This window comes from Odocoileus virginianus, chromosome X, assembly GCF_023699985.2.
Source record: "Odocoileus virginianus isolate 20LAN1187 ecotype Illinois chromosome X, Ovbor_1.2, whole genome shotgun sequence".
Lineage (NCBI taxonomy): Eukaryota > Metazoa > Chordata > Mammalia > Artiodactyla > Cervidae > Odocoileus > Odocoileus virginianus.
The window spans coordinates 1,163,803-1,235,891 of record NC_069708.1 but is presented as its reverse complement, the minus strand read 5'-3'; positions in this window follow the sequence as shown (position 1 = coordinate 1,235,891).

Below are 72,089 nucleotides of genomic sequence, written 5' to 3'. Positions count from 1 at the left end.
ATATGTAAATGAGATTAGTAACACATACCTTAGAGATTTGTTATATAGATCACAAATGTGTTAACAATGCTTCTCACAGAATAGTTCCCTGAAAAGTGTTATCTATTATTTATTCTTACACATTGAATTAGCACAAGTACTTGGAGAGGCAGTTAATAATTCCTTAATCCTTGTACTAGAAAAACCACTTTCATTCTTAGAACTTTTGTTGCCTAAGAGTATGTACACAAGCAAACATAAAGAATCTAAATAATTTACAGTATAGACCCGTCCTTCTCAAACTTCACCTGGAGATCTTGTGAAGCTGCAGATTCTGATTCTCCAGTTCTGATTTGGAATATACATTTCTAATAAACTCCTGTGTAATGATGATTTGACTGGTCCATGGAACACACTTTAAGTAATGAGAGTACAGACTAGTGGTCAAAGGCCCCCAGGCCAAATCCAGTCTGCTGTTGATTTTTGTAATTTTGTAAATAAAATTTTATTGGAACATATTCTGCATTCATCCTTTTCTATACTGTCTATGGATACTTTCATGAGATACAAAGGTAGAGTTGAGTAGCTGTAACAAAGATCACACAGTCCACAAAACCAGAAATAGTCATACCCAGATTCTGAACAGAGTTTGCTGATCCCTAGTATAGACCATATGGAGAAGGCAATGGCAACCCATTCCAGTACTCTTGCCTGGAAAATCCTGTGGACGGGGGAGCCTGGTAGGCTGCAGTCCATGGGGTCTCAAAGAGTCCCAGAGGACTGAGCGACTTCACTTTTGCTTTTCACTTGCATGCATTGGAGGAGGAAATGGCAACCCACTCCAGTGTTCTTGCCTGGGGAATCCCAGGGACGGGGGAGCCTGGTGGGCTGCTGTCTATGGGATCGCACAGAGTCAGACACAACTGAAGTGACTTAGCAGCAGCAGCAGCAGTACAGACAATATACCTTATTAGTAGAATAGAATAACAAAATCATATTTTCAGCATTTTAAAAATATAAAAGCAGGAATTAATGAATATAAAACACTAGCGTTAAGTGATAAGAGGTCAAGAACTTTCAATAAATATAAAACACTGACACTAGAACATTTTCTCATGCCATATGCAAAAATAAACTCAAAGTGGATTAAAGACCTAAACATAAGACCAGAAGCCACAAAACTCCTAGAAAAAAACATGGACAGAACATTCTTTGACATAAATTGTAACTATTTTTTTGGATCTGTCTCCAAGAGCAAAGAAAATCAAAGCAAAAATAAACAAATGGGACCCAATTAAACTTAAATGATTTCACATAGCAAAGGAAACCATTGACAAAATGAAAGGACAACCTACTGAAATAGAAGATAGTTGCAACTGATATGACCAATAAGGAGTTAATATCCAAAATGTGCAAATAGCCATACACTCAACATCAAAAACAACTTGATTAAAGAATAGGCAGAAGACCTGAAAAGATATATTTTCAAAGACATACAGATGGTTAACAGGCACATGAAAAGATGCTCATCATTGCTAATCATCAGAGAAATGCAAATCAAAACCACAATGAGATATCACCTCACATCTGCTAGAATGGCTATCACCAAAAAAACAACAAATAACAAATGTTGATGAGGATGTAGAGAAAGAGAACCTTTGTACACTGTTGGTAGAGATGTGAATTGGTACCGCTGCTATGGGAAACAGTATGGAAGTTCCTCAGAAAACCAAAAACAGAACTACCATATGACCCAGAAATTTCAGTACTGGGTTTATAAAAAAAAAAAAAAAAAAACCCAAAATGTTAATTAGAAAAGATACATGCACCCAAATGTTCATTTGCTCATAGCAGCATTACTGACAATTGCTAAGATATAGAAGCAAGCTAAGTGGTCATCAACAGATGAATGGGTATATGCATGTATGTATGTGTGTGTATACATATATATATATATATACACACACACACATATACATACACTGAGTCATACAAAAGAATGAAATTTTGCCATTTGCAATAATGTGGATGGACTTGGAGGGTATCACACATAGTGAAATAAGTCAGAGAAATACAAATATTGTATAAGTTACATGTAGAATCTAAAAAATACAACTAGTGAATGTAGCCAAAAGGAAAGACTCACAGATCTAGAGAGAATAAACGAGTGGTTGCCAGTCGGGAGAGGGGGGAGGGAAGGGAGAAGGGGTAAGATAGGGGTAGGGGAACAAGAGGCACAAACTATGTATAAAATTAATAAGTTATAAAGATAAACTGTACAACACAAGGAATATAGCCAATATTTTATAATAATCATAATTGCTGTATAACCTTTAAAAATTGTGAATCAATTTGTACACCTGAAACCTCTGTAAAAAATAGAACAATAACATCATATTTTCAACACATAAAAATGCAGAAGCAAGAATTAGTGAATATTAAATACTAAGTGATTTGGAACTTTTTCACTCCATCTCAATATGATAAATTCTATAGTCTTATCAGTCCAATCATACAAATAACCCATGGATTAAAATGTAATAAAATGCATAGTTTCTGCAGAATCTACAAAGTCCATTTAAAGGAAGATGGGGGCTTGGGGGAACCATAAACTAAAATGTTCAAGGGATGCAATAATAGTACAGTACAGTAAGTCACTCAGTCGTGTCCAACTCTTTGCAATCCCATGGACTGTAGCCCACCAGGCCCCTCTATCCATGGGATTTCCCAGGCAAGAGTACTGGAGTGGGTTGCCATTTCCTTCTCCAGAGGATCTTCCCGACCTAGGGATCAAACCCAGGTCTACTTCACTGTAGGCAGATGCTTTACTGTCTGAGACACCAGGGAATAAGACTTCTCAGTAATAGGTTTCTCTGAATGCTGATTAAGTTTGTAGGTCATATGTAGTGGGGTGATCAAATTAATAAGGGATCAGTAAGGCAATGGCACCCCACTCCAGTACTCTTGCCTGGAAAATCCCATGGACGGAGGAGCCTGGTAGGCTGCAGTCCATGGGGTCGCGAAGAGTCAGACATGACTGAGCGACTTCACTTTCACTTTTCAATTTTATGCATTGGAGAAGGAAATGGCAACCCACTCCAGTGTTCTTGCCTGGAGAATCCCAGGGATGGGGTCGCACAGAGTTGGACACGACTGAAGTGACTTAGCAGTAGCAGCCTTAAGGCCTTCTGTGTCACAGTCAACATCCTATTTTAGAACTATATCCAGAAAGACCATGGTAAGTTCATCTCTGCAAAAGGTGTTTGACTCCCTAGAGGATATTATCTCCTCATATGACTACACAGATTGAGATTTTTTGATCAGGCTTCTATGAAAATGTCGGCTTTTTCAGGAGAGATACTTGCTTGAAGACATAAACTTCAAGCTTACGATTCAGTTCAGTTCAGTTCAGTCCAGTCACTCAGTCGTGTCTGACTCTTTGTGACCCTATGAACTGCAGCACTCCAGGCCTCCCTGTCCATCACCAACTCCCGGAGTTTACCCAAACCCATGTCCATCGAGTTGGTGATGCCATCCAGCCATCTCATTCTCTGTCGTCCCCTTCTCCTCCTGCCCCCAATCCCTCCCAGCATCAGGGTCTTTTCCAATGAGTCAAGTCTTCTCATGAAGTGGCCAAAGTATTGGAGTTTCAGCTTCAATATCAGTCCTTCCAATGAACGCCCAGGAGTGATATCCTTTAGGATGGACTGGTTGGATCTCCTTGCAGTCCAAGGGACTCTCAAGAGTCTTCTCCAACACCACAGCTCAAGAGCATCAATTTTTCAGCACTCAGCCTTCTTCACAGTCCAACTCTCACATCCATACATGACCACTGGAAAAACCATAGCATTGACTAGATGGACCTTTGTTGGCAAAGTAATGTCTCTGCTTTTTAATATGCTATCTAAGTTGGTCATAGCTTTCCTTCCAAGGAGTAAGCATCTTTTAATTTCATGGCTGCAGTCGCCATCTGCAGTGATTTTGCAGCCCAGAAAAATAAAGTCTGACACTGCTTCCACTGTTTCCCCATCTATTTCCCATGAAGTGATGGGACCAGATGCCATGATCTTAGTTTTCTGAATGTTGAGCTTTAAGCCAACTTTTTCACTCTCCTCTTTCACTTTCATCAAGAGGCTTTTTAGTTCCTCTTGACTTTTTGCCATAAGGGTGGTGTCATCTGCATATATGAGGTTATTGATATTTCTCCCGGCAATCTTGATTCCAGCTTGTGCTTCTTCCAGCCCAGCGTTTCTCATGATGATATACTCTTCATATAAGTTAAATAAGCAGGGTGACACTGTACAGCCTTGACAAACTCCTTTTCCTATTTGGAACCAGTCTGTTGTTCCATGTCCAGTTCTAACTGTTGCTTCCTGACCTGCATACAGGTTTCTCAAGAGGCAGGTCAGGTGGTGGTATTTCCATCCCTTTCAGAATTTTCCACAGTTTATGTTAAGTTTAGGATTAAAAGTAGATTAAGGAAGGAAGGCGTTACCATGTAGATATGGGAATTCAGCAATGATCAGTCCAGTTGCTACTTTGTATAACTTGCACTTGCCTACCCTCACTGAGGGAATATTCTTCTCTATATTTATGCCATTGTGACTAACATAATGGACATAATGTAAGGATGCTATTCATTACTACTCTCACTTGTCTCACTAAATGGGTTCTTTCACATAAAAACTGATGTTGTTCATTCTGAAAAATTTTGTTACATTCTCTTTCCTCTATTCCCCTCCTCCACTGCTAAAAACTTTACTTTTAGAGAAATGTTCTCAACTTTATTTTTCAGCTCTGCATTTAGTTTGGATTGGACAGTAAAGAATCTGCCTGCAATGCAAGAGACTGATGTTCAATCCGTGGGTTGGGACAATCCCCTGGAGAAAGGAATGGCTATCCACTCCAGTATTCTTACCTGGAAAATTCCATGGACAGAGGAGTCTGGCGGGCTAGAGTCCACAGGGTTGCAAAAAGTCAGACACGACTGAGCGACTAGCACACACATTTAGTTCTAATGTCAGTTAACGAATATTCAATTTCCAAGATCTCTTTCTTATTTTATTAAAATGCTTTATACTTTCATTTATAATATTACAATAAGGCTGCTAATTATGACAAATTTGAACTTATTTTATAGTCTGTGCATCATTTCTATTTTTACTAATTTAACACTTTTTTTGCTGTTTTTTAGATGCTAGTCTTTAACCTTAGAGGCAAATGTGTAATCATCTGAGGTTGAAAACATCACTGCGTGTGTATAAAGAGGTTTATTTACAGATAGAATTCACAGTATAGTGATTGGGTGATGAGTTTTAAATTGGAGAATCCTCAAAAGTTTTGAAGCTATAAGTCTTCTCTCCATGGTGAGTATTCTTAGAATATAATTCTTCATAATCTTGCCTGGAGTTCCTACTCTAAAAGGTTTACAAAGCTGGAAGGGGGGAAAGTGATGGAGATTTGACCTTCACTCTACAGACCGCCATTGACTGCCACTATGTTCAGCTTTCTATCTCTCCTTACCCAACTCTGCCAGACGGAAATGACTTTTAATCCTGAATCAGGAGACTCTTCTCATCATTTTTCCAGAAAATAACTTTCAGGTTTCTTAATTGGAAGAATGGTAGCCATAAGAGAAGGGTCAGAGGGAGAGACTTAATGTCAAGTTAATTGACTAAGGAGAAAAGTTTTAATTATGTAATGTACTTCAAATAGAAGGAAATTATCATTTTAAACCCTTAACTTTGCTGGACATTATATTTTAAATGTCTTTTGCACTAATTTTAAAGATTAATTTAAGTGATTTTTAAATTATCTTTATCATATTGTCACAATTATTTTCTGTACTATGTATCTGATTATACAGAGCAGGCTTATGAAATTATGGAGCTCATTATAACATCATCTCTTTACTGTTTGATCCTTAAAGATTTTCTTTGGCATTTACAGAAACACTATATTTTGTGTTTTTATTTACAGTGACTATTAAATCTACTGGTTTTATGGTCATTTTTTGTTTCAGATAAGATATATTGAGTTATGGCTGTCACAGTCTTTTGAAAGTATTGTAAAGTAACTGAAAACAAAGTTTCTAAAAGCCCAATGTGATATTCTATTACCCTTAATCTGTTACATTAGTCACCAATGATTTTGTATTCTGAATCTTATGCTAAGTGTTGAATAATAATAATATCCTAAAGTATCATACCAGTTTAAATAACATTCATCGAAGAAAATAAAAAATGATAAAGACAATGATCTCTTTACAAAGAGCTATAAGTATTCAATCACTGTTTTGTGAGAGTTGATAAGGCAGTAAAATGAAGGAAAACATTTCAGAAGCTGCAGTTTTCTTCAACTGAGAGGCTAACAGAGAGTACAACAGGATATAATAATCTCTGCTGGGTATAGATGAGTTTACTTGGTGGTTCAGTGGTAAAGAATCTGCCTACCATGTGGGAGCAGCTGGAGACATGGGTTCGATCCCTGGGCCCAGAAGATCCCCTGGAGGAGGGCATGGCAACCCACTCCAGTATTCTTGCCTGGAGAATCCCATGGACAAAGGAGCCTGGCAGGCTATAGTCCATAGGGTCACAAAGAGTCGGACACGACTGAAGCAACTTAGCACAGCATGGCTGTATATAGAATGGCAGAGAGAGGGAGATGGGTGGGAAATATAAGGGGTGGGAAGGTAAATGGAAAGTAATGCCCTATACTAATATTGAGCCAAACATGGCAGAATTAGGGGTGGACTTTTGCCAGCTGTTCAAGTTTGAGGCAATCCTTTAACTTCATATCTACCTTTCTTGTCTTTTATTTTTGGTTTTCCTCCTGAGTTGCCTCAGATCTCACTTCACCATTTAATAATCTGTAAAATTCTGTTGACAATTCAATCATCAAATGAAGAAAAACTTAAGTCTTTTGAAGTTTAATATAACAACTAGAGTTAAAAAACAAATTCCATTCAATTCAACAGAGCTTTGGCACAGGATGGACCAGAACCATCCTAGTTTTAAAATTTAAAGTCCCATGTCCCAGGAAGTCCTCAGTCCTGGTAAAATCAGAAAAATGGTCACTGTAGCTTGGAATATACTTTGACTCCCACCCTCCCAAAAAGAGTGAAAAGAATGGTATGACAAAGCATGTGGCAAGGCTAATAAATATTATCCAGATAACCTGCAATTTATAATGACAACAACAACAAAGAAACTCATTGGGTGTGCCAAGACATCAACTCATTATTTGAAAACAGGTAATTAAAGGACAATAAATCAGAGTTTGTCTCAATTCAGGGTAACAAATAGTTAATGAGGCAAAGTCTATTGTAGAAGAATTTTAGCTAATAAATGCTAAAGGAATGATAGAATTACAAGACACAACTCCTGATGAAACATGATCCTAAACAAACACTATCCTTGGGGGCTAAAAATATTCAAGTACAAGCCTAATGGGATGTGGAATCTTCCCAGACCACGGATCAAATCAAAGTCCCCTGCATGAGCAGGCAGATTCTTAACCACTGGACCGCTGGGAAGATTCTACATGCTGGAGAGCAACTAAGCCCACGTGCTACAACTGCCGAGCCTGGTTGCCTAGAGCCTGTGCCTTGCCACTGCAAAAGCACAAGAGAAGCCACTGCAATGAGAAGCCCACGCATCACAGCTAGAGGGTAGCCCCTGCTTGCCACAACTAGAGGAAAGCTCGAGTGCAGCAAGGAAGACCAGCACAGATAAAAATAATAAAATAAATATACAAAAAAATTTTTTAAAGCTTTATAGTGTTTTAAAAGACCGAATGGGAAACTGGGCTTCCCAGGTGGCACTAGTGGTAAAGAACCCACTTGTCAATGGAGGAGACATGCAGTTTCCATCCCTGGGTCACGAAGACCCCTGGAGGAGGGCATGGCAACCGATTCCAGTATTCTTGCCTGGAGAATCCCATGGACAGAGGAGCCTGGTGGGATACAGTCCATGGGGGCCATAAAAAGTCAGACATGACTGAAGTGACTTAGCATGCACGCACACAGTGGTAAACTATGTGACAGATGAATTTGACTTACAGCACTTAAACAGACTGATCCATTTTATCATTATTAAAAGAGAGATAAGCAGACATATGTGTGTTGATGCAACAGGAAGTGCACAACATCACCTATAAAGTATTCTTTATATTTATCATGGCTCTAAATCTAATAACCAGTCTTCAGGGCAGGGGCTGGATGAAAATGTTAAGTTTAATCATATCACAGGGAAGCAAACAGAAAAATGTGGGAAATTCAGCAGAACAAATGACCTGGTTTCTTAAACAAACAAACAAATAAATAATTAAGGAGGAATTGTTCCAGACTTTAGAAGACTGAAGAGAAAACTCAACTAAATGTAACATGAGACTTTGTTTTCTGATACAAACCAACCAACCATAAAAATATGTATTTAGAAAATAATTGGAGAAAGGGGACTTGTTACTGTAGACAGACTTAGGAGACAACTGGAGAAATGTGAAATATTACTATGATTATGTTGAAATAAAATAGTTCTTATAAAAAAAGTATTATGGAAGTCATCACATTAGAATTAAATTATCAATAGTTTACTGTATCCTATATTCTACTTTCACCTCCTAGCAATCTTGGAAGAGATTTTGTGAACTTATTTTGTGGATGGAGAAACTAATGACCAACATCACACAGGTAGCCGTTATCAGAGCTGTGTAGCTCAGGTGAGTTGCATTTCTAATGTCATCCTCATTTCTTTACTTGTCTAACCAGTGGTTCTCAAACTGGAATCACCTTTAGATTGTTTTTTAAAAAAAACTGACTCTTGACTCCCATACTGAGACTTTCCAATCTAATAAATCTTGGATAAGACCAGGACATCAGAATATTTAAAAGCTTTCCAAATGATTCAAATATGACCAAATTTGGGGGACTACTGCTTTAACATAACAGTGTACAACTAGCTGCACACTAGAATCACTCAGAGAAATTTAAAATCTAACAATACCATGACTGTGACACTGATCAAATACGGTAGCCTCTGAAGCTGGTGTCTTGGAATCCATATTTTTAAAAAGCTCATTGGGTGATTCCAATGTATACCAAGGATTGAGAACCAGTGTACTATAAGTTTGTGAGTGATTTATTGGTCTCAAAACAAGAAACAGCACTTTCTTTGTCCTGCCCACATACCTTGCCTACAATACTCCCAATTTCAGAGAGAGAGTGCTTTTGTGCCCAAATCCATACTGGTGAAATTTAGATTCTCAGAAATTTAGCATTCAGTACTCTATTCAAATTTACTCATAGCAATTTTTAACTTTTAGTCATCTCTGCCTTTGAGGATCCTTACCTGGTCAAAAAGCTTCATAGGTTCTCAGCATCAAGATCTGAACTGACAAATGTTATTTCGTCCAATGAGAATTAGACTTTCTATATTCGACTTGGTGATTTTATAAAGAGATATATTTAGATTAAACTCTTAAACAGCTAATGGGATTTACTTCTCAGAAGCTTTGATTGCTTAGCTAGGAACAACTTGGAAGTAGCACTAAATGTTTAAAAAATTCTACATGGACTTTGAGGTTGTGCATCTATAAGAGTTATAAACTACAGACTTTCAGACTCTTATTCAGTGGTGAGAGGAAATATAATTGGCAGAAAATAACTGTCTTGCTCCTAGGGCTTATTACTTTGAACTCTTGATGTTCTCAGTTGAGTGTGTGTGTGTGTGTGTGTGTGTGTGTGTTTTCCTACCAGGAAACTCCTAAGTAAGATCACCCTGCAACTCAGTTTTTGAAAGTCTAAACTTACTCCAAAATGAAGGAAGAAAAATTAAATTCTTCCTTTAGTTGTGTTATTGATTCACTAAAAATAAAAACAGAAATGGAGTTTGCATTTTCATTTCTAGCCCCCCTTGTTGCTTATATGTATGCATGCTCAGTCATGTTCAACTCTTGAGACCCCATGAACTGTAGCCCACCAGTCTCCTCTGTCCATGGGATTTCCCAGGCAAGAATACTGGAGTGTGTTGCCATTTCCTCCTCCAGGGGATCTTCCCAACCCAGGGATTGAACTCGCATCTCTTGTGTCTCCTGCACTGGCAGGTGGATTCTTTACCACTGTGCTACCTTATGGATGATTTCAAAGGATAAGAAGGAATTCTGGTTTTACACTGAGAGGGTAACAGGCAGGAAGGCCGGAGGTCTCCAAACAGAGGAAAGAGGCTGGAATTGTTAGCTCCCATCTGTAAGAGAGAAAAAAAAGCGACCAGCACCATTTTTTCTACCGGAGGCGTCCCTCCCTGCTCTAGATGGGGGTGTAGACAGACTTTACACCAAAAGCTTTTCCTTTCTGGTCGGACTTAGTCTGTCCCTTACCGACGCAGGCGTCACACTCATCCCTCCCGGTTCTACCACGGAGACGGGGTGGGGATGCACGAGGAGTAGACCTGATGGCATCCCTGACTGACGTCCAGCCCTTCACCTCGCTTGCCTCTGATGCCACCCGGGGTGCAATCAGAGTAACCTTCCAGAATGCCTCCCAAGCTAAGACCTCTGGGGGAAACATTCATCACCTGAGTGCCTGTGCACGACCCTGAGTATATTCCTGACCACAGTAAGACCGATACAAACATGAAACTGAGATGTTCCTTCCAAGAGTTACCACACCGGTAATAAGAGCCTCCTCTGGTCCACTAAGAGCCAGTGTTACCAAAGGAAAAAAAACCATTGCAGTTCCAATCCGAGTAACCTTTAACCTCAGAGATGCTCTTGGAGTTAGAGCTCCATCTAGCTTCCGAACTTTCCATGCCTAGCGAGGCTAGGCGCTTCCTGACTACCAATCCCAGTTTGAGACCTAGGCCACAGTACAGTAGCAACATAGATTACAAGTCCCTGGAAAGCCTATGATCCGATAGATTAGGTTAGTACTTCTAATTCCCAAGGAGTTATGAAATGGTCAAAGAGACCGAAAAGTTTGACCGAGAAAGGAGAGTTCGGTCCACACGCTTTGCCCATTTCTGGTCGGTTCCCGAAGGAGACATTGGTTGCCTCTTGGCATTGGCAGGTCGGTATAAACCCCCGACAGGTTTCTGCCATAAGCCTTATGAGGTCGCTGCGGAACCGCAGAGCAGGGCTCCTCACTTGCTTCGCGCAGGGCGTTTCATTCATTCACACAAGCACACCATAGAGTTAGTAAAGTACAGCGGAAAACGTGTTTGCTAGGAGAACAAAGAACTAGAGCTCCAAGCATCCTCACCTTGTCCTGAAGGATCCCGGACGAGCCCCCAAGATGAAAGGTTGTTGCTGAACGATTAGATGCGGGATTCTTGGCCTCCGGAGGAGACAAATTCAATCCGGGGCCAAAGACGAGGCTGGATCGCTCAGAGCTTTTGTGTAATAAAGTTTTATTAAAGCATAAAGGAGATAGAGAAAGCTTCTGACATAGGCCTCAGAAGGGGGCAAAAGAGTACCCCCCTCCTAGTCTTTAGCTGTTTGTTATATAGTCACTCACAGTCTGTTAATGAAAAGAAAGGAATGTCATAAAATTTAGAATGGCACCAGATAATTCATCCCTCGCCATAAAACGATTGAGAAGGGCAGAATACCAACAAATAGTTTCGTTTACATAGATTAGGGGAACAATACCTGAGTAAGTAAGTTTGTCGGAACCAACTTGAAGATAGAGTCTGGGGTTCATTAACATAGCTTAAGACAACATTTCCATACGAAAAAGAAATGTATTGGTTAACTCAAGGTTTGAGAGTAGTTAGCTTCAGGTGAGACCAGGTGTCATGGCAACACAGCAGGTTAAGAGAAACCTTCTTTTAACTTTGTATAGGGAAGGAAAAACATATCGCTGGTTTTTTCCTCCTGCCGCTTAAGAGAGATAAAAATGTCTGGCACGTGCAGCCTCTTTCCTGTTTGGAGACCCCTGGCCTTCCTGCCTGTTACCCTCTCAACACCACCACCTTCAAACCAGAATTTGAAATCACTAATTTTCAACATTATACTAAAATCTCATTTTCTTTGTTACACAAATTTTTGACAACTGTTGATACTCAGTTACATAAGTGAGGGTAATGACTGTCTCAATAAAATCACCGTTTCTCCCACCCCCACCTCTATCTTCCATGAAGAATACTTAATTAACTATAGGGCAATATAAATATCATTTATATAGACTCTGATATTTGAAAAAATAATTGAATAATTAAGATGGAAGTGGAGGATGGGAGAGGTAGGCATGTTTTCTTTTTTTTTCCTATGGGAATGAGTTGAGGAAGAAAGGGATGAAGAAAGAAATGAGGGAGGTAAGAAGAAACTTTGATGTATCAATGTAATAGCTGACATTTCTGTGGCTCTGATTACTCCCACATACCTTTAGTGATTCCCAAAGGGAGCAAGTGCCTCTTGTAGACAACAATCTAAGCAGAGCAGCAGCCCCATCCTGTCATGGCCTTTGCCAGAGTTCTGTCACCTCAAACCTGTCCTCTTTGGCGCCTAGCTGCTGCTTCCTCCATCCTTGGGAAATGTTGCCAAGTTTCACAGTGGTTGCCATGGTATCAAAACAATCTCTGTAAGACTCATGTGGTCCAGTCTTAGCTGTCATGTCTCTCATCACTTTTCAGTTATAGCTTTCCAACTTGAGGTTTTAAAGACATAGAAAAAGTCTTTTATGGGGCCTTAATCCTGTATTTGAACAACTGAGCACTTGTCACGTACAAGGAACTTAATGAGATATTCAAAAGGAAAAAATAAAATAAGGGAACACACATGTGCTGCCTTCAAGAAGGCTGTAGTTTCATACTTTTTAACAGTCCTCATTGTGTCTAATTAAAGGTTAAAATTGATTGAAATTCCACTGTGAGTGCCTAATTGGGCAAAGTAGTATACAAAGATACTTTCCAATTGCTCTCATATCCCAAATCTTTTTAATCATTGAGCCTATGATTATCATTATAGGAAGAATTCACGAAAAAGCCAATAAATCATAACTTTATGTCTACATTCTGGGCTGAGTTTTAGTATAATATTTTTTATGACTTAGTCACTGCAAATGTCAACTCTATCATATAAATTTTTAAAAATTAATTTATATTAATTGGAGGCTAATTACTTTACAATATTGCAGTGGTTCTTGCCATATATTGACATGAATCAGCCACAGGTATACATGTGTCCCCCATCCCAAATCCCCCTCCCTATCCCTCCTCTGGGTTGTCTCATTGCACCAGCTTTTTTTTTTCCATTTATTTTTATTAGTTGGAGGCTAATTACTTTACAATATTGTAGTGGTTTTTGTCATACATTGACATGAATCAGCCATGGATTTACATGTGTTCCCCATCCCAATCCCCCCTGCCACCTCCCTCTCCATCCCATCCCTCTGGGTATTCCCAGTACACCAGCCCCAAGCACTTGTCTCATGCATCCAACCTGGGCTGATGATCTGTTTCACCCTAAATAATATACATGTTTCGATGCTGTTCTCTCGAAACATCCCACCAGCTTTGAATGTCCTGTTTCAGAGTACAGTCAGTTTACAATTTGAAAATACATGCAAATCTTTTATACTCATCTCACAGAACAGGGTATATATCTAGTACCCTAAACTTATTTATGTTGGTTTAAATTATTAAATGTTTTTTTAGTGGTAATACAGTTTTAATCTCACCATCATTGGACTGTTATTTTATTTGTGAAAGCAAAATCATTTTTACTTGATGAGGTCTGCAAACATATGTGTTCTTTCAGAATAGCAAAAGAATGTAACATAGTGCAATTTCATCCATTTTATACTTCACTCATTTATCAATTTACTCATTCATAATTTTATAAACTAATAATCAAGATTAGTATCTGCCACTCTCAGTATTTCCTGAACTCTAGACCTTATACAGAAGACTTGTATTCAGTATGTCATTACAAGCTTTTAATGATGACATGATCTAGTTTTACTGTCATTCTTACCTGCAAAGGACGAAGATAAGACTCAGAAAGATGAACATATTCACAAACTCACAGCTATTGAGATTCCATACTAGGTTCTTTTTTCTTTATATGATTATGCCCGCCATGTTGTTGTGGCCTTGTTGGGTAACTGAAATGCAAAAGAGATAAATAAATCAATAAATGAGCCCTGTTCTTGGATTTCTGAGTTGGTACTAAAGTTATGTTACTTTTCAATTTAAGATAGAAAACAAGACAATAACATATTCAAGAAAATAATGAAGTGCTGGCAAGAAAATGTAATCACATGATTTTCAACCCTATGCAATCAAAATACGAGAAGTAAATATTAAACTCAAGAGAATGCTTTTAATGTTTCAAAGATCTAGTAATACTCTATTCTATATAAACTCTCCAGGAATTTAAAAATTCCTAAAACATCCCACTTTGTTCTACAAAGCATATAAAATTCTTACAATGAACTCTGTACAAGAAAATTCAGAATAGTAAAATGTGAACAAATATCATGTAGAAATAATAATGCAGAAATTCTCAAAGTACTAACAGTACTAACACATGAAAAACAGCATATATTGAAGGTCATTATCATCAAGTATAGGTCATTTCTTGAATTACAAATATTTTTTATATCTTTTAAAACTTATTTCTCTTCTAAAATAATAATGCAAAATATTACCTTAGTATAGTTTTGATACCTAAAAGTGAAAGTCACTCAGCTGTGTCCGACTCTTTGTGACCCCATGGACTATACACGGACTATATAGTCCATGGACTTCTCCAGGCCAGAATACTGGAGTGCATAGCTGTTCCCTTCTCCAGGGGATCTTCCCAACCGAGGGATTGAACCCAGGTCTCCCACATTGCAGGCAGATTCTTTAGTAGCTGAGCCACCAGGAAGCCCAAGAACACTGGAGTGGGTAGCCTATCTCTTCTCCAGGGGATCTTCCTGTCTCAGGAATTGAACTGGTGTCTCCTCTATTGTAGGCAGATTCTTTACCAGCTGAGCTACCAGGGAAGCCCTGTTTTGATGTCTAAATAATATCTTAATTAATGAAAATATTATTTAACTATATCATTTATATAATTCAAATACTATAACTATGTTAAAGGATTTTATATATTATTATAAAGAAAATGTATCTCTCAAAATATGCTGAAAATTTATTTGCTTAAGTCCAATAGAGACATTCCAAACTTACTTTTTCTTTATTATGCTAAAATTATCCATTGCCAAGTTATTACTCAAATTTAATTAGTGTAGATATATTATAGTAATTTTCATTATATAGGGAGAAAAATGATTCTCACTGTTAGTATTATTAACTCTTTTTTTTCCCGAAATCCAAGTAAATCCAGTTAGATTTGACAAGGGTGAACAGTTGTGGTCATTAGAAATGTAGGGGTATAATCATCATAATTTTCTTATGATATGATAGCCTCATAGGAGAATGATCATGATCTAATACTAACTATTAAACTACTCAATAATGTGTATATTGATTTCATGAAAGTTTTTCTACATATCAGCAATTTTAATTATATAAACAGTCACCATTTTACCAATAGCTATACACATCAATTATAATAAATATATAAGCTATCTATGAACAAAGTAAGAACATTTTATTGAATAAAAAATTCTTAAATAAAGAGTACCAAGAATATTTTGGTAGGAAAAAAGTAACATTTTAATGTCAATTTTTTACAAGGATCTCTGCTTTTAGTTGGGCTTCCTCTGTGGTTCAGTGGGTAAAGTATCTGCCTGCAACACAGGAATTGCAGGACATGCAGGTTCGATCCCTAGATTGGGATTTTAGTATAATTCAAATAAAACTCTTCAAGGGATTTTTTAGAACTTCATAAAGTTCATATAAAATTAAAAATACATAAGAATGGCAAATAAAATATTTGAAATAAAGTGAGAGTATACTTTCACTGATACATATGTTAAAATATTCTATATAGATACGATATACAAATCAAGTACTAGAGGGGCCAATAAACTCAAGTAAGTAAAGAGGAACCATTGCAAGACTAGGAATAAATAATGAAATCTGCATTAAACATGTGACATGTTTTCAATGGGCAAAAGTTGGGATCTTTAATAAAAGATAATTTATACATATTTAGAAAATATAGTCAGATTTTTGCCTGATGTTTATAGACACAGAGAATATCCACAGGCTTCCACAATCTGATCACCCACCTACTAGCTTCCATACCTGTATCTTTTGCTTTCCTTCCTGTTGGTGTAGATAAATTTCAAAGACTCCTACATAAAGACAATTTATGCACTAGAATCTGTTCACTTTTACCTACTTAAGGGCTTCAATCAAATAAATTTTCCTTCTCTGTCACTGGGCTTCCCTTGTGACTCAGCTGGTAAAGAATCCACCTGCAATGTGGGAGACCTGGGTTAGATCCCTGGGTTGGGAAGATGCCCTGAAGAAGGGAAAGGCTACCCACTGCAGTATTCTGGCCTGGAGAATTCCATGGCCTGTATAGCCCATGGGGTCGCAAAGAGCTGGACACGACTGAGCGACTTTCACTTTCACTTTCTGTGTCATTATTTCCCCTTCCTACTGATATTATAATTTCCACTGTCCCAACAACATCCTGTTATAGCTGCCATCTTAAATAAAGTCCTTTTAATTCAATTTCCCTTTAGTTAAAAGTCCTACCATTTATTTATTTATTTTTTTGGCTACCTCTACAATGAGACTCATTGAAACAGTTGCTGTCTCCTATTTCTCTCCTCACATGTTCTCTTCAGTTCAGTTCAGTTCAGTCGCTCAGTCGTGTCCGACTTTTTGTGACCCCATGAATCACAGCATGCCAGGCCTCCCTGTCCATCACCAACTCTCGGAGATTACTGAAACTCATGCCCATCAAGTCGGTGATGCCATCCAGCCATCTCATCCTCTGTCATCCCCTTCTCCTCCTGCCCCCAATTCCTCCCAGCATCAGGCTCTTTTCAAATGACTCAACTCTTTGCATGAGGTGGCCAAAGTATTGGAGTTTCAGCTTCAGCATCAGTCCTTCCAGTGAACACCCAGGACTGATCTCCTTTAGGATGGACTGGTTGGATCTCCTTTCAGTCCAAGGGACTCTCAAGAGTCTTCACACCACAGTTCAAAAGCATCAATTTTTCGGCACTCAGCTTCCTTCACAGTCCATGTTCTCTTAAACCCACTCTAATCAGATTATTCAACCTACCACCACTCAAGGGCACTGATGAGATCCATATTACTGAATGAAATGGTCAGTACTCAGTCCTTACATTGCTTGACAATCTGATATCAAGTGATGTAATTACTCTCTGCTCCTTTCTTCACTGGGGTTCAGTACTCTGCTAAATCACTGAATGCTACATTAGTGCACTCAGGCTGTCATAAAGAAATGTCACAGATCAAGGGGCTTAATAAACAAAAACTTGGGACTTCCCTGGTCATCTAGTGGCTAAGACTCCACACTCCCAAATGCAGGGAGCTTGAGTTTGATCCTTGGTCAGGGAGCTAGATCTCATGTGACACAACTAAGGATTCCACATGCTACAACTAAGACTCAGCAGAGCCAAAGAAATAAGCAAATAAATATATATATTAAAAAAACCAACAACAACTTATTTTCTCGGTTTTGGAGGCAAGAAGTCCCAATCAAGGGGGTATCAGGGTTGATTTCCTATGAGGCCTCTCTGCTTGTGTGCATGCTGAGAGAGAAATCTCTTTCATCTCTTCTTCTTAAGATCATCAGTCCTATCACACTTGGACTCTACCCTTACGACCTCATTTATATGCTAATTATATAATTATAATTAATATCATTAATTGGCATATAATGAGAGGGAAACCTGGTGTGCTGCAGTCCATGGGGTTGCAAAAAGTTGGACATGACTGAGCAACTGGACTGACTGATCTCTTGTAAAGTCCTATCTCGAAATATGGTCACACTGCATGCAGGCCAGGTCTTCAACATGTGACTTTTGAATATATGTGGCTAGGTCTTCAACATGTGATGCATTTCAGTTCATAACAGATGTCCTCCCTCTATATTCTTTTACTGATAACTTTCATTTCCCTCTCTAATTCAAACTACCTCTGGGTTCAATCCATATCGCTCTTATATTCTCTATCTACAGTTAACCAAGTGATTATCTCAGCCACTATCTCTGTTTTAAATACCAATTCTTTGATGGCAATTCCCAAACATACACTTATCATATGTCCACAATGAGAAATCACTTCACATCCACTAAGATGGCTATGTGTGTGTGCTAAGTCACTTCAGTGGTATCTGATTCTTTGTGACCCCATGGACTGTATGTCTGCCAGGCTCCTCTGTCCATGGGATTTCCCAGGCAAGAATACTAGAGTGGGTTGCCATTTACTCCTCCAGGGATCTTCCCAACTCAGGGATCAAACCTGAATCTCTTATGTCTCCTGCTTTGGCAGGCAGGATTTTTATCACTAGTGCCACCTGAGAAGATGGCTATAGTAACCAGAAAATAACAAGTGTTGGTGAGGATATGGAGAACTTGAACCCCTCAAGCTTTCCTAGTGGGAATATAAAATGGTACAGCTTCTGTGGAAAACATAATTGTAGTTCCTCAAAAAGGTAAAAATAGAATTACCACACGCCCCAGAAATTCCATTCCTATATAGTTTTGGTATATACCCAAAGTAATTGAAGTGTTCAAACAAAAACTTATACACAATGTTTATAACAGTATTATTAATAACAAGGGCTTCCCCAAGCGGCACTAGTGGTAAAGAACCTGCCTGCCAGTGGAGGATACATAAGAGATGTGGATTTGATCCCTAAGTTGGGAAGATTCCCTGAAGAAGGGAATGGCAACCCACTCCAGTATTCTTGCCTGGAGAATTCCATGGACAGAGGAACCTGGTGGGCTATAGTCCATGGGGTCACAAAGAGTCAGACATGACTGAAGCAACTTAGCACATTAATAATAATCAAATGGTGGAAGCAACTCAGTATCAATCGAATGACAAATGGACAAAAAAAATGTAGCATATCTATACAATTGAATAGTAATCAACCACAAAATGCAATGAAAATCTGAGACAGGCTATGACATGAACCTTGAAAATATTATGCTAAGTGAAACAAACAAGTTGCAAAACATCACATATATAATTCAATTTTCATGAAACATTCAAATAGGAAAACCTAGGTCTTAATAGTAGGGTGATAGGGGATGAGAGCTGAAGGGCATAAGGGCAACTTCCAAGTGATTAAAATATTCTAAAATTGTGTCCACGTGATATGATGGCTACACAGATCTGTGAATATACTAAAAATACTGACTTGTACACCTTAAATAGGTGATCTGTATAATATGTGGTTTAATTCTCAGTAATACTGTAATTAAAAACAAAAAAGTTAAAAAAAAGATGAAAAATGATAATGATAAAGGTCAGAATAGCTAATGCCTCTGGAAAAAGCAAGAGAGTTCCAGAAAAACATCTATTTCTGCTTTATTGACTATGCCAAAGCCTTTGACTGTGTGGATCACAATAAACTGTGGAAAATTCTGAAAGAGATGGGAATACCAGACCACCTGACCTGCCTCTTGAGAAACCTGTATGCAGGTCAGAAAGCAACAGTTAGAACTGGACATGGAGCAACAGACTGGTTCCAAATAAGAAAAGGAGTTCATCAAGGCTGTATATTGTCATCCTGCTTATTTAATTTATATGCAGAGTACATCATGAGAAATGCTGGGCTGGAAGAAGCACAAGCTGGAATCAAGATTGCCGGGAGAAATATCAACAATCTCAGATATGCAGGTGACACCACCCTTATGGCAGAAAGTGAAGAAGAACTAAAGAGCATCTTGATGAAAGTGAACGAGAAGAGTGAAAAAGTTGGCTTAAAGCTCAACATTCAGAAAACTAAGATCATGGCATCCAGTCCCATCACTTCATGGCAAATAGATGAGGAAACAGTGGAAACAGTGGCTGACTTTATTTTTCTGGGCTCCAAAATCACTGCAGATGGTGATTGCAGCCATGAAATTAAGACACTTACTCCTTGGAAGGAAAGTTATGACCAACCTAGACAGCATATTGAAAAGCAGAGACATTACTTGGTCAACAAAGGTCCGTCTAGTCAAGCTATGGTTTTTCCAGTGGTCATGTATGGATGTGAGAGTTGGACTATAAAGAAAGCTGGGCACTGAAGAATTGATGCTTTTGAACTGTGGTGTTGGAGAAGACTCTTGAGAGTCCCTTGGACTGCAAGGAGATCCAACCAGTCCATCCTAAAGGATATTAGTCCTGGGTGTTCATTGGAAGGACTGATATTGAAGCTGAAACTCCAACACTTTGGCCACCTGATGCAAATAGCTGAATCATTTGAAAAGACTCTGATGCCGGGAAAGATTGAGGGCAGGAGGAGAAGGGGATGACAGAGGATGAGATGGTTGGATGGCATCACAGACTCAATGGACATGGGTTTGGGTGGACTCCACGAGTTGGTGATGGACAGGGAGGCCTGGCGTGCTGTGGTTCATGGGGTCTCAAAGAGTTGGACACAACTGAGCAACTGAACTGAACTGAACTAGGAGTAGGGGTAGGTTTGTACTCTCTGCAAAGTGACATTTCTCTGTAGTAGTTTAAAAGGTGTACATATTCATCAAATCTCACCTATAAAAAGTCTATTTGAACAAAGGCAAGTGATAAGAATTTCAAAATCACTAAAATGAGTAAATTATGATATATATGAAGAAATATGTATCTCTCTAGTATTCAAAGACAAACCAACTTAAATAACCTATATTCTTTGTCAATCAAATTGAATAAAACTTATACATTCATTACTTTGAAGAGCAAGGGCTCCTAGGATCTACTATTTTTGTAAATTGTGATAAATTTTTGGAAGAATATTTAAAATATATAACAAACTTTTAAAACATGTGTTTCACTTCAGCCTCAAAATTTCAAATCTGGTTGTGTATCCATCCTAACAGATTACTAGCTAAAATTTTAAAAGATCCAAGTGAAATAACATTTGTTGCATCATTTCTAAAAGTAGTCAAACTGGATAGCCTATAAATCAACTTAAGAACTGATTAATAAATTAAGAAAAATACAATGGCCATGTTATGATTATACTCTAAAATAATACTTATCATTGACCTACATTCTCAATAAGTTCTTAAGTAAAAATTCTTATGTTCTAAATTACTATCTACATCAAAAACCCATTTTTGCTTAACTATTGTATATACATATTAATAGTTCATAAAACAGAAAATTGAGAAATGTATACTGAAATATTTATATTTTGTTTATTTGATCTTTTATAATAAATATGTACTATGTGCATAAAATACAAAACAAGGTGTGCTCAACAGTGTCAAATTCAGCTGAGCTACAAGAATAAATATTTTAAAAATAGTCCAAGTTTTGTAAATGAGAACGTCTGGGATGATATTAAGGGTCATATTACTAGTTTCAGAACAAAAAGAAAGGGCAGAAGTCAGAGTCTGATGGGTTGAAAATTTTGAGAGATAAGTAGAAATAGAAAAGTTAGACAAGTCTTTTAGGAAGTTTGTATGAGGAAAGATTATATGGCAACTAGATGGGATCAAAGTTCAAGAAATATATTTAAGTTGCTAGAAATCTCAGCATGTGTGGTGGCGAGGATGAAGACAAAGTGAAGAGATTGAAGAGACCGGAGCATTGTGATCATCAATGAAATAAGATACCAAGGAAGGAGGGTGTCAAAGTTACAGATGAAATGAGTAAGATTCAATGCAGTAAGAAAAGGTGGATGCAGGTGTTTTCAAGTTTGGGAACAAAATGATTGGAGCAATTTTCTCAATGGTATACATGTCAACTAGGTTATCCCTTGAGAATTAGAAGTCCACCAGAGGGGTGATTAGGAACAGACACTGAAGGATCAGGGATGAGATTAGGAAATGAATGCAGATAAGCAAACAGATTCTTGGGACAGTTCTGGGGGCTGTGATATATAGTTGGAATCTTTGAGTTTGTCATGCTACTTCTTGTCCTCATGTGTATATATACATGACTCCAGAGTCCTAATCACTGGGCCATCATGGAATTCCCTATAAGCCTCACTTGTAATAAGAATATATCACAGTGAATGCCCTGGCTGTCCAGGGGTTAGGACTCTGTGCTTTCACTGCAGAGGGCATGAGTTCAGCCCATGATTGCGGAACTAAATAAAATCCTTGAAGCCGCACGGCATGAGAAAAAAAATTAATCATAAGAACAATATATGTAATATATATTATAGAATAATATACTACATGGCAGTGATACATATTCTATATAACTGTATATACAATCACTTCATTCTGTGCTCAGTCATATCAGCTGTGTCCAACTCTTTGTGACCCTATGGACTGTAGCCTGCCAGGTTCTTCAGTTCATGGCATACTCCAGGCAAGAATACTGTAGTGGGTTGCCATTTCCTACTTTAATACAGTCACTATTGATTAAATATATTTATTTGTTATGTATATATTATTAATTTTCCATTTACTTTAGAACAAGTTCTACCTTAGATCATTTGTGATAATGCTTCTCAACTTTATATATTAAGATCAGTGCCAAAGGTTTTTTGGTAGCCATTTCCTTTTAAAATATAATTTAATGAAATCAATACTCTGGTGTAATTTGGTCATCAAGAAGAGGTACAGTGAAACTAATACCAATTTTTCAGTTTAAAAAAAGAAAAGAAATCCATTATATAACATTTATCATTTCATCTAGCCATAAAGTAAGTGTGAAAGTTTAATCTATAATCTACATTTCTCTATCACAACCTCCAATAATTCCAAAAGAATATGAAATATGCATTTTGGTGAATGATATCACAATATATTTATGTATTGCGTTTGCTGTGGTACATTTTCTTTTTAACGATGTGCAGAAATGAGCCTCAGTGTTTAAGGATGCAACACACTGGAAATAGTTTTAGGGAACAAATAATTAGCCTTTTGGAAGTGTGCGTTCATTTCACGGAGCAATCTGTTCCTTCATCTCCTCCTCCTTCCTGTTTTGAAGGCAATCGTGTGTGTTACGTGCACCATCTGCAGCCTCACTGACAGGTGCAGGGTCAGTGTTAGCCCTCCAAGCATGGAGTTTAGTGCAAGCTGGAAATTTCACCAAAGCAATTTAGGAGATTTTGAAACCAACCAAACACTGACAGCCTATTTTACCAGTACATATGAGTATTTGTGAAAAATGCTTGCAATTCTACTTGTAAGACTATACAGATTTATCTGATTCAGGACATTATCCCCAAATAGTTCTATAGTCAAAATGTACCTTTTTTATTACATGTAGATTAGAATTAATATAAAAAGAAAATTTAGCAATGTGTTATAGATTTAGTAACACAAATTATTTGGTTAGATTCATATGAACAGCATCTTAGCATCATTCCACTAAGGTCCCTTTAGTCTTTGCTCAACTGGCATTCTGTGTCCTGACAACTTAGAGCCATAAGAGTCCCTGTGAACCTACTTAGAGTTGTCAATAGGCAAAGAGATGCATTTGGAGCCCCACATGGGAAAACTGCCATTCCCTTTGGTGTCACGTCATACATCAATATTAAGTTATATCACTCAGTTACGTCATTAATGACATTAACATTTGTGAGTTAGTCTCAGTGATTAACCATCATTTTTAGCATCAACTGAGTTAATCCCAGCAATGTTCCTGAGATTTGATATACTTCCTCACTTGCAGGCTCAGCCCCTCTCTAGTATGTAGGATTCATCCTGAACTTTCATATGGACACTATCTTGGTAAATTTATCTTGATTTGGGATTTTTCTTCAACTTTAAAAAACCACCAGCTCTTGGTAATCACACTGAAAATAGATACATGTTTTAGGGGACAGTCATATATTAACCTTTTTTTTTTGAGACAGGGCATTAAATATGGAAGACAGTTTACTATTTTAAAATTAGAAACCCTGCCTATAACAAAACTTAAAATAATTTATGCCCTGGTGGTTCAGTTGGTAAAGAATCTGCCTGCAATGCAGGAAACCCAGGTTCAATCCCTGAGTGGGGAAGATCCCCTGGAGAAGGAAATGACAACCCCAGTATTCTTGCCTGAAAAATTCTATGGACAGAGGAGCCTGGTGGGCTACAGTCCATGAGGGCACAAAGAGTCAGACACAACTTAGCGACTAAACCACCACCATATCAATAGGGAACAGACTTGATAAGTTGGAGCCATGTCACAGAATGCTGGTCATGAAATTTTTAAACATTATAATCTTTGACACATGTGGATATAGAAAATGTCTGGATGTATATACAAGAAAAATTAGTTATCCCTTCTAGCACAGTGGTCTGGGTTGGAAAAGAGTTGAATTTTCATGGCATAAACTGTATTCCCATGACCAGCAACGTGCTTCCATGTAGAGAGATTTGTGCTCAATACCATCTATTCTCAAAAGTTTGCTTGGTCTGCAGAGAATAAAGGAAAAAGGATTTCAAAATTCTTTTAAAAATGGTTAACTTCATCATCTTAAAACAATGATATAATGAAGTTAGGAAGGATAGCTTTCCCTTGGGATTCTATCACTCAGAATGTGCTGGTGTGGGTTCCCTGGTGGCTCAGTGGTAAAGAATCTGCCTGCCAATGCAGGAGACATGAGTTTGATCCCTGGTCTGGGAAGGTCTCACCTGCTGCCGAGCAACTAAGCCTGTGTGCCACAACTACTGAAGCCTGTGTGCCCTAGAGCCTGTGTTCTGCAACAAGAGAAGCCACGACCATGATAAGCCCGTGCACTGCAACTAGGGAGTAGCCCCCACTTGCCACAACTAGAGAAAAGCCTGCATAGCAACAAAGACCCAGCACAGCCAAATAAATAAATAAATTTTTAAAATGTACTGGTCAAGACTTCCCCCCTGGTTATCACTTTGATGAGTTCTATCAGTATTTCTTATGTTACTTCTGCTTTTCTGTACATTCAGTACAAACCAACTTCCTTTTATTAACATGTTCTTTCTCTAGGTATGTGATGAATTTCTACACAGCCAAAGTTCATCTTACCTGGAATGCTGCAATAAATATTCTGTCCAGGTTTCAATATTCATTTAATTTTAATTCCTATATATTTTCTATTACTAACTACTACAGTAATCCACTATTATTATACGTTAATGGACTTTCCTTCACTTTCTTACCAAGGGGACTTTAGTCTTCCCTTGAATACCAATCTTCTTTTAGATGATGTTAAAAAATCTTTTCTCTCTGTGTATTTTTGTGGTAATTAGTATCTATTGCACTACTCCCTGAATCAGTTCAAGTTTACTTTTTCATGTAACACAGAGGGAATTTACTGACCTTTATCATTTCATATGAAGTCTGAGTTCATCAAATAATTCTAGGGTAAACTTTACCTCAGTGATGTGTGCTGGCAGGTAGTCCATTAATTCTACATCACCAATAAATCATGTATATATGATATAAGCAATTTTGTGATTTTTCATTCTCTCAGAAAGTCTAATTTTGATTCTGGGGTGGACAGGTTGAAAGGCCTAGAGAAGAAAGCAATCCACATTCTCGTTTCTCTACCTCATTTTTCAGTGTTTCATGGGACCATGTTGCAGTATCATTTTTCTCTGGTTTCCCTCTAGGAGCAAAAACTAAAATCAAGTCACATATTTACAGATGACTGCAAATAATCACTGCCAGGCAATGTGGTTTGGGGATGTGATTTGTTAAACAGCCTACCACAGTATGATTTTTTTTAACCAACAAATCTCATCAGAAGTCTTGCCAATAGTTCTCATATAAATTTACATTTATACCTGAAATACAATTCTCTTCTCCAAAATGACAGATCAGTTCAGTTCAATCACTCAGTCGTGTCCAACTCTTTGCAACCCCACAGACTGCAGCACACCAGGCTTCCCTGTCCATCACCAACTCCAAAATGACAATGCATAATTATTTTAAATAAAAACTTGAAATAGAAAGAAGGCATTTTGAGATCAGGTCATGCAGTGGTAAAGAATCCACCTGCCAATGCAAGGGACACAAGACACACAGGTTCGATCCCTGGGTCCAGAAGATCCCCTGGAGGAGGAAATGGCAACCCACTTCAATATTCTTGCCAGGAAAATTGCATGGGGCAGAGGAGCATGGTGGGCTATAGCCCATCAGGTTGCAAAGAGTTGGACACAACTGAGCATGCATGCTACTTGATCAAAATTGCTTGAAATGAAAAACAGTAAAAACTATCACTTGATAGCATGTAGAAAAAGGGTAGATGGCTAAATACCACTTTGGGTCTGCTTTTAGTCAAACTATATAGGCACATATCTTAACTATGATTTTAAAATATGGTTTCCTATTCTAAATCATGATTCTGCTAACAACAGCTAACTTTCCTTGACCATTATGCTAATAGATTTTTCATTCTTTATGTTATTTTCACTTAATAACCAAATCTGATGTTATTTCTCTGTGCTGATGGAAGTAGAGATGGAAGGAGAGTAAGCAATGGAAAAACTAAGAATTTTTGAGGGTTCTCTTAACAGAGCACTTTTGAATCTGTTGGGTTAGCCCAAAAGTTCATTCAGCTTAAGACAAAAAAACCCAAGTAAACTTTTTGGCCAATTCAATACATTGTCTCAGGGATGCTTTACAAATCTAAAGTTATTGAGGGCCCCAAAGAGCTTTTGTTTATATGAGTTATATCAATATTCATCATATTAGAAATTAAAACAAATTATACATAAAATCACAAATAGTTTTTTCATCCTACCTAGTCCTCATTAACAAGCTCGTGTATCATTCCTGATTCCAGACAGCAATCAAATAAATATAATTAAATACATGCTTGTTACTTCATTTAAAATGGTACTAAGTAGTACTTTACATATTAACCCTCAAATTACATATACTTTCACAAAGAATTTAGTAAAAAGAAAGGCAATTTTTTCTTTACATTACTGCAAATCTTTTGAATGATCAGTTTAATATAGGAGAGTTGAGTTCTCACATCTGCTTCCGTGTCCAATTTGTTGCAACAGCTCATTTTGTGTAGCCTTTGGAAAGCTCCACAGTACACTCCTGAGAGAATAAGGGTAAAAAGGCAAATAACATCTTAATAATACTATGAAAATAGTTTTCACCTCAAAGATACCTGAAAGGGTCTCAGTGGGCCTCAGTTTCCCATAGTAAACATGGAAACTGCTAGCCGAACAGATTAGATAAGGAATCATTCTCAGCTTCATGTTTTCATTTGTGAATGAATTCCTAAATTTTCCCTACCCTAAACCTTAGGTCCCACTATAATTCTGTTGTCAGATTGCTGCCTGGAATCAGGAATGATATGAGGGGCTTGTTAATGAGGACTAGGTAGGATGGGAAAAACTACATTTGTGATTTTATGTATAAAATGTGTATACAATTCAGGAATCCATCATCTGGCCTGCACTGTTACTCTTATTCCACTGTGTCTATAAAATCCTTATGGAGAAGTACTCATGATGGTGATGATGATGTGTTTATACTCTTACATGTATAGAATTATCTTATATCATTCTATGGCATAAATACTAGGACATGTTAAATTAATTGTGTTAAGTAATGTTGCTCACTAAATAAGAGAGAAACTTACCAAAATTCAGACGTATATGTAATGATGTTTTCATTCATTCATTAATTTATTTATTTAATTCATATTTATTTTGTATGTAATTCATGCCAGGTACTGTTGTAAGTACAGGAAATATACTAAATGAATTAAAGAGAGTGCACATAAAACAATTTAAGGCCAAGTTTGTATTTCTGAAATCTAAAATCTTTTCATAAAGCAAACTCATTGAATTTTACTCTTTTTAGCAATTAAAAAGGAACTACAGTATGAGGTAAGGGCCATCAGAATCTTGAGAAACTTCTTGGATATTATTTAAATATTGTGGAAAGCCATCAGTGGATTATATGTAAAGAACAGGAGTCATCTAAGATTTAAGTTTTTAAAAAGGTCAGTGTGGTGATTTTATAGAGAGTGGCCTATAGAGGGGCAAGAATTAAGTGCAGGCAGACAAGTTAAAAAGCTATTGCAATTGTTCAGATAAGAGCTAATTGAAATTGAAACTATGATTGTTGAAATACAGCTTATAGGAAGTGACCAAATTCAGAGGAAATTTTAAAGTAGACCTAGACAAATATGTTGATGAATTCTATGCAGTAGGTAAGGAATAAAGAGAAATTAAGGGGGACTTTCAAAATAAGTGTTATTCCTGAATAACCAGGAAGATACATACTGACAGATTTGCATGTCAAGAAGTAGAATTGTATTTGGTACATATTAACATTGAATTACTGGTTAGATAACCATACAGCATAACTGTCTAAAGACCAAATTGAACATTTGCACTTAATTGATGAGCTTCTACTTGTTACTAACATAACATACTAAAAACTTATGAATTCAATCTCAGCACTCCAATTGTACTATTAAAAAGAGGGGGTTCAGGATGGGGAACACATGTACACCCATGGCTGATTCATGTCAATGTATGGCAAAAACCACTACAATATTGTAAAGTAATTAGCCTTCAATTAAAATAAATTAATTAATTTAAAAAATTAACTCTTCATTAACTTTCAAAGTTTCTAAAGTGCACAGGACACTAGTAAGCTATTTTCCACTAACCATTATTAAAAGGCATGAATTTGGTAAATGAATCTAGAGTATGCCAGACATCTATATATGTAAATGCTTCTTTCTTCCTTTTTTAAAATTTCAGTGTAACTTTTAGAGGTTTTTTAAAATTCAATTTCTGTCATTTCTATAATTAAATTTGAAATTAAGTCTGTGGAGATTCAGTTTACATGTAATACAATTCATAAATTTCAAGAGAGTTTTGACATGTATCTAGCTGTGAGATGACCATCAAAATCATGATATAGTCTATCTCCATCAGCCTAACATGTTCTATTGCGATCATGAGAAGTCAAACCCGTCCTCAAACCAGTTGTCTCTGGTACTTACTGAAACACTTTCTGTAACTATAATTTTGTCTTTTCTAGAATTTCATGTATATGGAATCAAACAGCATGTGCCTAACTTTCATTCATTTTGTCATACATAACAGTTCACTACATTTTATTGTTCAATAGTTGAGAAATACCAAATTGAAAGTATCAGAATGTTTTTATACATTTTTTGACTGTTAAGAATAAAGCTGTCGTGAACATTCAATTACAAGTCTTTAGGTAGACATGTTTTCATTTCTTTTAAGTAAATACTTAGGAGTGGGATTGCTGAATCATTGTTAAGTTTAAATTTAACTTTATATGAGACTATTAAACTGTTTCCTAAAGTTGTTGCACCATTTTACATTCACATCAGCAAAGTATCCGTTACTGTATGCTATGCTTAGTCATTCAGTCATGTCTGACTCTTTGCAATCTCATGGACTGTAGCCCGCCAGGTTCCTCTGTCCATGGAATTTTTCAGGAAAGAATACTGTAACAGGTTGCTATTTCCTACTCCAAGGGATCTTCCTATCCCAGGGATCGAACCCAAGTCTCCCACATTGCAGACGAATTCTTTACCATGTGAGCCACCAGGGAAGCCCCTAGTTACTGTATATCTTCACCAAAACTTACTAATGTCAGATTTAAAAATTCCAGTCATCTTAACGTGTGTGTAATGATAATGTACTGTGTTTTAACTTGTTTTTTTTCTGATGAAAGGAGACCTTCAAACTGAAATGAAAAGTGGCTAACCAGCAGCACAAAACCACATGAAAATGTAAAATTCCCCAGTAAAGGTAAATAAACAGACAACTATAGAATCCTGTAATATTATAATATGGTTTTGCAAATCATTCGAAAATTCAGTATAAAAAAAGGGAAAACAAATGCAAAAAGTAACTATAAATCTGTTAATGGACGTGTGTGTGTATGTGTGTTTAGTCACTTAGTCATGTTTGACTCTTTGTGACCCTATGGACTGTAGCCCACCAGGATCCTCTCTCCATGGAATTTTCCAGGAAAGAATACTGGAGCAGGTTGCCATTTCCTACTCCAGGGGATCTTTCCAACCCAAGAATCGAACCTGAATTTCTTGCATTTCTTATATTGGCAGATGGATTCTTTACCACTGTGCCATGTGGGAAACCTGTGTTAGTGGATACATGACATAAAACAGATAATTTGTGTCATCATTAACATAAATTGGGGGAGAGGGGTATGGATATTTAAATGAGTTGACTTTTATATGTGATTTAAATTAAGATGTTATCTCTTTAAAACATTGTTATAACTTTAAGATGTTCTATGTAATTTCAATGTTAATTAAAAAAAGAAAATATGTCTAGAATACACACAAAGGGAAAAGAGAAGAGAATTAAAACTTATCACTATAAAAATCAATGAAATACAAAAGATAGAGACAACAACACAAAAAAGACAAAATTTCACATCCCTGTTTTAGGTATGGACAGAACAACCATACAGAAAAATCAATGAGTAATAGAGGTTTGAACAACACCATTAACCAATTGAACCTAACAAACATGTACAGAATGCTCCATCTAACAACAGCAGGACAGGCATTCTTAGCATGGGCACTTGGAACATTTCTCAAGATGTCTTGAGAAAAATGAAAATAAAACAAAGCTTACAGATGCAACAAAAGCAGTACTATGAGGGAAGTTTAAATGAAGGAGTACTATGAGGGAAGAACAAATTGCCAACATCCGTTGCATCATGGAAAAAGCAAGAAAGTTCCAGAAAAACATCTAATTCTGCTTTATTGACTACGCCAAAGCCTTTGACTGTGTGGATCACAAAAAAACTGGAAAATTCTTCAAGAGATGGAAATACCAGACCACGTTACCTGACTCCTGAGAAATCTGTATGCAGGTCAAGAAGCAACAGTTAGAATTGGATAAGGAGCAATAGACTGGTTCCAAATTGGTAAAGAACTATGTCAAGGCTGTATATTGTCACCCTGGTTATTTAACTTATATGCAGAGTACATCATGAGAAATGCCAGGCTGGATGAAGCACTAGCTGGAATCAAGATTGCTGGGAGAAATACCAATAATCTCAGATACGCAGATGACACCACCCTTATGACAGAAAGTGAAGAGGAACTAAAGAGTGTCTTGATAAAAGTGAAAGAGGAGAGTGAAAAAGTTGGCTTAAAACTCAACATTCAAAAAACTAAGTTCATGGCATCCAGTTCCATCACTTCATGGCAAATAAATGGGGAAGTGGTGGAAACAGTGACAGACTTTATTTTTTTGGGCTCCAAAATCACTGCAGATGGTGACTGCAGCCATGAAGGTAAAAGACGCTTGTTCCTGGGAAGAAAAGCTATGACAAACCTAGACAGCATATTAAAAAGCAGAGATATTACTTTGTGGACAAAGGTCTGTCTAGTCAAACCATGGTTTTTCCAGTAGTCACGTATGCATGTGAAAGTTGGACCATAAAGCTGAGCACCAAAGAATTGATGCTTTTGAACTGTGGTGTTGGAGAAGACTCTAGGGATTCCCTTAGACTGCAAGGAAATCAAACTAGTCAATCCTAATGGAAATCCGTCCTGAATATTCACTGGAAGGACTGATGTTGAAGCTGAAACTCCAACACTTTGGTCACCTGATGTGAACAACTGACTCATTTGAAAAGACCCTAATGCTGGGAAAGATTGAAGGCAGGAGAAGGGGACGGCAGAGGATGAGATGGCTGGATGTCATCATCGACTCGATGGACATGAGTTTGAGTAAGCTCCAGGAGTTGGTGATGGACAGGGATGCCTGGCGTGCTATAGTCCATGGGGTTGCAAAGAGTCAGACGTGACTGAATGACTGAACTGATGAGGGAAGTTAATAGCTAAAAATGCTTACCAAAAAGAAAAATAAAAGGAAGGAACATTTCAAGTCAATAATCTAAATCTATATCTCATGGAAGCAGAAAAAGTTTCCAAAGTTAGCAGAAGGAAGGAAATTATAAATATTAGAGTAGGGGTAAAATAGAATCTATGAACATATTAAAAAAACTGAATGATCTTTTTTAAAGATCAATACAATTGATCCTATTCTGGCTAAACCTTAGACATAACAACAAAGAAAAACAGACAAAAAGCCAAATAAGTAAAATTAGAACTGAAAGAGGGGAAATTACAACAGATACCACACAAATACAATGGAGACTAAGATACAATGAATATTTACATGCCAAAATTTGGATAACCTAGAAAAAATGGACACATTCCTAGAAGCATAGAATCTACCAAGACTGAATGACAAAAAAAAATTAAAAATCTGAACAAATATATCACTACTAAGAAGATTGAACCAGTAATCAAAACATCCAACAAAGAAAAGCCCAGGATCACATGGGTTCACTGGAGAATTCTACTAACATTCAAGGAAGAATTAACACTAATTCTCCTCAGACCCTTCCAAAGAATTGAACTGAACTCATTCTATAAGACTAGCATTACCCTGATATGAAAATCAAAGACACACTAAGAAAGGAAAAACACAGACTAATACTCCTGATTAATACTGACTCAAAAATTCTCAGAACAAACAAACAAAAATCCAGCAAACCAAATTCAGAAACACATTAAGAGAATCATACACTATGGTTAAATGGGGTCTGTATCTGAGACGCAAGGTTAGTTCAATATATGTGAGTCAACCAATGTAATACACCATATTAACAAAGTCAAGGACAAAATACACATGGTCGTCTCAACTGATTCAGAAAAGAACTCAACAAAATTCAATACCTTTTCATGATAAAACCTCTTAACAAAACAGGGCAGAAAGAAGCTATCTCAAAATAATAAAAGCTGTACAAGAATAGCCCACAATTAACATCATATTCAATGATGAAAACTTTTCCTCTAGATTAGGACAAAGACAAGGCTATCCACTCTCATTACATCTAATCCTAGTCAGAGCAATTAGAAAAGAAAAGAAAAAAAGCACCCAAAGCTTGGAAAAGAAGTAAAATGATCTCTGTTTGCAGATGACATGATCTTATATATAAGAAGCCCTAGAAAGATTGCACCAGAAAACTATTTAACTAATAAACATTTTCAGTAGTTTAAGGATACAAAATCAACATAAAAACTAGTCTCATGTCTATACAAACAAGCTGAAAAAAATGAACAGTTTCATTTACAATTTACAATATCATCAAAAAGAATCAAATAATCTTAGAAACAAATTTAACTAAGGAAGCAAAGGATTTGTATGAACTGATAACTATATGAAAACTATAAAGCTTTGCTAAATGAAATCAAAGAACATACGAATAAATGAGCAAATATCCCATATTCATCAGTTACAAGATAATATTGTTAAAAATCCATATTATCCAAACTACCCAAGGCAAGCTACTGATTCAACGTAATCTGTGTCAAAATGTCAATCATAATTTTTGCAGAAACAGTAAAAGAAAAAAAAATCCTAAAATTCATGTGGAATCCCAAGATTCTCTGATTAGTTAAAAAAATCTTGAGAAAGAAAACTAAAGTTGAAGGCCTTACACTTCCTGATCTTTAAAATATATTACAAAACTACAATAACCAAATCAATGTCATAGGCATATGACATAGGCATACAGACAAATATACAAAGTCTATAGGAGGGAATATAAGGAAAAACTTCAGAATATTGGATTTGGTAATGATTTCCTAGACATGACACCAAAGCAGGTGCTACAAAAGCAAAAATAGACAAATGGGACTAGATCAAACTTAAAAAACTTTTAGTAATCAAAGAAAATGATCAACAGGGTAAAAAGGAAACTTGCATAATGGGAGAAAAATCCTTGCTTTCATCACAGATCTGATAAGTGATCAATATCCAGAATATGTAAGGAACTAATACAATTCAACAATAATACCAAAAAAACAACATGATTTAAAAATATATCAAAGCTCTCCAAAGAAGATATATACAAGTGGTCAAAAACGTATAAAAAGATGTTCAACATCACTAATTACAAAAGAAATGTCAATTAGAATCACTATGAGGTATCTCTTCACATACAGTAGGACGGCCACTATCAAAAGAACAGAAAATAATGTTGACAAGGATGCAGAGTAATTGGAATCTTTGTACACTATTGATGTGAGTCTAAAATGGTACAGCCATTGTAAAAAACACAATGGGGCCCTCAAAATATTAATAATAGAATTACTATGTGATCCAGCAATTCTACTTTTGATATATATTTAAAATAACTCAAAGTAGTATCTCAATTATTTGCACAACAACATTCAATGCAGGATTATTCACAATAGTTAAGAGATGAAAACAACACAAATGCCCATTAAAAGAAGAATGGATAATGTGATATGTATATATCATATCAATGTATCTCTAATATATATATATGTTTTATATATATATATAATATATATATATAATGGAATATTATGTAGCCTTAACAAGGAAATTCTGTTATATTCTGAAATACAGATGAACTCCAAGGACACTATGTTAAGATAAATAAGCCAGTCACAAAAGGACAGATATTACATGATTCTACTCACATTAAGTGTCTAAAGTAGCAAAATCATACAAAAAAGAAAGTAGAAAGGTGGTCGCGAAGAGCTGAGGGAACAGGAAATTAATATTTGATGGGTAGGTATAAAGCTTCAGTTTTGAAAGATGAAAAAGTTCTAGGAATCTACTATATAGCATTTTGAATATACTTAACACTACCAGTCCATCCTAAAGGAAATCAGTCCTGAATATTCATCAGAAGGACTGATACTGAATCTGAAACTCCAATACTTTGGCTGCCTGATGCGAAGAACTGACTCATTTGAAAAGACCCTGATGCTGGGAAAGATTGAAGGCAGGAGGAGAAGGGGATGACAGAGTATGAGATGACTGGATGGCATAGTCGACTCAATGGACATGAGTTTGAGTAAACTCCAGGAGTTGGTGATGGACAGGGAGGCTTGGCATGCTGCAGTCCATGGGGTCACAAAGAGTTGGACATGACTGAGTGACTGAACTGAACTGAACACTACTGAAATAAATGCTTAAAAATGGCTAAGATGGTAAATTTAATGTTATGTGTTTTTTACCATGATAATTAAAAGAATAAATCTGAAAAGTTTAAAAACAAGGCTAAAATGGGAAAAGATAATCCTAACACACATAATGAAATATAATTTTAATCTAGGACATGATGAATTCCTGCCAAACAATAAGAATTAAAACAATGTATCTCTAGGAAACATAACAAAAGGTTTCAGCAGACATTTCCTAGAAAACATGACCAGTGAGTATATGAAAATATGTTCAATGCTGTAAGTAATCAAGTAATGAAAAAAAATTTTTTAAATACTATAAGATACAATTTTACAAGACTGTAAAGCCTTAATTAAAATTTGGCAGCATCTTACATTGTCAAAAATATTGTTCATCAGAAACTCTCACAAATTTGTATACACACCTTTGAAACTGTTTAAATATCTGCTATTCCAATTTTCTGCATCTGTAACCTAGATAAATGTTTGCCCATTTGCACAAAGGAATAAGTAAACATGTTCATAGTGGCATAGTTTGTAATAGCAGGCAACCTACAACAGTTCAGACAATCAACACCAGGAGAATGGATAAGCATGCTGTTGTAAATTCACTGGCTTGAATACTATGTAAAAATGAATGAGAAACACTAATGAATCAAAAACAGTGAATATATTATTGAATTTAAAAGAAGGTTACAGAAAATGAATTATGTGACTCCATTGGAATAAAGGTTAAAAACTTGCAAAAATAAGGACATTTTATAAAATCGTGACATAAAACAAATGACCCATGGATAATTTTGGATAGTAGTTTTTTCCAGAGAGGAAGGATCCACAGGGGTACTTAAAAACACTGATTATATTCTCTGATTCAGATCAGTGGGATTACAAAAAAAATCAATCAGTTTCACTTTCTAAAGCTGTACAGTAGACATCAAGCAATCAATCTCTGAGTATATATTTTTCTAGAAATTGATCAATTTAATGTATTTTCTAGATTGCATTAGTGTATAGTGCACTACCACTGAGCAATCAGAGAACACCTCGGAGAAAGAGTTGCTCTATGGCTGAGGAATCTCCATGCTTAAATTTGTCTGATCACCCAATATTAAAATTCACTTAGTTTTCTCCTCACCACACCTCTTCCTCCTTTCCCCCAGGTATGAGAACAGCCATGGATCTCTTTTCAGCTAAGAAAAGCTTTTCATTCTCTGGAACTTGGTTCATATAAGTTTCTATGTTCATTTTAGTTTCTGGTTCTTAGGGTAAGGGCAGTACTCTTGTGTGGCTTTCTACACCCAAAACTTGAATCAAAATGAAAGTCTTTTCATTTTGAAGTTTTAAACCTATAAATTTTTATCCCTTAACAATCAGGTATTTAGGAGGCAGGTATTTAAATATATCCCTTGTAGACTTGCCCTGAAAATTTTCTGTTATTTGTCTGGATTCTTATTTCTAGGTTGATATTATAGACATCATTTTTATCCCTTTGAGGAATTAGATTTTATTTTTAAGAGTACAAAGTCTATTAAAGGATTATAATATTCTTACATCATTTACGTATTCAAGTGTATTACTGGGTTTGTTTCTCCTATAATGCTTCCAAGTGTGTAATATCTTTCTTTTTTGGCAAACATTCTGACATCATTTTGATATTTTTTTTTATTTTTATTAGTTGGAGGCTAATTACTTTACATCATTGCAGTGGTTTTTGTCATACATTGAAATGAATTAGCCATGGATTTACATGTATTCCCCATCCCGGTCCCCTCTCCCACCTCCCTCTCCACCCGATCCCTCTGGGTCTTCCCAGTGCACCAGGCCCGAGCACTTGTCTCATGCATCCAACCTGGGCTGGTGATCTGTTTCACCCTAGATAATATACATGTTTTGATGCTGTTCTCTTGAAACATCCCACCCTCGCCTTCTCCTAGAGTCCACAAGTCTGTTCTATACATCTGAGTCTCTTTTTCTGTTTTGCATATAGGGTTATCGTTACCATCTTTCTAAATTCCATATATATGTGTTAGTATACTGTAATGGTCTTTATCTTTCTGGCTTACTTCGCTCTGTATAATGGGCTCCAGTTTCATCCATCTCATTAGAACTGATTCAAATGAATTCTTTTTAATGGCTGAGTAATATTCCATGGTGTATATGTACCACAGCTTCCTCATCCATTCGTCTGCTGATGGACATCTAGGTTGCTTCCATGTCCTGGCTATTATAAACAGTGCTGCGATGAACATTGGGGTGCACGTGTCTCTTTCAGATCTGGTTTCCTCGGTGTGTATGCCCAGAAGTGGGATTGCTGGGTCATATGGCAGTTCTATTTCCAGTTTTTTTAAGAAATCTCCACACTGTTTTCCATAGTGGCTGTACTAGTTTGCATTCCCACCAACAGTGTAAGAGGGTTCCCTTTTCTCCACACCCTCTCCAGCATTTATTGCTTGTAGACTTTTGGATAGCAGCCATCCTGACTGGCGTATAATGGTACCTCATTGAGGTTTTGATTTGCATTTCTCTGATAATGAGTGATGTTGAGCATCTTTTCATGTGTTTGTTAGCCATCTGTATGACATCATTTTGAAAATTATTTTTTATTATGCCCTCACATTTGAATGAGAATGAGGTTCAATATTGCATTCTTGATCTAAATATATTTTTACTTAATTTGTAACATTCTTTAATTTTTGTGCTCAATTTTGCTGCTGATAATTCTGATATAATGGTTAATTTTTATTCTCTTATAGATTATTTTCTTCTTACTCTATGATAATTTAAAATTGGTGTCTGTTATTGGTGTTAGTGAATATTATTATGTGTTTAGGTGTGAATTTTTCCCCCCTCAGCTTTCTTTTTTTTTTCTTTGGGTGGCTACCATGTATCACTAGTGCCATACTAGGTTCTTTGTAGATAGCAAATAAACAAACATTATTAGATAATAATAATTATTATATGATATAGTATAATAATTATATTGTTATTAAAATAAAATGTACAATGTTAGAATTGTGAGTTAAGTTCTGTTTGGGACAAAATGAGACCTATAGTTCAGGAAGAGCATTTCAGATAGCTTTCAAGAAATACTATAAATCTAAAGTTCTAGTCTTTGTTTTTTGTTTTTTTTTTTTAAATTCTGGGACATTTTTAAAACATTATTCCTTCAAAAATTAACTTTCCTCTTTTTCTTTTAGTTTTCTTTTGAGACTCACAATGTTATCCTACTTCACTCTTAGCTTTAGTTTTTATATTTTGATTTATTTTCCCTTTCAGGTTGCCATCTAGATGTTATCAACCTCATCTTTCAACTCACTAAGAAATTCTTTGGATATATCTATCCTACTATTTATTCAACTATTATATTCTTATTTTAAATATTGTAAAAAAGTGGAAGTGAAGTGAAAGTCGCTCAGTTGTGTCCAACTCTTTGACCCTATGGACTATACAGTCCATGGAATACTTCAGGCCAGAATACTGGAGTCTGTAGCTGTTCCTTTCTCTAGGGAATCTTCCTAACCTAGGGACTGAACCCAGGTCTCTCACACTGCAGGCAGATTCTTTACCATCTGAGCCAGCAGGGAAGCCCAAGAATACTGGAGTGGGTAGCCTATCCCTTCTCCAGTGGATCTTCCTGACCCAGGAATCAAACCAGGGTCTCCTGCATTGCAGATGGATTCTTTACCAGCTGAGCTACCAGGGAAGCCCTAAATATTGTAAATTCTATATCAAATATTTCTACTTGGTTCTAACTGAAGGCTCATTATTAATGATTTTTATTTATTTTTATTTAAAAATATTATTTTTACTTACATCATCTCAACTATTTAACTAGACTTAAATTTTTGGTACTCCTAGCCTCCAACTAATAAAAATAAATGGAAAAAAATAATAATTAAAAAAAATTTTGGTACTCCTGTTCTGTTCCATATAGTACCTATTTTAGCTTGTTGCTTTTCTGTTGAGGTGACTGTATTTTGAGTGCCTAATGTGGTTGGTCTGAGAGTGCATGTTCCCTGGTAGTGTCAGCCATTCTGTTTGGTATTGGAATAAAGTAAAAGTCAAGGTCTAGGACAGTTTCTCAGGGTGAATTAAAAGAGAGGCAGAATATCTGGTACCCCAGATGCACTGCATGTCATTCCCAATTGCTGCCACTCAACAAAATAACCCCTCTGGCCGGGATTTCACTTTAAACTCTTTAGAAAAAGCAGCCCTGGCTGGAGATGGTCTCCCTAGATTATCATTCACTGGCCTTTTGGTTTGGAGTGTGAAGTCATAGAGAAAGAACTCTCTCAAGTGTCTGGTTAGCTCACATCTGTTGCTTTGAACTCATCCTCGCAGGACTTTTGTTCTACATTCTTATTTTCTATACCGGCAGTCTATTCAGTTGCTGCAGAATTCTTTGTTGAAAGGCTGGTGGCTGTTGTCTCAGGTAAAAGAGAGAGGTAAAAATGAAAGTTAACATGTTCCTTCCATTATTTTCTCGTATTGCTGTCTCAGGCTGCTCTCTGCCCCAAGCTACAGCACATCTGGTAAACACACAGGCCATTCAAGGGGGCCTATGACTCCCCAGGGGGTTCCCATTTTTTGTTATCGTTATTTTTTCTTGAATCAATGAGACCTTTTCATCTCTACAGTGTCTTTAGAGTTGATTTTTGGGATGAGACGTACAGCCAACACCCTCTGAGGTAAGCCCTGGTGAGTGACACCCATACATCAGCCTCCCAAGTACAGGTAGAACCTGTGACTTGATTCTGACCAACAGAATATGACAAAGGTGACAGGATGTCACTCCCATCATGGTGTTTTGTTACATATGAATCTGTCCAGCAGATGAAAGACAGACAGACAGAGACAGAGTCTCTCCTGGTGGCTTTGAAGAAGCACAGAACCATGCTGTGAACTGCCTATGAATGGGGCCATGTGGCAGGGAACCGTGACTGTCCTCCAGCCAACAGCCTGTAGGCAGCCAGGGACCTCAGTCAGATAGCCATAAGCGAATTAATTCTGTCAATAGCCTGAATAAGCTCGAAAGCAGCTTCTTCTCTAGTCAAGCATCCAATAAGACTCTAGGCAGTCACTATTTGACTGCAGCCTGGGTAGAGGACTCTGCCAAGCCATGCTCAGACACTTGGCCCACAAAAACTGTGAGATAATAAAAGTGTGCTGCTTTAAGCCACTGTCTTTGTGGTAATCTGTTTTGCAACAGCAGAAAGCTAATATAGTAGGAAATAGCTTGATTTAGTTTTAGAACTTGATAGGAACCAGAGCTCGAGGTGGGTGGGGAAATAAATGTATATATTTTTATCATCTCACAGTGAGGAGTGAGAACCACTTAGAAGGTAGAATTACCATGGTTTAGTAAAGGCCATCCACTGCAATTTTTTTTAGGATCACAAACAATATTTTCAGATCTATTGTCTAATTTGAGTGAATAGCTATGGTCTATTATAGATTGTTAAGAAAGACTATCAATATTTCTTCTGCTCAACTTCCCTGTAAAATGTCAATAAAATGGATTAACTTCAATGTTATTCATACTAATGTTCAATAAATTCAGACTCATTGTTTCAACAGGAAATTTCTCCACCTGTCACTTAAATTTATGATACATGGAGAATCATTATTTTTATCAAAGTTTACTATATTCAAAATAAAACTAATTGAAGATTCATGAAGAAGTAATATATCAACCTAATAGAATCTAGTCATAGTGTATCAGAATGTGGGCACTGTAGTTATATTGCCTATGATTCTCTTTTGAAAACTATTATTCAGAGGACCTCAATCGAGTCAGTTGTTGATTCTGTGAAAGCTACAGAAAAGGCAATGGGACTCTCTGATAAGATATGAATGAGTAGAAATAAATGGACTATCTCATGGAGCAAAGTTTAATACATAATACCTATGTAGAAGCTGATTCTTCACCTGTGAATCACTGATTCTTTCCTTGAATAAAAATTCATACCACATTCTCAAGCATGTTGATCTCTGCCTCCTTCCAAAGACAAATTTTCTCTGATTTCAATCAGTATCTTACCTATTAAACGGCCCAGAACGAGATTCTTGGCAGTGCTGGAAAGCTTTGCTTAGTCCTGGGACACTGGTATTGCACAATAGGAGACTGTATATATTTGCTATGATGAACTTCTAGTAAGAATTAGGATCACTTGCATCAACATAGTTCAACAATTAAGACTGAGAACTGAGGCCAACTTTGTTAACTTCAGAACAATACCTGTTCTCTGGAACTTCTTGCCCTAGAGGATAAAACTTTTAAATTAATACATAACAGCACTTTTTGCTTCAAGAAATTTTTACAAGCCAATTTGGCCAGACAGTTTATTCATGAGGGCAAACAGATCTCCTTTGAGGATAAGGAATCTTAATCACATCAGCAAATAGCTCACCTATCAAATAAGAGCTGACTCATCAAGACTCATGTCAAGATGCCTATCTAGTGATGTTCATCAACTGTAACTTATTATAGCCACATTTGCCGGTATCCATCAAGTGGTCTGGAACCACTTGATTCCAGACCCCATGGCTCTATAAATATTTTCTCCCGACACCCTATCCTGATGTAATCTTAACACTCTGTCAAAGTAGCGTCCTCCTTCACTGAAGTAAATCCAATTAAGTTTGATTCTTTAATTAACAAGTTTTCTAGTGGTCTCCTGGGGAATCAACAGCAGCAAAGCAACTGAATGAATCTGAACTTTAGTGGTGGGGTTGAATGAAACAGTCTGTGAACACTTGTATTCCTCTTTGGGAAAATGTTGATGCGCCAACATTTTGATACTGATAATTTAATATCAGTTCCTTTTTGGGTCTGTTTTTTTTTTTAATTTGATCCATGATGTATTCCACAAGATAAAAGGGAATTCAGACTAAAAAGACTATAGTAGAAGAGAACAATAAAATCAGTAATTTATCATTAACTGATACTTATCTCTTTGGCAATTCAAAAGAATTTTCAACTACTACACAACTGCACTCAACTTACATGCTAGCAAAGTAATGTTCAAAATTCTCCAAGTCAGGTTTCACAGTACTTGAACCTTGAACTTCCAGATGTTCAAGCTGGATTTGGAAAAGGCAGAGGAACCAGAGATCAAATTGCCAACATCTCCTGGATCATCAAAAAGGCAAGAGAGTCCCAGAAAAAACATCTCAGCTCAGTTCAGTCACTCAGTCGTGTCCTATTCTTTGCAACTCTGGACTGCAGCATGCCAGGCATCCCTGTCCACCACCAACTTCCGGAATTTGCTCAAACTCATGTCCATTGAGACAGTGATGCCATCCAACCATATTATCCTCTGCCGTCCCCTTCTCCTCCTGCCTTCAATCTTTCCCAGCATCAGGATCTTTTCAAATGAGTCAGTTCTTCACATCAGGTGGCCAAAGTACTGGAGTTTCAGCTTCAGCATCAGTCCTTCCAACGACTATTCAGGACTGATTTCCTTTAGGATGGACTGGTTGGATCTCTTTGCAGTCCAAGGGACTCTGAAGAGTCTTCTCCAGCACCACAGTTCAAAAGCATCAATTCTTTGGCATTCAGCTTTCTTTATAGTCCAACTCTCACATCCATACATGACTACTGGAAAAACCATAGCTTTGACTAGACAGACCTTTGTTGGCAAAGTAATGTGTCTACTTTTTAATATGCTGTCTAGATTGATCGTAGCTTTTCTTCCAAGGAGCAAGCATCTTTTCATTTCATGGTTGCAGTCACAATCTGAAGTGATTTTGAAGCCCAAAAAGATAAAGTCTCTCACTGTTTCCATTGTTTCCCCATCTATTTGCAATGAAGTGATGGGACTGGATGCCACGATCTTAGTTTTCTAAATGTTGAGCTTTAAGCCAACTTTTGCACTCTCTTCTTTCACTTTCATCAAGAGGCTTTTTATTTCTTCTTCCCTTTCTGCCATAAGGGTGGTGTCATCTGCATATCTAGGTTATTGATATTACTCCTGGCAACCTTGATTCTAGCTTGTGCTTCATCCAGTCCAGCGTTTCTCATGATGTACTCTGCATATAAGTTAAATAAGCAGGGTCATAATATATAGCCTTGATGTACTCCTTTCCCTATTTGGAACCAGTCTGTTGTTCCATGTCCAGTTCTAAATGTTGCTTCCTGACCTACATACAGATTTCTCAAGAGGCAGATCAGGTGGTCTGGTATTCCCATCTCTTGAAGAATTTTCTACAGTTTGTTGTGATCCACACAGTCAAAGGTTTTGGCATAGTCAATAAGCAGAAGTAGATGTTTTCCTGGAACTCTCTTGCTTTTTTGATGATCCAATGGATTTTGGCAATTTGATCTCTGGTTCTGCTGGCTTTTCTAAATCCAGCTTGATCATTGAAAGTTCATGGTTCATGTACTGTTGAAACCTGGCTTGGGGAATTTTGAGCATTACTTTACTAGCATGTGAGATGAGTGCAATAGTGCAGTAGTTTGAACATTCTTTAGCGTTGCCTTTCTTTGGGACTGGAATGAAAACTGACATTTTCCAGCCCTGTGGCTGCTGCTGAATTTTTCAAATTTGCTGGCATATTGAGTGCAGCACTTTCAGAGTATCATCTTTTAGGATTTGAAATAGCTCAACTGGAATTCCATCACCTCCAGTAGCTTTGTTCGTTGTGAGGCCATCCATAGTTCTTCAGGCACTCTATCTATCAGATCTAATTCCTTGAATCTATTTCTCACTTCCACTGTATAATCGTAAGGGATTTTATTTAGGTCATACCTGAATGGTTTAGTTTTCCCTACTTTCTTCAATTTAAGTCTGAATTTGGCAATAACGGTTTTGTCATCTGAGCCACAGTCGGCTCCCAGTCTTGGTTTGCCAACTGTATAAAGCTTTTTTATCTTTGGCTGCAAAGAATATAATCAATCTGATTTCGGTATTGACTATCTGGTGATGTCCATGTGCAGAGTCATCTCTTGTATTGTTGGAAGAGGGTGTTTGCTATGACCAGTGCGTTCTCTTGGCAAAACTCTATTAGCCTTTGCTCTGCTTCATTTTGTACTCCAAGGCCAAATCTGCTTTATTGACTACACCAAAGCCTTTGACTGTGTGGATCACAACCAACCATGGAAAATTCTTCAAGAGATGGGAATACCAGAACACATGACCTGCCTCCTGAGAAATCTGTATGCATGTTAAGAAGCAACAGTTAGAACTGGACATGGAACAACAGACTGGTTCCAAACAGGGAACGGAGGATGTCAAGGCTGCATGTTATCACTCTGCTCATTTAACTTATATGGAGAGCACATCATGCGAAATGCTGGGCTGTATGAAGCACAAGCTGGGAACAAGATTGCCTGGAGAAATATCAATAAACTCAGATATGCAGACGAAACCACATTTATGGCAGAAAGCGAAGAAAAACTAAAGGGTTTCTTGATGAAAGTGAAAGAGGAGAGTGCAAAAGTGCTTAAAACTCAACACTGAGAAAAGTAAGATTATGGCATCCAGTCCCATGACTTCATGGCAAACAGATGGGGAAACAATGGGAACAAAGACTTTATTTTTTTTTGGCTCCAAAATCACTGCAGATGGTGACAGCAGCCATGAAATGAAAAGACACTTGCTCCTTGGAAGAAAAGCTATCATCAACCTAAATAGCATATTAAAAAGCAGACACATTACTTTTCCAACAAAGGTCCATCTAGTCAAGGCTATGGTTTTTCCAGTAGTCATGTATGGGTGTGAGAGTTGGACTATAAAGAAATCTGATTGCCAAGAAATTGATGCTTTTGAACTGTGGTGTTGGAGAAGACTCTTGAGAGTCCCTTGGATAGCAAGGAGATCCAACCAGTCCATCCTAAAGGAAATCAGTCCTGAATAGTCATTGGAAGTACTAATTCTGAAGCTGACACTACAATACTTTGGTCACCTGATGTAAAGAACTGACTCACTTGAAAAGATCCTGATGCTGGGAAAAATTGAAGGCAGGAGGAGAAGGGGATGACAGGATGAGATGTTTGGATGGTATCACTGACTTGATGGACATGAGTTTGTGTAAGCTCCGGGAGTTGGTGGTGGACAGGGAAGCCTGGCATGCTGCAGTCCATGGGGTCGCAAAGAGTCGGACACGACTGAGCAACTGAACTGAACTGAACTGATACTTTTCTCTAATATCTCTTTTCAAAAAAGGAAAAGAAACACCACTTCTTCGGTTGACAAAATGTATTATATGTTGCATCTTAGGAATTACAAGAACAAACACTAAGCTCTACTGTGAGTCTGTGCATGTGTCTCTGTATGTACATCAGTGATGTGTATGTCTGTCTACAGATGAGAGAGGAATGTACATCACGTGCACTCCTTACTAAGCATTTCAAAGAGGCCCAGTAGGTTTTCCTATCTGAAAAGAATCAGATACTATTCACAGCCAGTCAAATGCTATATAAACTCTGAACCTCTAACCAAGACTTTAATAGATAGTCATATAAAACTACAGGGAAACAAAATTTTGGATTGGTAACCTACATTTAGGCCAACATTTAAAAATAAGATTCCTATAAAACTTTCTTGGTAAAATAATTGAAAATTTAATTTGAAACTATCTTTGGTATGCTCTCTGTCAAATTTCTTCTTTCAGCAGCATCAGAGACATGAAACTCTTTTTCCACTGGGTTATACTTATTGCTTTTCATGATCAGTTTGTGGAAAGGTTTTGCATATTTTATGTGATTTTCCTTTGTCATTAGAAAGGAAATAAAATTTCTTTATAAAGCCACACTTTGTCCCACTGAGTTTTAATTATTGCTTCTCATAATCAGCTTATCACTTTCTGGCAACTATAGTGGTAGGCCACCTTTCAGACTACCCTCTTACTTCAACTTTAATTGATGATCTCTGCCAGACACCAATACACAATGACATACCAATAATAATCATTTTAACTCAGACATTCAAAATGTTCAAAAGATTATAACAACCCTGTGTTAATTTCAGAAAGGTCACAAATCACTTCTGAAACTAGTAGAAGGACCTCTAGTTCTATTACGGCCTATAGGACTAAAGGAAGGGCTTCTTAAAATTGTTGGAAGACCCGTGCCCGGGCCGGACCCCAAGAATGATATCAACACCTTCAAAGTCTTTAGGTGTAGGCCAACCAATAGTCTCAGGTAAGATTATGTTGATGCCATAATTCAGAATGCCCCACCAGCCTTGTGCTTCATTTGCTGACTTTGAACAAAGAAGCAAAATGCCTAAGTTTATTTTCTACTTTAGTGAGAATGTTTTGACATGTCACATTTCACTGAACTCTAAGAAACCCATTTCATTTTGCTATGTTGAATAGACATTTTGGGTTAAACGACCCAGGCTCATTTCTCTTCATCAGGGTACGAATTAAGAATGGGATTCAGAGATATACACTACCATGTGTGAAACAAATAGCTAGTGGGAAGCTGCTATAAAGCACAGGGAGCTCAGCTTGGTGCTCTGTGATGACCTAGAGGGGTGGGGCCGGGGGAGGGTGGGAAGAAGGCTCAAGAGGGAGGGGCTATATGTATACTTACAGGTGATTCATTTAATTGTACAGCAGAAATCAACAGAACATTGTAAAGCAACTATACCCCAACAACAACAACAAACCATTATCACTCTAGTGAATTCACTGTAGTTTCATTTTTACATCTACGTGATGTGCTACTTACAGGCCTTTGACAACTCTAAACATCAACATAGCTTTGTAAATAAGCTTTAGGCAAATTGATAGATGTCAATTTGCTATACATAAACAAAAATGTAAACCACTGTCATTGTTTCTCATGGTCCAGTTATACAATAGTGTGACCTCATCCCCCCAGTTTTACCCTCAAAACATTACATGGTTCTGTTTCTGTACAATTTTCCCCATGAACTAGCTTAACCTGATAAGAATAACAATTACTGCTAATGCAACATCCCATAGCTGGAGAAGCTAAGGATGATATAGTCTTCAGGTTGTAGCTGTTTTTTGTTTGTTTGTTTGTTTTTTGACAATTTTAGATAATAGTGGAATTGTGGTAGGTTTCATTTCACCATTGCAATTAATATGAGTCCCATACCCTGGATTTGAGAAGCAAACTGAGACATTATTTGCCTTGGCTGTGGTCAAGTTACTACCCAAATGTGATAATAATTCACAGTATCTCACCTTGATCAATCAAGTATTAAACCCAACATTTTGAACTCTCCTTATTTCCACAATGCAAGACTGAATGCACCAAAATCCCTCTTGCCATTTAAGGCCACATTTAATAAATTTCAGAGATTAGGAGAAGGCAATGGCAACCCACTCCAGTACTCTTGCCTGGAAAATCCCATGGATGGAGGAGCCTGGTGGGCTGCAGTCCATGCGGTTGCTAGGAGTCAGACACGACTGAACAACTTCACTTTCACTTTTCACTTTCATGCATTGGAAAAGGAAATGGCAACCCACTCCAGTGTTCTTTTTTTTTTTTTTCCATTTATTTTTATTAGTTGGAGGCTAATTACTTTACAGCATTGCAGTGGTTTTTGTCATACATTGAAATGAATTAGCCATGGATTTACATGTATTCCCCATCCCGGTCCCTCCCACCTCCCTCTCCACCCCATCCCTCTGGGTCTTCCCAGTGCACCAGGCCTGAGCACTTGTTGCCTGGAGGATCCCAGGGATGGGGGACCCTGGTGGGCTGCCATGTATGGTGTCAAACAGAGTCGGACACGACTGAAGCGACTTAGCAGCAGCAGCAGCAGAGATTAGGATTTGGTTGTTCTTGGGGAACATCATTCTGCCTAACACATAATCAGTTTTTTGTGTATTTATTATACAAGCTGAAGAATGGTGATATTTAAAATATTTAATAGCCAGTACGACACAGGCAATAATCAGTCATTATGGATACCTGTGTGATCATATAGGCGAATACCAGTTCTAAGCATAAATCTAAATTAATGGAGTCAATTGCAGAAAAACTGCAGAGAAGAGGAGTAACACATAATATGACTTTTTGGACATAGATGTGGGATCCAAAAGAAGTTTCAAAAATGGTTGAAAAGTATAATTTTAGCAAATTGATAATATGCAGCAAAGCTACTTTCTTCTCTGTTACACAACTCTGATTTTCTTAATATGTAACCTAGTACAGAGTGATAAAGTGACTTAGAATGTTGATACATTGTTAATAAAGTACTTGGAAATGTTATATATTCATCTAAAATTAATAATACACTATGTTTACTTAAAACTAAAAATATTTTAAGGTGTCTTAGTTGGAAAATGTGAAATAATTATAGCATTAGTTAATACTTAGCAACTTACTTTCATTAAGGTGGGTAAATACATTATTTGTAGCTTTGCCATTATTATTAATTAGATGATAAATCTTTGGCTGATTAAGTTATTTGATTAGAAAATTGGCAAAGGTATTTTCCCTCTAGGATAATTGTTATGGGACAGTTTAGTTAAGCTCAGTAAGAGAGTCAAAGTGATTGATTTCTGTTCCATAATCTTACCTATATTAGCTTTATGTAAAACCAATTTCTATAGTGTTAAAGTGAAGGTGAAAGTCGCTCAGTTGTGTCCGACTCTTTGTGACCCCATGGAATATACAGTCCATGGAATTCTCCAGGCCAGAATACTGGAGTCGGTAGCCTTTCCCTCCTCCAGGGGATCTTTCCAACCCAGGGATCAAACCCAGGTCTCCTTCATTGCAGGCGGATTCCTTACCAGCTGAGCCACAAAGGAAGCCCAGATAGTGTTAACAGGCTTTCTTTAAAAAGTAAATAATGTAAAGATTGTTGAGTCCTTCTCTAACTCCACTAAAAATACACCATGAACTTAATCAGAAATCCTGTTTATATACTATTAGCTTCCTACCATTATATATATAATTATATATTAGCTTCCTACCATTGCTGTAACAAAGTACCACAAAGTTAGTGGCTTGAAACAACACAAATGTCTGAGTGAAGTAAGTCAGACAGAGAAGGAGAACTATCGTATGACATCCCTTATATGTGGAATCTAAAAAGAAAAGGTACGAATAATCTTACAAAACAGAAACAGACTCACAGACTTAGAAAATGAACTCATGGTTGCCAGGGGTAAGGATGAGCGGAAAGGGATAGTCAGGGAGTTTGGGATAGACATGTATACACGGCTGTATTTAAAATAGATAACCAACAAGGACCTACTGTATAGCACAAAGAACTCTGCTCAGTATTATGTGGCAGCCTGGAGGAGAGGGGTTTTAGAGGAGAATGGATACATGTATATGTGTGGCTGAGTCCCTCCACTGTTCACCTAGAACTATTACAGCATTGCTTGTTAATTGACCAATACAAAATAAAAAGTTCAAGACACACAGACACACACATAAATGCATTATCTTATAGTTGTTGAGGTCAGAAGTGCAAAATGGGTCTTACATCAGGGTACCACCCAGGTTGCTTTCCTTCTGGGAACTCTAGGCAAGAATCATTCCCTTGCCTTTTCCAGCTACTAGAGGTTATCTACATTTCTTGGCTCAATGCCCCTTCCTCCATTCTCAAATTCAGCAACTTAACATCTTCAAATCTCTCTCTGACACTGACTCTACTGCTCTCATTTTTCCTTTAGGAGTCTTGTGATTATATCAGCCCATTCAGAGAATATGGTATAACCTCTTCATCTGAAGATCTTTAACTAAATTCCATCTGCAAAATCCCTCTTGCCATTTAAGGTCACATTTAATAGGTTCCGGAGATTAGGATTTTGTTATCTTTGGGGAACATTATTCTGCCTAACACATGTCAAGGAATTAAAATGACTAACATAATACAATTCTTGGCTAAAGCAAGCCCAAAAGTAAATCTACCTGACAAGCTTTTTTTCTTCTTAAAACTAAATTACCAGCATATAACTCAGATGTATCAAGCAATTTAAAAACAAATTAAAAAAAATTATTTATATATCTCATTTGGTAAAGTTTTTCATTTTTAGTCAAGACCAGTGAGATCACAGATTATAAAAAAACGTTTTTAATCAACGATTTTATGAATCAGTGTTTAGAAGCCAATTATTATTATATATTTTCATGTGCTTTATCAGACATTTTACAACTGGAAAGAAAACCCTCAATAAGAGGAGAGAAACTGAAAAATTCACAAACATGTAAAAATTAAAGGATACACTCCTAAACAACCAATGGCACAAAGAAGAAATCAGAAAGAAAACCAGAAAGTATCTTGAGATAAACAAAAATTTAAATACAACATACCAAGACTTATGGGATATGGCAAAAGCAGTTCCAAGAGGGAGGTCTACAGTAATAAATTCTTACGTTAGTAAAAAGAAAATCTGGGGGGAACAAGATAGCGAAGGAGTAGGTGGACATGGAGTGCATCTCTCTCCACGGATACATCAGAAATACATCTTCAGACATAGAAGTGCATGCAGAACACCAGCTGAGAGTGGACAGGAGTACCTTACCGGAGGAAAAGAATAGATAGACTCACCCAAAACTCGGTAGAGGAAGAAACTAGGGGGGAAATGGGAGTGTTAGTAGGACTGGACCTGCCCTTGGCGGGTGGGGGAACTGAAGCAGGGGTCCGATCCTCACAGTGGGGCAACTGTCTGAGTCAGAGGAGAAACATTAAAGGCTGAGAGTGAAACCTCTGATCTGTGGCAGCCTAAATGGAATAAGAATCAGACGGTCCTTACCGCAACCATACATATGCTGGATCGGGATGTGGGTTCCCCTGGAAGGCACAGCGGCTGGGAGCTGGAGTTTGGGGATTGTGGAGCGATCCAAGGGCGAGGGCTGCTGTTTGCTGCGGAGGCATGGATGGAGGAGGTGAGGGAGGAAATTGTGGTAGGAAATGCCTGTGGAGGAAAACCGGGCAGCCATGGAAGCAAGGCAATACTGCTGAGTCATGCATAGGGGGTAGAGCCATCACCATAGCCTCTCTCCCCCTACATGCCAGTGTCGCAGCTGAACATGTGCCTGATGCACTGAACTACAGAGTAGGATCCCACCCAGGGTGCTCCTTTAAGTGACTGACGTGCTGAACTACAGAGTAGGACCCCAGGCAAGAGAGCCCTCTAAGTGCCTGAATGGGAGGTGCTATGGAGAAAGACTGGCCAAAGAGGCCTTCTGGTCGCCGGCTGCAAGAGGTTCGAAAAAAGATAGGGCCATAACTCTTGTGGTGGAGGCAGTCGGTGTCCCTGCATACTTGGCACCACCAGGGTCCCTGCAAGCCCAGCAGCTGCACCACCTTCATGCTCAACTCTCACTGGGGAGAGCTGCCACAGGCAAAAAAGGTCTTGCATCTATACATGCAGGGTCACTTCGGTAGTGTCCAACTCTTTGCAACCTCATAGACTGTATCCTGCCAGGCTTCTCTGTCAGGGAGAGGGGCTCTCTAGGCAAGAATACTGGAGCATATTGGCCAATACTGGTTGCCATACCCTTCTAGAGCACTATATTTCCTGCTGCCCTAGCCGCCAATTCCCCTGGTGCTGCCAGAACCCCTGAGACCCAAGGAGCCACACCACCTCCACACCTGGCCCTCATTGGGGCAGACCTCAGTCCTCCAGGGCAGCCTCAGGAGTACACCCCAGTGGACGACCCACATGCAGAGGTGGAAATAAAACCACAAGTGAAACCCAGGGGCAGTGTGGCTAAGGAAGAAGATGCAAAACCTCCCCACCAGCTGTACAAGCTGCAGTTGAAATCCACACAATCAACTAGGCAGATTATGTGTCTGTGGAACATATAAAAGGTCTCTGAGAGCTCCCACAAAAGAAAGACACTAGTTCTGATAGCTGTGGACTTTGGAGGCAAGAATACAGAGGAGTAGGAGCAGATTAGAATCAGAGCTGCCCCCACAGCAGGTTCAGAGATCAGCACAGTGTTGGAGGGCATCCTAGGGAAGTGAGGTGGACTGTGGCTTCCAGCAAGCGAAAGGATTCTGATAGCAGTGACTCAAGAAAACATTTATTATTCTCATTTTTGACTTGTTGTGTAGATTCTTTTGGATTTTTTTTCCTTTTTCCTTTTCCCCCACTCTGTTGTAGTTGTCGATTTTAGTGACACAATGCAATCTACTTAAGGTTTTGAGCTTTTTTTTTTTTCTTTCACAGTCACATTTTTTATTGTTGCTATAAACCTCTGCAGTTCTGGGGAGTTTTCTTTTCTTTTTTTTTTCCTCTTTTTAAAATTTTTTAAATCTATTATTATTTTTCTACAGTTATTCTTTTGTTTGTTTTTCCTACTGATCTTTTCCCCTTGCAGTTAACCTTTAATGTATGTAAATCTTCTTTATCTACCTTTATTTAACTTTGCCTATTTATTCTTTCTTTTTTTTCCTCTCAACATATTTGTTAGTTTTATTTTTATTCCTTTATTCCCCAATTGGCACTTTGCTTTAGTTTTGTTTTCCAGTTGGTGCTTTAGTTAGTTTTGTTCTGGAAGACATAGTTTTTGGTTACCTTTGTTTGCCAGGTCAATCTATTGTACTTTACTTTTGTTGGGCTTCTTTGGTTTTGCTTCTGGGTGCATATGTCTATGTCTATATTCAGTCACAGTTTTTATTGTTGTTATAAACCTCTACATCTATGTTGGGCTTTTGCAGTTCAATGGAATTTTCCTTTATTTTTTTCCATTTTTCTTTCATCTTCCATTTTTTTCTTTCCTCTTTTTTATAATTTTAACTTTTAATTTTTTAAACCTATTATATTTTTCTACATTTATTCCATGATTTTGGGTAAACTCCAGGAGTTAGTGATGGACAGGGAGGCCTGGCATGCTGTGGTTCACAGGGTCACAAAGAGTTGACATGGGGTCACAAAGAGTCGGACACGACTGAGAGACTGAACTGAACTGAACTGAATCCTTTGTTTGCATTTCCTACTGATTTTTTCCCCTTGCAGTTAATCTTTAATGTATATAAATCTTCTTCATCTGCTGCTGCTGCTGCTAAGTCACTTCAGTCACGTCTGACTCTGTGCGACCCCACAGACAGCAGCCCACCAGGCGCCTCTGTCCCTGGAATTCTCCAGGCAAGAACATTGGAGTGGGTTGCCATTTCCTTCTCCAATGCATGCACGCATGCTAAGTTGCTTCAGTTGTGTCCAGCTCTGTGCGACCCTATGAACAGCAGCCCACCAGGCTCCTCTGTCCACAGGATTCTCTAGGCAAGAATACTGGAGTGGGTTGCCATTTCCTTCTCCACCTCTTCATTTACCTCTATTTAACTTTGCATATCTATTCTTTTTTTTTTTTTCTTTCTTTCATTTCCTCTCAATATATTTGTTAGTTTTGTTTCATTGTTTTATTCCCCACTTGGCACCTTGGTTTAGTTTTGTTTTCCGGTTTCTGCTTTAGTTAGTTTTGTTCTTAACTGGTAAATGTAACTTTTGATTTCCTTTGTTCGCCAGGTCAATTTATTGTACTTTATTTTCATTGGACTGCTTTGACTTTGCTCATGGCTGTATATGTATGTGTGTATATTCCATTATTTTAATTATTATTTGCCTGATTTTGTAACTGCCATTTGTCTGGGGTTCATCTTTGGTTTCTCCTTTTTGGATATTTGTTTTAATCTCACTTAATGCCATAACAAACCACTTGTGGAATCATCATTCCTGACTAGAGACCAAGCCCTGAGCCTTTGGAATGGGAGCACTGACTCCAAGACTAACAGATAACTAACCCTAGGGAGTATCAGATAGTAAGAACTCACAAAAAGGAAACCACCAGAATACAAGACCTGGCATCACCCACCCACCAGTAGCACCCCGTGCAGGACACCCCATCTAAACAACAAACAAAACAAAAATAGAAACCCAATCATCAGCAGACAGGATTACTACCCCACTGAGTCTTGCCCATCAGAGGAAAAACAAAAAATATTCAGCACAAATTTCACCCTCTAAGAAGCTTACACAAACCACTGGACAAACCTTAGGAGGGCAGAAACCAAAAGGAAGAAAGAATTAAACCTTGAAGCCTGGGAAAAGGAGAGTTCAAACACAATAAGTTAAAAAAAAATAATGAAAAGGCAGAGAAATACTATGGAAATGAAGGAACAAACTAGAAACACAGAAGTCCAAACACATGAACAGGAAATAGGCAAACTACATGAAAGCGAATTCAGAATGATAGCAAGATGATCAAAAACCTTGAAAACAAAATGGAGAAAATGCAAGAATCAATTAGCAAAGACCTAGAAGAATTAAAGAATAAACATACAAAGACAAACAAGACAATTCTGAAATTAAAAATACTCTAGAAGGAATCAATAGATTTGGAATAAAAAAATCAATCAATTTTTCAATCAATAGAAAAATCTACAACCAAGATTATTGTACTGGAAAAGGATCTCATTCAAAATTGATGGAGAAATCAAAAGCTATTCAGATAAGCAAAAGTTTAAGAGAATTCAGTACCACCAAACCAGCTTTACAACAAAAGTTAAAGGGACTTATATAGTCAAGAAATACAAGAAAAAAGATCTATAAGATCAATCCCAAACAATTATGAAAATGGCAATAAGTTCGGTTGCTCACTCAAGTCCAACTCTTTGCGACCCCATGGACTACAACACGCCAGGCTTCTGTGTCCATCACCAACTCCCAGAGCTTACTCAAACTTATGTCCATTGACTCGGTGATGCCATCCAACCATCTAATCCACTGTCATCCCCTTCTCTCGCCTTCAATATTTCCCAGCATCAGGGTCTTTTCAAATGAATCAGTTCTTCACATTGGGTGGCCAAAGGATGGGAGTTTCAGATTCAGCATCAGTTCTTCCAATGAAAATTTAGGACTGATTTCCTTTAGGATTGACTGATTGGATATCCTTGCAGTCCAAGGGACTCTCAAGAGTCTTCTCCAACACCACAGTTCAAAAGCATCAATTCTTCAGTGTTCAGGTTTCATTATAGTCCAACTCTCACATTCATACATGACCACTGGAAAAAAAAAGACCTTTGACTAGATAAACCTTTGTTGGCAAAGTAATGTCTCTGCTTTTTAATATGCTATCTAGGTTGGTCATAACTTTTCTTTCAAGGAGCAAACTTCTTTTAATTTCATGGCTGCAGTCACCATCTGTGGTGATTTTGGAGCCCCCCCAAAAAAAGTCTGTCACTGTTTCCATTGTTTCCCCATCTATTTGCCAAGAAGTGATGGGACCAGAGGCCATGATCTTTGTTTTCTGAATGTTGAGTTTTAAGCCAGCTTTTGCACTCCCCTCATGACTGAGTGACTTCACTTCTTCTTCTTCTTTCACTTTCATCAGAGGCTCTTTAGTTTTTCTTCACTTTCTGCCATAAGGGTGGTGTCATCTGCATATCTGAGGTTATTGATATTTCTCCCAGAAATCTTGATTCCAGCTTGTGCTTTATCCAGCCCAGAATTTCTCATGATGTACTCTGCATATAAGTTAAATAAGCAAGATGACAATATAGAGCCTTAACATATTCCTTTCCCAGTTTGAAAGCAGATGGTCAGTACAGAAATCAGATTGTATTTGCAGCCAAAGATGGAGAAGCTCTATATAGTCAACAAAAACAAGACCAGGAGCTGACTGGCTCAGATCATGAACTCTTTATTGCCAAATTCAGACTTAAGTTTAAGAAAGTAGGGAAAATCAGTAGACCATTCAGGTATGACCTAAATCAAATCCCTTATGATTATACAGTGGAAGTGACAAATAGACTCATGGGATTAGATCTGATAGAGAGCCTGAAAATCTATGGACAAGTGTTTGTGACATTGTACAGTATACAAGGATCAAGACCATCCCCAAGAAAAAGAAATGCAAAAAGGCAAAATGGTTGTCTAAGGAGGCCTTACAAATAGCTGAGAAAAGAAAAGAAGTGAAAGGCGATGGAGAAAAGGAAAGTTATAACCATTTGAATGCAGAATTTCAAAGAATAGCAAGGAGAGATAAGAAAGCCTGCCTCAGTGATCAGTGCAAAGAAATAGAGGAAAACAATAGAATGGGAAAGACTAGAGATCTCTTCAAGAAAATTAGAGATACCAAGGGAACATTCCATGCAAAATGGGCACAATAAAGGACAGAAATGGCATGGACCTGAAAAAAAGCAGAAGATATTAAGAAGAGGTGGGAAGAATACATGAAAGAACTATGCAAAAAAGATCTCCATGAAAAAAAAAAAAAGATCTTCATGGCCCAGATAACCACAATGGTGTGATCACTCACCCAGAACTGGACATCCTGGAATACTAAGTCAAGTGGGCCTTCCGAAGAATCACTACAAACAAAGCTGGTGGAGGTGATGGTATTCCAGTTGAGCAATTTCAAATCCTAAAAGATGATGCTGTGAAAGTGCTGCAATCAATATGCCCCAGCAAATTTGGAAAACTCAGCAGTGGCCACAGGACTGGAAAAGGTCAGTTTTCATTCCAGTCCCAAAGAAAGGCAATGCCAAAGAATGCTCAAACTACCACACAATTTCACGCATCTCACATGCTAGCAAAGTAATGCTCAAAATTCTCCAAGCCAGGCTTTAACAGTATGTGAACCATGAACTTCCAGATGTTCAAGCTGGATTTAGAAAAGGCAGAGGACCCAGAAATCAAATTGCCAACATCCATTGGATCATAGAAAAATCAAGAGAATTCCAGAAAAACATCTACTTCTGCTTTATTGATTACACCAAAGCCTCTGACTGTGTAGATCACCAAAAACTTTGGAAAAATCTTCATGAGATGGGAATACCAGACCAGCTGACCTGCCTCCTGAGAAATCTGTATAGAGGTCAGGAAGCAATAGCTAGAACTGGACATGGAACAACAGTCTGTTTCCAAATTGGGAAAAGTGTATATCAAGAAAATGGCAATGAATTATATATATATATATATATATATATATATATATATATATATATATATATATAATTACTTTAAATGTAAATGGATTAAATGCTCCAACCAAAAGACACAGATTGGCTGAATGGATAAAAAAACAAGACCCATATATATGCTGTCTACAAGAAACCCACTTCAGACGTCAAGACACATATAGACTGAAAGTGAGAGGATGGAAAAATACATTCCATGCAAATGGGAAGCAAAAGAAAGCTGGAGTAACAATCCTCATATCAGACAAAATATACCTTAAAATAAAGAAGATTACAAGAGATAAAGAAGGACACTACATACTGATCAAGGGATCAATCCAAGAGGAAGACATAACAATTCTAAATATCTATGCACCCAACATAGGAGCACCTCAATACATAAGACAAACACTAATAGACATAAAAGGAGAAATTGACAGTAACACAACAATAGTAGGAGACTTTAACACCCCACTCACACCAATGGACAGATCATCAAAACAGATTATTAATAAAGAAACACATGTCTTAAATGATAATCTAGATGAAATGGATCTCATTGATATCTTCAGGACATTCCATCCAAATGCAGAAGAATACACCTTCTCAAGTGCACATGGAACATTCTCCCAAATAGATCACATCTTGGGTCACAGATCAAACCTCAGTAAACTTAAGAAAATTTAAATCATATCAACCATCTTCTCCGACCACAATGCTATGAGACTAGATATCAATTACTAGAAAAAAATGTAAGAAATAAACAAAAATGAGATTAAACACATTTCTAAATAACCAACAGGTTACTGAAGAAATCAAAAGGGAAATCAAAAAAATTTCTAGGAACTAATGACTATGCAAACACGACAACTCAAAACCTATGGGATATAGCAAAAGAAGTTCTAAGAGGGAAGTTTATAGCAATATAATCCTACCTCCTCAAGAAGCAAGAAAAACATCAAATAGAAAACCTAACTTTACACCTGAAACAACTAGAAAAAGAAGAACAAAAATACCCCAAAATTAATAGAAAGAAAGAAATCATAAAGATATGAGCAGAAATAAATGAAAAAGACATGAGAGAAACAATAGTAAAGGTTAATAAAACTAAAACCTGTTTCTTTGAGAAGATAAACAAAATTGACAAACCTTTAGCCAGACTCATCAAGAAAAAAAGGAAGAAGAATCAAATCAACAAAATTAGAAATTAGAAAGGAGAGGTTACAATAAATAATGCAGAAATATGAAGTATTATAAGAGACTATTATGGACAACTATATGGCAATAACATGGATAACCTGGAAGAAATGGACAGATTCTTAGAAAAGTTCAATCTTCCAAGACTAAACCAGGAAGAAATAGAAATTATGAAAAACCCAATTACAAGCACTGAAATTGAATCTGTGATCAAAAATTTCCCAAAAAACAAAAGTCCAGGACCAGATGGCTTCACAGGAGAACTCTATCAAACATTTAGAGAAGAGCTAATGCCTATCCTTCTAAAACTCTTTCAAAAAAACCGCAGAGGAAAGAACACTTCCAAAGTCATTCTACAAAGCTATCATCTCCCTGACACCAAAACCAGACAAAGACAACACACACAAAAAGAAAACTACAGGCCAATATCACTGATGAACATAGATGCAAAAATCCTCAACAAAATTTTAGCAGATATAATTCAGCAACACATCAAAAAGCTCATACACCATGATCAAGTTGGGTTTATTCCAGGAATGCAAGAATTCTTCAATATATGCAAATTAATCAATGTGATACACCATATTAACAAATTGAAAAATAAAAACCATATGATCATCTCAATAGATGCAGAAAAAGCCTTTGATAAAATTCTGCACCCAGTTATGATTAAAACTCTTCAAAACATGGGCATAGAAGGAACCTACTTCAACATAGTAAAGGCCATATATGATAAGCCTACAGAAAACATTATTCTCAATGGTGAAAAACTGAAAGCATTTCCCCTAAGATCAGGAACAAGTCAAGAGTGTCCACTGTCACCACTATTATTTGACATAGTTCTGGAAGTCCTAGCTACAGCAATCAGAGAAGAAAAAGAAATAAAAGGAATGCACATCAGAAAAGAAGTAAAGCTCTCACTGTTTGCAGATGACATGATACTGTACATAGAAAACCCTTTAAAGATAGCATGAGAAAATTACTAGAGCTAATCAGTGAATTTAGTAAAGTTGCAGGATACAAAATCAATACACGGAAATCACCTGCATTTCTATATACTAACAATGAAAAATCAGAAAGAGAAATTAAGGAATAAATCCCATTCACCATTGCAACAGAAAGAATTAAGTATCTAGGAATAAACTTACCTAAGGAGACAAAAGAACTGTACATAGAAAATTATAAGATACTAATGAAAGAAATTAAAGATGACACAAACAGACATTTCTCCAAAGAAAATGTACTGATGGCTAACAGACACATGGAAAGATGCTCAACATTGCTCATTATTAGAGAAATGCAAATCAAAGCTATAATGAGATATCACCTCACACGGGTCAGAATGGCCATCACCAAAAAGCCTACAAACAATAAATGCTGTTGAAACATGTATATTATCATATGTGAAACAGATCACCAGTCCAAGTTGGATACATGAGACAGGGTGCTCAGGGCTGGTGCACTGGGATGACCCTGAGGGATGGAATGGGGAGGGAGGTTCAGGATGGGGAACACATGTACACCCATGGCTGATTCATGTCAATGTATGGCAAAAAACAGTACCATATTGTAAAATAATTAGCCTCCAATTAAAATAAACTGATTAATTTAAAAAAAACTAGGCACAATGAGGAAAAAAAAATAAATGCTGGAAGCGGGGGGAGGAAAGGAAACACTCTTACACTGTTGGTGGGAATGTAAATTGATACAGTCACTATGGAAGATAGTATGGCAATTCCTTGGAAAACTAGGAATAAAACCACCATATGACCTGGCAATCCCACTCCTAGGCATATATCCTGAAGAAACCAATATTGAAAAAGACACATGTATCCCATTGTTCATTTCAGCACTATTTACAATAGCTAGAACATGGAAGCAACCTAGATGTCCATTGACAGATGAATGGATAAAGAAGTTGCAGTACATATACACAATGGAATATTACTTAGCCATAAAAAGGAACACATTTGAGTCAGTTCTGATGAGGTGGATGAACCTAGAAACTATTATACAGAGTGAAGTGAGTTAGAAAGAAAAAGATAAATATTATGTTCTATTGCATATATATGGAATCTAGAAAAAAATGGTACTGAAGAATTTATTTACAGGGCAGCAATGGAGAAAGAGACATAGAGAATAGACTTACAGACATGCGGAGAGGGGAGGAGAGGGTGAGATTATGGAAAGAATAACATGGAAACTTACATTACCATATGTAAAATAGATAGCCAATGGGAATTTGCTGTGTGGCTCAGGAAACTCAAACAGGGGCTCTGTATTAACCTTGAGGGGTGGGACAGGGAGGGAGATGGGAGAAAGGTTCAAAAGGGAGGGGATATATATACCTATGGCTGATTCATGTTGAGGTCTGACAGAAAACAGCTAAATTCTGTAAAGTAATTATTCTTCAATAAAAAAATAAATTTAAAAGAAAAAAAAAACGGGGGGAAATCTGAAATAAACAACCCAAGCTTAAACCTCATGGAATTAGAAAAAGAAGAACTAAAGTCCAAAGTTAGTAGAAGGATGGAAATAATAAATAGGAGAGCAGAATTAAATAAAATAGAGACTAGAAAGAAAAAAATCAAAGAAACTGGTTTTTTTTTTTTTTTGGCTTGTTTATTTTTGTCTTTTGAAAGATAAACAGAACTCACTGAACTTTAGCTAGGCTAACCAAGAAAAAAGAAAGGACTAAAAAACAAATCTAAATTCTAAATGAAAGAGGAGACATTTATCGAACTGACATCACATAGATGCTGATACAAAGGACTGTAAGTGGTTACTATGAACAATTTTATGCCAATAAATTGGATAACCTAGAAGAAATGGAAAAGTTCTCAGAAACATAAAACTTACCAGGACCCTTAGAAATCTAAACAGATCAATGACTAAGGACTTTGAAAAGATGGGAGAAAATTCCCTTGACATAGGTCAAGGTGATGATTTTTTTTTTGGACTACATCAAACCAAAGTGCTTTGGCACAGCAAAGGAAATCAGCAACAAAACGAAACACAATCTACTGAATGGGAGAAAATTCTATTATATGCAAAATACATGTAAATCATATATCTGATTAGGAGTTAATCTCCAAATACACAGTTCATTAACAAACTCTTACAACTCAAAAAAGGGGGAAACAAACATTACTATTAAAAACTGGGCAGAGGACCTGAATAGACATTTTTCCAAAGACGACGTACAGATGGCCAAAAGGTACGTGAAAATATGCTCAATATCACTAAGCGGGGAAATGCAAACCAAATCACAAACAGATACCAGTTCACACCTGTCAGGTGACTATTAGCAAAAAGACAATAAATAATGAGTGCTGGCAAGAATGTGGAGAAAAAGGGACCCTCCTGCGCTGTTGGTGGGGATGTACATTGGTGCAGCAACTATGGAAATAGTACAGAGGTTCCTCAAAAAATTAAAAAGACAACTACCATAAGATCTAAAAATCCTACTTCTGGGTAGATATCTGAAGGAAATAAAAACAACATCTCAAAGAGATATCTGCACCTTCATGTTCAGTGCAGCATTATTCCAAGATGTGTAAACAACCTAAGTTATCCTGAATGGAAGAATGGATGAAGAAAATTATATATATATAAACACACATATACATATACACACATATACACAATGGAATGTCATTCAACTTAAGAAAGAATGAATTCTTGTCATCAGTGATATTAATAACATGAATGGACCTGAACAGCATTATGCTAAGGGAAATAAGGCAGACAGAGAAAGACCAACACTCAAATGTGAAATTAAATAAAAGAAAAACAACTGTCAAATGCAAAGAAACAGAAAGTAGAATGGTGGTTGCCAGGTGCTGTGGGGTGGAGGAAATTGAAAGTGGTTAAAGTATACAAACTTCCAATTATAAAATAGTTTTAAGTTCTAAGGATAGTGTGGTAACTATGGTGTATTAACTACTTGAAAGCTGCTAAGAGAGTAGATCTTGTATGTTCTCATCACACATAAAATACATTGTAATTCTGTGAGGTGATGAATGTGTTGACTAACCTCAATCAGGCAATCATTTCATAATATAGAGCTGTATCAAATCATCACACTGTACAACTTAAACTTACGTAATATAATATTTAAATTACATCTCAATGATGGCAGGGGGAAAAGTCACTCGACGAGGATTCATGTATTGACACTGTTAAGCAATGTTTTAGAATAAGAAGAAATATGTGGACTTAGAAAAATATTGAATGATTGTTGCTATAATTAGTCTATTTTAAAATGTAGGCATATTGTCAGTTAGGGATTCTTTCCAAAACATATGTCAAAGCAAAGACCCAAGGGTGACAAGAAGGCAAAGAATTTAATATTATAATTAACATTGAACTGCTGGCTTCTGAAATTTTTCCTGAAAGAAAGAAAAATAAACCCTTAACTTGTTTAAATAAATGTCATTCCTGGAGCTTGTTACCAGCACCTGAATACAGTTCCAATTGTCACAATTCAAAAAAGTCTTTCTTAATTTGAAATTATTGTACACTGGAATGAGTAACTGATTTAATTTATTGAGGCAGGAAAAAATAAATAATGAATTGGGAGACTTTGTTGCCAGAGAAGAAAGATGTCTTTAAAACAGATCAACAGTAAGGTTAAAAGATCAAAGCTGTGCCCTATAAAAGCTCCCACTGGCCAACTTGTAAAAAAATGAAAAATCAAAAAGAGAATAATAATTATAATTATTTGGAACTTGTTTTATCTGTGAAAAGCCTTGGGTCCATAATGATACTTGCAAATGGAAAAGTTAATTTAAAATGTACAAAAGTTAATTATAAATATAAAAGAAGATGACTAACAGAAGAATATGCTTAAATGCAATGGCAACCTATTCAGAAATTCTCATTTCTTTAATTTTCTTTTCATTTGAGTTACGGGTTGTTATATAGACTTGCATCTCCTTTAAGTAAGGAAAATTGGCCGTAAGGAATTGTAAGAAAGCTACATAATTCTCTGAGGTTTAGCACTGTATAAAATCAGGGCAAATAAGCAGCACTGGTGTTCAGACACAATGAACTGACAAATGAGATTATAGTGATGAGCTACAACATGACAGATTAGCTGAAAATCCAGAGACAGGAACTGATCACACAGACACAGTGTGTGCTTTTCTTAGAACAGACACATTTAGATAACCTAATGTCTAACAATAAATTTCCATAAGGTATTATGAAGTAACTTTTAAACAGAGGAAGAAAACTCCTAGATCAAAATTTGATGGGTATGTAAGCACCAAGAGACACACACAATCCGAGATCAGGTGTGGATTTGGAAATTCCAATTGAAATAGCAATGAATCTTAACTCTACGAGGGACTCAGCCCATAAATTTTGGCTTAGATGTGAAACCCTTTCAAAGATAACATTACAGCCCGTGTCTTGGCCAGAATCAGCAAATGTGGTTGATCTGACATTGCACTGTTTCTCGTTGGGATCTACTAGCATTTCTCTACTCACAGGCAGAATTAAACATGTATGAAATTAATAAAGAAACAGAAATCTTCAATGTTGACATTTTTCACTTATACATAGTAATAAGTTTTATAATCAAAGTAAAAAATTGTGTATGATGAATATATGGAAAAGAGTTGTGAGTCTTTGATATAATGGACTTATTATACAGATGCAAGAAACAGAACTGAACATGAAACAACAGACTAGTGCAAAATTGGGAAAGGAGTACATCAAGGCAATATATTGTCACTCTGTTTGTTTAACTTATATGCAGAGTACATGATGTGAAATGCTGGGCTGGATAACTCACAATCTGGAATTAAGATTGCCAGGAGAAATATCAACAATCTCAGATATGCAGATGATACCACCCTAATGGCAAAAAAGTGAAAAGGAACTAAAAAGCCTCTTGACTAGGGTGAAAGAGCAGAGTGAAAAAGCTGGCTTAAAACTCAACATTCAAAAAACTAAGATCATGGCATCATGGCAAATAGATGGGGAAAAAGTGGAAACAGTGACAGATTTTATTTTCCTGGGCTCAGAAATCACTGCAGATGGTGACTAGAGCCATGAAATTAAAAGACACTTGCTCCTTGGAAGGAAAGTTATGACAAACCTCGTCAGCACATTAAAAAGCAGAGACATCCCTTTGCCGACAAAGGTCTTTATAGTCAATGCTATGGTTTTTCCAGTAGTCATGTATGAATGTGAGAGTTGGACCATAATGAAGGCTGAGCACTAGAGAATTGATTCTTTTGAACTGTGGTGCTGGAGAAGACTCTTGAGAGTCTTAGCTGGCAAGGAGATCAAACCAGTCAATCCTAAAGGAAATCAACCCTGAATATTCATTGGAAGGACTGATGCTGAAGCTGAAGCTCCCAAACTTTGGTCATAAGATGCTGGGAAAGTTTGAGGGCAGGAGGAGAAAGGGATAACAGATGATGAGATGGTTGGACGGCATCACTGACTCAATGGACGTGAGTTTAAGCAAGCTCTGGGAGATAGTGAAGGACAGGGAAGCCTAGCGTGCTATAGTTCATGGGGTCAGAAAGAGTCAGGCACAACTTAGTGACTGAACAACCAAAGGGTATATAATCTCTAGAGAAACTGAGTAAGTAAGTGTTAGTCCCTCAGTCGTGCCTGACTCTTTGTGACCCCATGGACTGCAGCCCACCAGGGTCCTCTGTCCATGAGATTTTCCAGGCAAGGATGCTGGAGTGGGTTGCCATTTCCTTCTCCAGGGTATCTTCCCAACCCAGGGATTGAACTCAGATCTCCTGCACTGCAGGCAGATTCTTTACTGACTGAGCTACAAGGGAAGCCCTAGAGAAACTGAAATGAAGTGCTTAATGCCAAGGCATATGGTAGTATACCACTGAATAATAAGTTTTTTAAAACTATATAAATGCACACTGGCAGAGGCAAAGCAAGTCATGCACAAGGTGATGGACAGTACAATTGACTCTTGAACAAATAACTTCACAATCAGCCCTCCATATACTGGTTCTGCATTCTTGGATTCAACCAACTGCACATGGGGTACTACTGTATTTACTGAAAACAATCTGCATGTAAGTGGTCCCATGCAGTTCAAACTCATGTTGTTAATGGTCCACTGTACATTGACTTCAGCCTTCTACAAACCAACATTCAACTCAAGAAGATTATGGAGCAAAGCTACATCACTGTAGTGAGGGAGAAAGCATGCTTAAAGAATTTTATAGCCAGCTAAGTTTTTCTTCAAGTGAAAAAGCAAATATTCTAAGGCAGGCACCATGGCCCTAGGTTCAATCCCTGTTCAGAGAACTAAGATCCCACAAGCTGCGTGGTGCAGCCAAAGGAAAAAAAATATATAAAAATAAGGTATTACTTGAGGCAGGCAGTGAACTGGGCAGTCCCATGGATCTTTCTCTTGCTATAACAGTGTTTGGATGGAAGAGAACCGGGGACACCCCTAGTTCCAGCCTCCAACCACCCTCAAACCTTTTTTCCCATCTCAACCTTCAGAATCAGGACCAACAACACCATTTTTAAGCTTAACTCCCTCTCTGCAGTCCCTGGGCAGCTTGTTAACCACCCTGGAGCTCTCACCCAAGCCTTGGACCAAATGTAAACAAGAAAGCTTTTGCAGCAAAGAAGAGGACTCTAAGGCATATAATACCCCAAAACTACAGCTTTCTTCTTATAAATTAAACTCACAAATAAATACTACTTGATCATGAAATACAGCTACTCAGTTGTGTGATTTAAAATAAATCAGGAATGGCGTAAACTTGATGATAAGCAATGAACCAATTTAGATTTACAGAATTGATCCTATTGTAAGTTTAGAGTTCAAAAAGAGTACATAAATGTTATAAAACTTGACAGTAGTGAAAGTATTATAAGTGAATAAAAACTGAGGATGGAGAAGGTAAAGTTGGAATAAGTCAGTGGCTGGGTGCCAATTTTCTTAAATTTCCCAGAAAGATGTCAAAATGTACCATGTAGATTCAAAACATAAAGGTGCATTAATACCAAAATGGCTCCAAATTCTTTATGCTTTTGAAAGCTTATTTTTTAATTTAGCCATATCATTTAGATTTTTCAAACATACATTTATAGAAGTGCCACTATTCTATTACCCTTCAGTTTATTTTGCTTTCATGAAAGTGAATTACTTAGCAATTTAAAAATAGCATATAGAATATTATTCTATTTTTTGCAAAATGGGTAGAATTTTTGAGTATCTGAATTTTTACAAACAAACATGCTTTCAGTTTTTAATAAACCATACTGCCATTATTGTTTAGTAAAGGTAATTTAAAACATTTACATTTACAAATGTCTTGTAAGGACTATCAGACACCAAGAAGATGTAAATAAAATGACAGGGTTGGATATGGCTAGTCATTGTGTATGGTTTGTCATTTAGGAGCCTGCATTAGGAATCCCATTATATTTCCAGAGACTGCACCCATCTTTGTCATTTTTTCTATTGCATTCACATAGATCAGATCTAACTGATGCTTAAGGAATAAGTGAGCAGTTGTGCTCTGCAACCGCCAAGCTTCCAATTAAGGAAGTCCAATTAAAAGCTCATTTCTGTAATTGAGCAGAGATGTAATCAAGCTTAAAGAGAAGCAGAAGAACAAGATGCATGCAGTTTATTTAGGGGAATGGGCATAGTGATTCTGAACTTTAATAATTTTAAAATAATATCTATGCTTCCATTAAGTGCATTAAATTTCTCCTCTGCTGTCTTGAAGATCAAGAGCTAAAATAAAGTCACCATGCCAGCATATTGGGAACAACTAAAATTCAAGATACGAATAAGGTTTGGAAGCATGCAGGTTACAGACCAAAAGCAATCTTGCTTCCAAAATGGTTACAAAGCACGTATGCCTAGGAAAGGTATATGTTCTCTTCATGGTCCACAGATTAGGATATTCAAAGTCTAAACGAATGTAGAATTTTCTAGCACTCCTTAGTGAGGTTATATTTAAATGGAATCAATGTTACTGTTTACTTAACTGAATTCTACATCTTTGACTAAAGTCACCTTTCAATTTCTTTTTTAAAAAAACAGGTTTGCTTTTGACAGAAATTGTAATATGCTTAATTTACTGAAAAGGTTGTACTTCATAATAACACAATTGAAATCAATACTATCAGGATGACAGTAGTATTCATTTTGCCCCAATGTTTTGGGAACAAAACTAAACACATCTAGCATCTTCATACACCAAGTAATATTCTGCATATTATCTCTTATACAGCTTCCAATAAAAAAGCTCATATTTTCTTTCTAGTGAAAATTTGAAATGTTACACCAAGTAATATTCTGCATATTATCTCTTATACACCTTCCAATAAAAAAGCTCATATTTTCTTTCTAGTGAAAATTTGAAATGTTTACCCAAACTAAGTCAACAAATAAAATCTATTAAACTTATTTTAAGATATTATTGTGCTACCTTACACAACCAAGAATAGGAAATAAAAGTTACATATTATACTTTTGAAAGGCAAAGTTTGACTCCCTAAGGAAGTATTGTAAATTACTGCATGCTAATTTCAAAAAGATATTTTTCCAAAATTTTGATACTTATAATTAATGAAGATACTACAATCATTTTTTTGTTTGGGGAAGGGAGTTCAAAATGTGTAGAAAAAAATATATTACTTCCTTGCCCTAAATCCTAAAAGCAGTTATTTGTTTATCCAGTCCACTTCAGAAAAATCAGTAGATAGTAATACTTCAGAAGTGCTGATTTAGAACTTCATGAAAATTCTCCCAGTAAAAGTCACATTCTCTGTGATCTAACATCTCATCCTTATAATTAATCTTCACCTTCAACCCAGAGCATGAGAATATTATATAGACATCTGTTCTGTTTTCTTTATCTCTACTGCTACAAAATATTTTTGAATTACATCTATTTGTTATAGTTGCAGTGTGAAACAATTAAGTTTCCACAGATGAACTTAAATTGCTTTAATAGCACTATAAAAACCTAAGAATTAATAAAGAGCAAAGTAGAAGTAAATTGTGTCCTCCTTGCTCCCTCACTAAAACTTTTAAGGTTTAGTATTGAAAGCTTTATAGATTTAAGTTCTTTATAAAATAAAATTAAGAAGGAGTATTATGGAATCTTCAGTAATGCTTATTCTTAACTGTTTTGTTACACAAACCAATGGTAAAGATATATATCTTACCAGAAGTGTCATATCTTAATTAATTATGACTTAGAAAGAAAGTGAAAGTGAAGTCGCTCAGTCATGTCTGACTCTTTGCGACCCCATGGAACCTACCAGGCTCCTCCCTCCATGGGATTTTCCAGGCAAGAATACTGGAGTGGGTTGCTATTTCCTTAAGTCATGTGCTTAATTATAATTCAGCATAATTTCTTTATTTTCATAAATGTGAAAGGAACTAAGGGAGGAAAAAAGTATGGTTATCTTTAGATCAAATAAGTTTAAGGGTATGGTAAATAAATGGGAAATTATAAATACATTGAATTTTTTACTGACTTCTATGTATATTTCATTGCAGGATGAAAAATTATGATTCAAACTTTTCGTAACAGTTCACAATGGGAAAGCAATAAGTATATGTTGAATGAAGTAGTGAACATGAAGCAAGCAGAGTGAAGGAATTTTGATTATATAATATTCATGTGGAATATTCTGTTGTATATTGTACAAACTCAATGCATTATCACAAATTTTCAGCCTGGATGATTATTCTTAAGGATGTTCTCCACATGTCTTTCTAATATTCTCAATCCTGTTCTCCCACCTTTTCTTTCTATGTTCTTCAACATTCTGGCCTTAAAACAACTGGCAAAACTTGATGTAACCTTCGTCTCAGTGAACATCCTGGTCTTTCTCAACTACACTGCTGTTTGTTTTTAGCTCAGTATGAAATTCTTCAAATTAAACTTTTAACAAATACTGTCCCTATAGTCACTTCCCCAATCCAACTAGACCCACCCTCTTGGGGAGTTCTTGGGTACACCGACTTTAAATATAATATAATTAATATAATTTAACATAACATGTAATCAAAATATTGACCACAGATCATTTTTTAAAAATTCAAATAATATTCATCTCACTTTGACTATAAAAGCAATGGCACATGTAATACATTTTAGCAAGATGCCATCTTAATTTCAATTTTACTAAAATAAAAAAGGACACCACTCTATAAGGGCAACTTTTACTGGGATCATATAGTGTTTTAGTGTCTGGCCTATTTCTTGTTTGTAATACATTCCTATGTAAAAACTTCCTGCAAAAGGAATATCTGCTTTTTATATTAGCTAATCTCACATATAGGGGCTTCCCTGGTGGTTCAGGTGGTAAAGAATCTGCCTGCAGTGCAGGAGACCCAGGTTCAATCCCTAGGTTGGGAAGATTCCCCTGGAGAATGGAATGGCTACCCACTCCAGTATTCCTGCCTGGAGAATTCCCATGGACAGAGGAGCCTGGTGGGGTACAGTCCATGGGGTCACAGAGTCAGACACGACTGAGCAACTAACACTTTCAGTCTCACATGTAGATAAATATCTGTTGAGGTGAGAAAATAAATTCCTTGACTGTTGTTTTCAAGAAATTCTTAATTCCTTGACTTTTGTTTAACCTCAGATCATATTTAAATGAAGAATGTATTGAAATGTGCTTTTTATCCAGCTATCATGCCATGGTGAACAGAGAGATGCAATACAATTTGTTTTCAAAGAGAGACTTGTTGCCTTATTTACTCTCTTTACATATCATTTCAGCTGCCCTACTCAACATCACAACTCACAGACATCCCAGATCCAAAGACTGCTTAACATAGGAGTAGAAAGGCCTAGCTTTTTGATCCCAAATTGCAGGGGGAGGAACACTCCCAAACTCATTTCTATGAGGCCACCATCACTCTGATACCCAAACCAGACAAAGATATCACACACACACACAAAAGAAAATTACAGACCAGTATCACTGATGAACATGATGCAAAAATCCTCCACAAAATAATAGCAAACAGAATCCAGCAATACATTAAAAGGATCGGATAGCATGAAGAAGTGGGATTTATCTCAGGGATGCAAGGATTCTTCAATATATACAAATCAATCAATGTGATATACCATATTAACAAATTAAATAAAAACCATACAATCAAATTAACACAATATTATAAAGCAATTATCCTCCAATTAAAAAAAATGATCATCTCAATAGAAGCAGGAAAAGCTTTTGAAAAAATTCAACACCCATTTGTGATAAAATCTCTCCAGAAAATGGACATAGAGGGAACTTGCCTGTGCCATGTGTTCAGCCGTGTCCTACTCTTTGCAACCCCATTGACTGCAGACCTCCAGGGTCCTCTGACCATGGGATTCTCCAGGCAAGAATATTAGAGTGGGTTGCCATGCCCTCCTCCAGAGGATCCTCCCAACCCAGGGATCAAACCCAGGTCTCTGACATTGCAGGTTGATTCTTTACCATCTGAGCCACCAGAGAAGCCCAGGGGGTACCTACCTCAACATAATAAAGGCCATATATGACAAAACCACAGCAAACATCATTCTGAATGGTGAAAAACTGAAAGCATTTCCTCTAAAATCAGAAACAAGACAAGGGCGCCCACTCTCACCACTACCATGCAATACAGTTTAGAGAAGAAAAAGGAATCCAAATTGGAAAGGAAGAAGTAAAATTGTCACTGTTTGCAGATGACATGATACTAAACCTAGAAAATCCAAAAGATGTCACCAGAAAAATCCTATAGTTCATCAGTGGATTTGGTAAATTTGCAGGATACAAAATTAATGCACAGAAACCTCTTGCATTCCTATACACTAACAACAAAAATCAGAAAGAGAAATTAAGGAAACAATCCCATTTACCAGTGCCACAAAAAGAATAAAATCCCTAGAAATAAACCTACCTAAGGAGGCAAAAGACCTCTACTCAGAAAACTATAAAACACTGATGAAGCTTTCTTTTCCTCCCTTCCACAGCTTTGGATCCCAATGATACTCCAGCACAAAAAAATCTGCTGCAAATTACACTGTTTCAGATTTGGCTTCCCAGGAAACCCAACCTATGACACATCTATTCACAATTTGCTGTCCGAGTAACACAACTTGTTTTTAAAATCTCCACACTGCAGCTGAGTACCTGTAAATAATTGTATGGACATTTTTAAATGTCATAGAAGTTCTCTGCAAATGACAAGACAGATATTTTCTAAAAATAACTTGAGCAAAGACTTCAACTGATGTCTTATGTAAAAAATTGTCAGATTGCTTTGATTCAAGTACTATGTAATAATGCAGTCAAACTTAAAAAAAAAACCTAGCACAACTAAACTCTAATAAATGAGTAATTGGGGAACCTCTAATCTGTATTTCATACTGGTAATTCAAAGACAAAAATGAGGGATTGTAGGTTATGTGAATTGAAGTGATGATTTTGAAATATTTTGCCCAACAACTGTCATATATTTAATTATTGTTGGGTTTACTCTTTACAAGGGTTTCCCTGGTGGCTCAGATGGTAAAGAATCCACCTATGATGCAGGAGACCCGAATTTGATTCCTGGGTTGGGAAGATCCCCTGGAGAGAGGAATGGCAACCCACTCCAGTATTCTTGCCTGGAGAATCCCATGGACAGAGGAGCCTGGCAGGCTAGAGTCCATGGGGTCGCAAAGAATCAGATATGACTGAGTGACTAACACTTACTCTTTACGAAGTTTGCTAATTATTAAGAAATCATATATATATATATATATATTCCAAGACAAATTTCTTTCCAAACTATTTAGAACTCCTTGCTATTCAGCAGGAAACTTTTAAAGGAAATAGACTTTAACAGTAAGCTGTTCCCACAAATTATGGTGACTTCTGGTTACCAGACATGTAAATAGCTCAGAAGTCATAAACATCCATCCTCACAAAAAGTTGAACCAACTGGAAATCAATAACTTATCTGAGATCCATCAGAGAACTAAGATTACAGGGCAATCTGCTGGTCCAAAAATAAAGAGAGATGAGTACAGAGGATCTGAGGCTCCAGGAGCAGAAGCCACA